The following is a 72,089-nucleotide window of genomic DNA, read 5'->3' as shown; positions in this document are numbered from 1 at the left end:
AAATTAGCCAGATTTCTAGAAATGAGAGCTGCTCCATCCAAAGTGGGATGGATGCCGTCTCTCCTAACAAGACCAGGTTTTCCCCAGAAGCTTTGCCAATTATCTATGAAGCCCACCTCATTTTTTGGACACCACTCAGACAGCCAGCAATTCAAGGAGAACATGCAGCTAAACATGTCACTCCCGGTCTGATTGGGGAGGGGCCCAGAGAAAACTACAGAGTCCGACATTGTTTTTGCAAAGTTACACACCGATTTAATGTTAATTTTAGTGACCTCCGATTGGCGTAACCGGGTGTCATTACTGCCGACGTGAATTACAATCTTACCAAATTTACGCTTAGCCTTAACCAGCAGTTTCAAATTTCCTTCAATGTCGCCTGCTCTGGCCCCCGGAAGACAATTGACTATGGTTGCTGGTGTCGCTAACTTCACATTTCTCAAACAGAGTCGCCAATAACCAGAGTTTGATCCTCGGCGGGTGTGTCGTCGAGTGGGGAAAAACGGTTAGAGATGTGAACGGGTTGACGGTGTACACGGGGCTTCTGTTTAGGGCTACGCTTCCTCCTCACAGTCACCCAGTCAGCCTGCTTTCCCGGCTGCTCGGGATCTGCCAGGGGGGAACTAACGGCGGCTAAGCTACCTTGGTCCGCACCGACTACAGGGGCCTGGCTAGCTGTAGAATTTTCCACGGTGCGGAGCCGAGTCTCCAATTCGCCCAGCCTGGCCTCCAAAGCTACGAATAAGCTACACTTATTACAAGTACCATTACTGCTAAAGGAGGCCGAGGAATAACTAAACATTTCACACCCAGAGCAGAAAAGTGCGGGAGAGACAGGAGAAGCCGCCATGCTAAATCGGCTAAGAGCTAGTAGCTACGCTAAGCTAGCGGATTCCTAAAAACACGCAAAGTGAATAATGTGTAAATAATTTAGAGGTGATTCAGCAGAATGAGTGCTTTAGTTAAGGCACGTAAAGATTACACTGGGAAACAAATCGTAATCTAGATAACTAGATCAATCTAACTGCGCAGATTAAACAGCTAACAGATACAGAAAAACACCGCTGTGCTCCGGAACAGGAAGTGATACAATACCGCAGTGAGAGCCAACCACCCAGTGAGAGCCAACCACAATATAAAGCGCCTTGGGGCAACTGTTTGTTGTGATTTGGCGCTATATAAAAAAACTGATTGATTGATTGATTGATTGATTGTATATTCGTCCGTGAATTGTTCTGTGAATTGTTCTGTAATTTGTGTTTGTAGCATGGCCCAAGTGGAGGGTCACCCCTTTGGGTCTGGTCTGCTTGAGGTTTCTTCCTCAGAGGGAGTTTTTCCTTACCACTGTTGCTCTGGGGGTTGGTGGGGTTGGACCTTGCCTGTGTGAGGTGCTTTGAGGCAACTCTGTTGTGATTTGGCGCTATATAAATGAAAATAAATTGAAAATTCAATTGAACACACGTGAATGTTTGACATTAATGATTAAAACATGAACTTCACAGTAAACATTGTAACCTTGTTGGAAGTGGAAGAAGAGCAGAGTGAACCCACAAAGGAAAAAACAGGTGGGAAGCAAACCCAAAACCTTCTTGCAGTGAGGCAACAGTGTTAAATGGTAAATGGACTGCATTTATATAGCACTTTTCCATCTGCATCAGACGCTCAAAGCACTTTACAATAATGCCTCACATTCACCCCGAAGTAAGGGTGCTGCCATACAAGGTACTCACTACATACTGGGAGCAACTAGGGGATCAAGGACCTTGCCCAAGGCCCCTTAGTGATTTTTCGGCCAGGCCACGCTCAACCACTAGACCAGGGGTGGCCAAGTTCGGTCCTCGAGAGCCACATTCCTGACACTCTTAGTTGTCTCCCTGCTCCAACACACCTGAATCCAATGAAAGACTCGTTATCAGACTTTTAATGAGCCTTTCATTGGATTCAGGTATGTTAGAGCAGGGAGACAACTAAGAGTGTCAGGAATGTGGCTCTCGAGGACCGAACTTGGCCACCCCTGCTAGACCATCACCTCCCCTAGTGTTAACCACTAAGCTACTATGCCACTGCAAGCAATGTAAATGGCCCAACTTATAAAGAAGAGTAAAATCAACTCTATTCATGTCAATTCTAATTCATTTGCACCAATAGGTGTAATTTACACTGCGATAAAGCTGATTAACTCTATTTTGAACAGGACTGTATCCATTTGCTGTAACACTGTGATATTCACTGTATGTTTTGATTTATAAGATGATTCATTAATTTTTTCAATAAGAACTGACTTCTTACCTTCTCCCGCTGAGTCCAACGAGCCAACAGAAAACCAGCAGAAGCAGCAGAACCAGCATCAGAACCACAACAGCCACAATAAACAGGTCAGAGGTCATCAACTCAGTTGCCATGTCTGATAGGGAAACAGTAGAGGGCAGCACCGAGCTTCAGTCCCAACAATAAAACACCTGTTTAATAAGAAAAGATGACAAAGTCAATAATGAAGTAAAATGCATTAAAATAAAGACATTTTCATGATGTTTGATGTGTCCGAAGTGAATATTGCAGCCTGTAGGGGGCAGTAACAGGTTTTTGCACTGTTATGTTCTTGAAATGGAATATCCCCACCTGGTGGACATTTACCAGTAATGGCTGCCTCGTATGAAATATCACTTCGCTTCGGACAATTTTTGTTTTAAATTCATTCTTGTGGTTTGAACAATTTGATTGGCTTCAGAGCAATTATTTACGGTGGCTGACAAGTGCAAATCAAAATAGCAAACGGCCAGAACAAATTATGTGCAAGCTGTATGTTACATTATTGAACACTTACCAGTACTCACTAACGTATTGAACACTTGCTTCTGGAACAAGGAAACCAACTGATGTTATAAAAAGAGTGCAAACAATTTTCAAAGTGCAGCACAAGATGAACTGAAAGGGAATTTAATGTTTCAAGCAGACTGTTGAGGTGGGACGAGCTAAAGGCTTTGTAACGTGTGAATGTAACTATGGAAACTATGTGATGACGTCATGATACGTTCATCGTAGCTTACAAAATAGTTGGTTTCTTTGTGTTTGATAACAATCTTCTATGTGATGTCTTATCCTTCTTATGTCTTATTACTTATTATATTATACAACCCCTGGCAATAATTATGGAATCACCGGCCTCGGAGGATGTTCATTCAGTTGTTTAATTTTGTAGAAAAAAAGCAGATCACAGACATGACACAAAACTAAAGTCATTTCAAATGGCAACTTTCTGGCTTTAAGAAACACTATAAGAAATCAGGAAAAAAAAATTGTGGCAGTCAGTAACGGTTACTTTTTTAGACCAAGCAGAGGGAAAAAAAATATGGATTCACTCAATTCTGAGGAATAAATTATGGAATCACCCTGTAAATTTTCATCCCCAAAACTAACACCTGCAAATCAGATCTGCTCATTAGTCTGCATCTAAAAAGGAGTGATCACACCTTGGAGAGCTGTTGCACCAAGTGGACTGACATGAATCATGGCTCCAACACGAGAAATGTCAATTGAAACAAAGGAGAGGATTATCAAACTCTTAAAAGAGGGTAAATCATCACGCAATGTTGCAAAAGATGTGGTTGTTCACAGTCAGCTGTGTCTAAACTCTGGACCAAATACAAACAACATGGGAAGGTTGTTAAAGGCAAACATACTGGTAGACAAAGGAAGACATCAAAGCATCAATACAGAAAACTTAAAGCAATATGTCTCAAAAATCGAAAATGCACAACAAAACAAATGAGGAACAAATGGGAGGAAACTGGAGTCAGCGTCTGTGACCGAACTGTAAGAAACCGCCTAAAGGAAATGGGATTTACATACAGAAAAGCTAAACAAAAGCCATCATTAACACCTAAACAGAAAAAAACAAGGTTACAATTGGAAAGCAATCGTGGACTGTGGATGACTGGATGAAAGTCATATTCAGTGATGAATCTCGAATCTGCATTGGGCAAGGTGATGATGCTGGAACTTTTGTTTGGTGCCGTTCCAATGAGATTTATAAAGATGACTGCCTGAAGAGAACATGTAAATTTCCACAGTCATTGATAATATGGGGCTGCATGTCAGGTAAAGGCAGTGGGGAGATGGCTGTCATTACATCATCAATAAATGCACAAGTTTACGTTGATATTTTGGACACTTTTCTTATCCCTCAATTGAAAGGATGTTTGGGGATGATGAAATCATTTTTCAAGATGATAATGCATCTTGCCATAGAGCAAAAACTGTGAAAACATTCCTTGCAAAAAGACACATAGGGTCAATGTCATGGCCTGCAAATAATCCGGATCTTAATCCAATTGAAAATCTTTGGTGGAAGTTGAAGAAAATGGTCCATGACAAGGCTCCAACCTGCAAAGCTGATCTGGCAACAGCAATCAGAGAAAGTTGGAGCCAGATTGATGAAGAGTACTGTTTGTCACTCATTAAGTCCATGCCTCAGAGACTGCAAGCTGTTATAAAAGCCAGAGGTGGTGCAACAAAATACTAGTGATGTGTTGGAGCGTTCTTTTGTTTTTCATGATTCCATAATTTTTTCCTCAGAATTGAGTGATTCCATATTTTTTTCCCTCTGCTTGGTCTAAAAAAGTAACCGTTACTGACTGCCACAATTTTTTTTTCCTGATTTCTTATAGTGTTTCTTAAAGCCAGAAAGTTGCCATTTGAAATGACTTTAGTTTTGTGTCATGTCTGTGATCTGCTTTTTTTCTACAAAATTAAACAACTGAATGAACATCCTCCAAGGCCGGTGAATCCATAATTTTACCTTTTTCTTGAGCTGCTTGGGTGGGTAGGGAGAGTTACCATGGGAGAAAAAAGCTTTTTAACCTACCAGCCCTGGTTCTCAAGACCAGGCACCTAAGTAGCTCTACTCTACACTTTTTACTCTCCTATTTTACTCTTCCTTTTTAGATATTTAGATATACCTTTGTATACTGACATAGTTCCACCTTAGAATTGGAATATAATATACAAGATATACCTTACTGAATTTTCATGAGACTTTTTGAGCTTTATTTACTAAAGCCTCATTATATGATGTCTCATTTACAGTTCATTTTGTGAACTATGATCAAGAAATATTTTCAGAAAAAAAAGACAAAAATAACAAAAATAGTCATGGCAGCTTGTATATGCTGCATAGCAGCCCACAATGCTATAGTCAATGCTCACTTCACTGTTCTTTTGTTTGTGACTGTCTGAATATGAGTTACGTATATTTCATGGTCTACTTTAAAAACATAGCTGTGTTTTTTTTTATTAAAAATAAAGCTTAGCCTGACTTGTTTTTGATTTTGGAACATATGTCACAGAATTCAATATCCATTGTTCTGTGAGACACACCAAGAACTGGTTTTCATTGTGTGACACGCCCACCTTCCACATGTCCAACAGGTGACAGACAGTTCTGTGGAATTTCTGGTAATTAACATGTACATAGACCACAACATGAAATAAAGACAAACAGGTGGGTCCGGTGATCAAGGCTTAACCCATTTTATTTTTGTCGCGCTGCTGTTAAATCCTCCCGTCCATGTGGTGGCGGTATGGCACACTTTTGTAGTTTGCAACTACTATGACGGAGAAGAAGAAATGATGAAGATTCTGAGTTTGATCTGCGTCTGTAGTGGTTTTTGTACTTTGGTTTGAACGCTGTCATGTTTGAGGATTGTTTTGATAGTCGGTCGAAGCTTCTGGTCCGGTCGCTGCTGTCCGGAGTCTCCGGAGCTCACCGAGCTCTGACCGTCTACCAGAAACAGCGACGAACCGACCGTGAAGCTTCTCTGCTGGGCTTCATAGAAACTCTGTGCCGAGACCAAGTCAGCAGCTCGGAGAGCGACACCAAGCTAACGGTGTAAGTCCAACACTAAGTCCTAATCTTACTTCTGGTAACACAAAAACCCTTTTCTGAACGGCTGGTGTTATATACTTCATGGAAATGCTATTTCAATAAGCCTTCATAAACCCAAAATGTTGTAATTGTTCTATAATTCAAATGTAACACTCATGTAAGTACTAATAACATAAGTCTGCGCCTTATTACTTTTTTCTGTTCTAAGACAACTTGCCAAACAGAACCTTATACTACAAATAAACTTCAAATAAATAAATAAATAAATAACATGGAATTGTGTGAAGAGAAATTGCTTATTATAACGTGTTTCTTATATCTGTTGTATTTTAGTCTGCCTGTACCTTGAAATTCAATGGGAATAAATTAATTGGTAATTTGTGTAACTCCACATGAAGCAAAAGTTATAAATTCTTTAACACATAAAACAAAATGTGCCTAATATATATAATATAAAAAAATAAAAACTTGTTATTGCTACTTATTGTAAAATATTCAGTTTCTGTTAGGTGGTCCCCTGCAGTCAAAAAGGTAATCATATGGGTTTTTTTTCCCTTGCCTTTACAGTTATTATTGCCTGATCATTGGCAGCTGTACATGTAGGGTTTTTTTTTTAATAAGGACTGTGACTTGATTTTGAATTAACCAAAACTGACCGATCAAGGCCACACTACTTCCAAATTAAGACTCGCAAATGCAGAAAGACACACATACAAATGCATGCCTTGCATCAAAAAACATCTTTGAAATTGAAAAAATGCTGTGCAAATATATAACAGAAATATGAAACATGCAACTATTTGATTTTTTAACTTTCTGCTGTAAATTCACACATTATATACAAAACACATGTTATAAAGCTCCACAAGACAGTGGAAGTACTAATAACACAAAAAGAGGTTTCTACCTTGAGGACTTTTAAGTCTTCTGCTGTTCAGTGCATTCCAAATAAAATAATAAAACACTTTAAGTTCTGTGGACTCCAGCTACTATGGCCCTGCCTACACTCAGTGGGACTCAGTTATGGACAAAACACAGCAGCACACACACCCTGTCCTCAACTCCTGATGTTTCAGTGTGGTTCTGTTTGGACCTGATGTGTGTCAAGCCTGCACCAGGCTGCTTCATGCTGTTTATTTTTAATATGCTTTGTTCCCATGAATGCACAGCTGCTTTGTTTTAAAAAAAACAAGTCAATGTAACAATAAATCTGTATTCTTGAGTATTATTTAAACTTTACAATTAATCCACAGTTGATATTTATGTCAGACAATTGGGTGGGGGGGGGGGGGGGGGGGTAGGTGCAGCATCTGCAATGAAGCGGTCGCTGTATCGGACCGTCGTGGTGAAGAGAGAGCTGAGTAGGGGGGCAAAGCTCTCGATTTACCGATCGATCTATGTTCCGATCCTCACCTATGGTCATGAGATTTGGCTCATGACCGAAAGAACGAGATCGCGAGTACAAGTGGCCGAGATGAGTTTCCTCCGCAGGGTGGCTGGGCGCTCCCTTAGAGATAGGGTGAGGAGCTCGATCACTCGGGAGGAGCTCGGAGTCGAGCCGCTGCTCCTCCACGTCAAAAGGAGTCAGTTGAGGTGGCTTGGGCATCTTTTCCGGATGCCCCCTGGACGCCTCGCTGGAGAGGTGTTCCGGGCATGTCCCATTGGGAGGCGGCCCCGGGGAAGACCCAGGACACGCTGGACGGACTACATCTCTGGGCTGGCTTGGGAACGCCTTGGGGTTCCCCCGGAGGAGCTGGGGGAGGTGTGTGTGGATCGGGAGGTCTGGGCGGCTTTGCTTGAGCTGCTGCCCCGCGACCCGACTCCGGATAAAGCGGAAGAAAATGGATGGATGGATGGATGGATGGATGGAATTGGTGGGGGCGTCGTCAGGAGTCCATTTGAGTCATGGATCAACTTTGCTCCATTCCATTGCAGCTGAATGGTCTGTTAGTTCATGTGGACATTTGCCCCTGTTCACTGCCCATAGAAGAGCACACCAGACCCTTTACAATCTCCTTGAAGGTGGTGAACCCTCATGGAGGTGGCACAATGTTGTTATGAGCCAGGTGAGGTGATTTGGGCATCTGGTAAGGATGCCCCCTGGTCATCTCCCTTGGGAGGTTTTCCAGACACATTCAGTTGGGAGGAGGCTTCAGGGAAGGCCCAGGAAATGCTGGAGGGGTTATATTTCCCAGGTGGCTTCTGGATTACCTGGGAAGAATTACTGGACTTGGATAGGGAAGTATGAGGCCTGCTGCTACTACAACCGGTACCCGGAGAAGTGACAGAAAAATGTGGAATAATGGGGAAACCTACCTGTACATGGCTATTTTGTGTTGTTAGTACTTCTGTTGTACTTATTTTACAAAGCACGACTGTTCTGTGAATTTGTAGGACAGATATTGTCAAATTAAATAGATGCATGTGCTACAGGTTATTTCTTTGTGTTCGGTTTTGTTTTTTCAATTTTCAAGATGTTTTTTTTTTGATGCAGCAACCTGGTATTAAATTAAAGCTAGTCTTTTTTGTGTTCGTGTTTTTGCCCCTGCTGGTGGTGTTTTAGTTTGGAAGTATTGTGGCTTCTGTCGATCACCATGTAACAATAACATTAGTTAAGGTGTGGTAATGATGGTGGGTGGGTGTTAAACATTGGTGGTATCCCACAGTCTGTTATGTAAATATGAAATGGGGCCTCAGATGTATAATCCTGCATATCAGCCTCCTTTTGTCTTATTCTGTTCATCTTTTAATGTTGTGTGCTAGTGCAGCCCAATTGTTTTGTTTTTTTCCTCAAATGCATACCTTTTCTGTTTATGCTGCATAAATCGTATGCGTTAAAAAACATCTGATTGGAGCTTACAAATTATATTGGTTATTGAAGTGATCAAAGCTCATTGCAGAAGCAGCTGCACTTAATCAAATCACTGTTGATCGTGATCGCAAGTTCATCTAGTACAATCAACATAAATTCAAGTTGATGTTCACAGTGTAACCATGTGTGATTAACCATGTTAAAATTAAAAATGAATGGTATAATAGAAAATTCAAGAGGGAACATCTCTTTCTGCTTCATGGCTTACAAATTAGTGTCCGTTCTCAGAGTCACAGGTGCATGTTTTGAAATTGTCATGTTTGTTCGAAACAATAGAAATGAATGCACGGGAATGTCTACAGCTAAACTGTGTTTGGCTTTATTAATATTTCAAGTAAGTGATCATACAGGGAGTTAGAAGAGACATAAAGTGACTTTCATAGTTGTATGCATGTCTTTGCCTGACACCGTTTTTAATTTCTTTTAGAAAACCATTGGTGTGCCTCTTTCCAGCATTATTCAAACAAAACCTGTTGTCCTTCATCCATTTGGTCCACTCAGTTCTTCCTCGGGCTACTGTCATCCATCTCCTGGAATGCCTCCATCTCGAGCCTCAACAAAATTCCTGGGTCACAGCGCTGATTAAACAGTTGGAAAGAAACCTGGGGATCAACAGCAATGAGCCTCTGTGTTCTCCACAGTGCAGCCAGAGACTCACAGAGCTGCTGCAGCGTCTGCGAGGTGCGGGTGAGACGAGCGGCTGGGCAGAATTGTTCAATGGCCAAACTGAAACATGTCAAAGGGTGTCCGTTGCATCAGATGGTAGAACACAAATGAAAAGGAAGGGCAGCTTTGTTTCAGTGGATTCGGAAGGTGATGAAATGGAACAGCAAAGCAAACGGATGAAGATGGGTTTCTTTAATAGTGAGGATCATGATGCTGAAGAAAAGGAACTGAACGCGAGTGAGGAGGAGACATCACATAGACTAGAAGCATTTCCACACAACGGTCCTGCTGAAGAATTACAACCAGCACCAAAGAGTCTGTGTGATGTTCTGCCTGAACATGTGAAGGTAAAGAGGGTCCAAGGAAGGAAGGAATGGGAAAATCTGTCTCACCAGTAGTCTTCAGGGATCCATTAGTATTGTGTTTGTATGACATGATTCCATTATTTCTGACAAACAACCCAGCTCTGATTTTTCCACAGTCCTCTAATCAAATGTTACTTTTTATGCTGGTATAAGTTTTAATTTAATTAACATGTTTCAAATGTCCTTATCTAGGTCTCTGGTCTTCAAATAAAAGAATTACTGGAAAGTCAGGCAGAAGTAAGAACAATGTTTTGTCTTCCATAGCAGAGGTCGTTTTCCCCGTTATTACACTATAATGTGTGATTATCTACTTGCAGTGGGACCAGAGCGCCACAGAATTGTTCAGAGTGCTGAATGATTGTGATGCCACCCAAGTATGTATTTTGCATTGCACTGAATTGTTTTCTGCGTGTGCACATTTACTGAAAATCATTTATGTTTTGTTGACCCAGTCCACACGTATGGAGAAACATCTTACGGTTTAGTTTTTTTAAAGCACGACAGCTTCTCATAACACAACTGATTGTACCACTCAGCAGTGGTGGACACAGTCAACTTAAAAGTTAGATTTAATAAATTTGCCAACTGAAATGTTTACTGTGATAATGCTAAACCCCCCCAAAAAAAACACTAAAATGTTTAGCTGAAGTTACTAATAACTGGTAACTTGTATGAATTTAGATTTGGCTTGGTGTTTTGGATCTAAAATCCTGAAAAACAAACTTAAAGAGCTAAAATTTTAATATGATGAATCTTATTTTATTCTGCTTCACTTTAACAAATTTCCAGTCAATTCTGAATGTGCAAAAAGAACAACTAGATCCAACAGCTGTTTCATTTCAAAAGACCTGCAGTGTTGTGGATTTACCTTTGTTCACATTCCCTTTTTCAAATATAAAATCACATAATCTTAGACACACTTTGCTTTCATGGCATCATTTATCACACCACCTTTCTCAGCACACTGCAGCACGTTTGAGTAGCTCCTGAAATTAGCAGCTCTGTACACTGAATTTGGTGCTCGTGCAAGGTAGATCCTAAAACCCGGAAACATTTGGAGACATCTTGGAAACATTACTTACTATGCAGATTAATGCTTTTTAGGAAATGCCTGTCTATAGTTAAAAATAATATTGTAGAAGATGTTTTAAATGGTGTAATATGAGTGAAACGAAGCAAAGCAAAGCTTGCTCATGGTACAGGGAGTCCCAAACAGGAAGTGCCAAATTTTGAGTCCACAGTGAAACAGGAAATGTCAAATGTCAAACACTTTGTGGAACAACACTTATTGGATTGACAGACGAGATCTTGTGGACTCTCGCTGGAACTTGGTGGCACGTTCACAGTGAAACAACAAATGTCAAATGTTGAACACTTCCTGGATCCCACCAAATGAGATCTTGTGGGCTATCCCGTTAATTGAGTGGCAAGTTGAGACTGAAACAGGAAATGCCAAATTTTGAGTCCACAGTGAAACAGGAAATGTCAAATGTTGAACACTTCCTGCCATGGGTGTAGTATAGCGGAGGCTGAAAGGCAAAAAAACCCCCCAAAAAAACTAAGAAAAATGCTTAAAAAGGCGGGGAGTCTGGAGCCCCCCAGAAGCTGAAAGGTTTTTGCCATGCTAATGCTCCCCTGAAGCATTTGCTCAAAAAAAGTCTAAAGGACCTAAACGACATGGTGAGATGTTGAAGAGCTTCGCTCATTCATGTCTGCTACATATACATATTATAATGCAGTTTTAATATTTTTTTTTGTAATTTCTCTGTAAATTATCCTTAAAACTGCACAATATTACCAAACTTAAAACATCTACAATATTACTTTTAACTATAGACTGGCATTTCATAAAATGCATTAATCTGGATAACAATTTTACTTTTCCAAGATGTTTTCGAGATCTCTATTTTTTTATTTTTTTTTTATAATTTATTTTAATAAATGAGTAGTTATTTGTATAGTGAAATCTCCAAAGTCTGAAAATTTAAGAATGGAAAAAAATTGGAATTTTAAAATGGAAAATGTGAAGGAACCCTGGAAGCTTAAACACAGATGTGTTTTAAGACAAAATTAAAGTTTTCATTCAATATACAGTTTATTCACAGTACAGAAAGTAGTAAAGTAATAAGAAATGCAAATAAAAATACACATATTTTTAATAATATAATGAATGCATTTATTTTGACTTGACCTCTTGCTCCTGCATCTCCTTGAGTGATGCTTGTTGCCTTTGTGCGATGTGTTGAGTTTGCTAGCAGTATTGGAATCTAAGGTCCAACAGGAACAAGTGCAGTGTCCCATAAAACTCTTCAGGCTTCAGCCCTTTAGACCCAGTGAACACCAGAACAAGCTATTCTGAAATAAGACATTTAGCCCATGGAGCATTTTGCTGTCCCATCATTATGTTTCCCCACCCTTACCTTGTGCCATGTGAAAGTCTGAACAGCTGCACGCACCAAGCTAGCATAGTGGGCCTAGTCTCTAATTTTAGCAATAATTTGCTGTAATTTCTCAGTACTTGTTATGCTTTACTTCAAAGTATTGTTTATTCGCAATTGTCCATTTAGAGGGATGATGGCTAAACATTTAAGTGCACTTGTTGTCATTGTGGAAGGCTTCCGGTTCAAGGCCACCCCTGCCCTTTCTCCATGTGATGTGGAGTTGTGTCAGGAAGGGCATCTAGCATGAAATTAACAGGCAGGTCTACCTCAGATCTGCTGTGGCGACTCTGAGTGAAACAAGGAAGAAGCCAAATGGATTAACATACAGTTTTATATATACTCGTATATATGGAGCCTAAAAGTGTCTTATTATTATTTTTGCTTTACCAACCTTCTTTGCCTTGAAAAACATTGCACAATGACTCAAGCTATTGTTTGGGCAATGAAGGATGCACCTGATGTATCCTTCGTTTGCAGGGGAAAGAAGCCTGTGAACATCAGCCACATCACAACCAGCCATTGAAATGGAACAGCCCTGTTGTGCCACTTATGACATTAACGGCCGGCGATTACAGCCTTCAAACCACAAACGTGTTTGACTTTAATGTTTTGTGGGGAAAAAAATTGTTAACTGACTTAAAGTTAACAAAACTAAAATTTAGTGGAAGCTATGTGGCCTGCTAATGGATGGCGAAAAAGTTATCTTAGCAAATAAGCTGTTAGCTGATTAGCTGAAATGTGACCACCACTTCCCCTCAGGCAGTTTTGTAAACATCATGTTGCATCCAACTGATGGACTGCGTTGGTATTAATTGAGTGGTTTTTACCTGCCTTTTTCTTTCTTTATTTCTTTCAATTTTTTTAGGTGGAGGTACTATGTAGCATGCTGGGTTTGCCTGATTTACCAGAACACATGCTACCTAAGCTGTGTAACAGTGTTTTGGCTCTTTCACCTGACCTCAGCTACAGTACAGCAGCAAAGCTCTTTAAGAGCCTCCTGCAGAAAAAAGTACTGTATATTCAGAGAATATGTCAATGAGAACATCCATAGGGGCCAGAATATGTCAGTTTGTCACTGACTAGATGTCATGTTGCTGCACGTACAGATCGTATCCCTGTCAGAGCCAGCGTCCCGATGCCTCCTCACCTCAGTGACCTCACTTTGTAGCCGCTATCCAAGGCCAATATGCCATGCTGTGATTGAACCTGTTTTAGATGAACACAACATAGGTAAGGAATATTGTCACTTTTAACTATTTTGTTATTTTATAATAACAGATGCACTTGGGGGCCAGTGAAGGATGATCTGGATTGCAACAACTACAGCAGGGGTGCCCACACTTTTTCATCTTACGAACTACTTTTGAAATGACCAAGTCAAAATGATCTACTGACTTACAAATACTAAACATACATTGGCGCATCAGTTAAACTTAGTGCAGAACTGTAGTCCCAGAGTAATACTGACTTAAACTTAAATTGGTTCAAAATGCTGCTGCCAGACTTTTGACAGGAAGCAGAAAGTTTGACTACATTACACCCATTGTGGTGTATCTTCACTGGCTTCCTGTCTCTGTGAAATCAGATTTTAAGGTTCTGCTATTACTCTGTAGAATTATTCACGGACTGGCACCTCCCTGCTTAGCTGACGTAATTAAACCCTATGTTCCGGCCCAGGCTCTGCGTTCTCAGGGTGCAGGACTACTTTGTGTCCCTAAGGTGAATAAAAAGTCTCCCAATCACAGAGCATTCTCTTATCATGCACCTGCTTTGTGGAATGATCTCCTTGCGTCAATAAAACAATAAGATTCTGTAGAGACTTTCAAGTCCATACATAAGATGCACTTATTTTCCCTTTTGTATCACTAGCATACTGGCATAGTATGGAACTATGCTTTCTACCCGTTTAAATTCATTTTATTAGTACAGAGCAGACCGCGGCCTCAACTTTGTCTAAAGTCTGGGTCTTTTAGTGAAGCTTGGGGCTAGTGGCTGGCAATCACCTTAGTATTTCTTCTGTTTTTCTTGTTGCTTAATGTTGACAAATTAAACTGTATTTGTCTTTTTGATGCCTGATTCTGTTTTTTCCTCTCTGTTTGAGGTGCGGCTCCGTCCAGAGATGAGAGTGGGTGTCTTCTTCTGCAACCCTCCCATCCTGTGCACCAGCATGGACTCCCAAAATTTCCTGTATATTTGTATTGCCAAGTGTGACGGTCGCATGGCCCAAGCAGAGGGTCACCCCTTTGAGTCTGGTCTGCTTGAGGTTTCATCCTAAAATCATCAGAGGGAATTTTTCATTACCACTGTCACCTGTGTGCTTGTGCTTGGGGTTGGTAAGGTTAAACCTTACTTGTGTCAAGGGCCTTGAGTCAACTTGCTTGACTTGATTTGGTGCTATATAAATGAAAATAAATTGAAATTGAATTGAAATTAAACATTTTAGTTGTTAAAATTCTTAATTTCGTAGTAGTAGTTGTAGTGGTATGAAAAAATGTCTTCAAAAGTGGACCTTTAATCTAGGTGTGTTGGGGGGGCATCTCTCCCCACACTCCACAACACCCTCTTTCCATCTGGATTCACCCCTGGTTTACCGTCTGAGCAGGAAGAATGGATAATGTGTGTATTTATGCAGAAAGCACGGCCTAATTAAGAAGGTTTTATCAGTGCTTTTTACATAATGCCGTCCTCAGAAAGAGACTTTAGGCACATTTGAGGGAGGAAAAAAGCGTTAGCATTTGTTGTTAATGCATCGCGGGTCTTCAGCTGTTTTTAGTTTAACCACAGAGAGGACACTCACAGAGTGGCACAGAGTTGTAGAGAAAAGCAAAGCGTAAAAATGTCTTTCTAAAGGTCACTGCAGGTGTGTGGTTGTCACCACGCTTAACATTCATTATTTGTATAATATTGCACCCTTTGATGATTAAATAATCACACAGTCAGTTGCAGTTAAATGTGCAACCCAAAATACTGTCACAGCTTTACTTATGGCTATGACCATAGTTATGGAACTGCTGATCATGCCTTACAGTTTGGGAATGGTGAGGTGATGTGGGGGGCATGAGCAGAAGGGACAAAATTTGGGCAGGGCATGGGTGTGGCAGGGTGAAGGCAGGGCAGGGCATGGGTGTGGCAGGGTGAAGGCAGGGCAGGGCATGGCGCCCTCTGAAATCAGGCTAGCTGGAACATATGAATGTTGATATTTTGGCCAAGCTGCATGCTTTTTGGGTGTGATCCAATATGCAGGGGTCTCAGTGTTGAGTACCCTAACAAATGGAAAAGCCCAAAGAGGATGCCCACATTTTTCCTGGCTGACTAATTCTGCTTGGGTAATTGTTATTTTGGAGACGTAAACCGATCTATTGTAATCTATTTTTTTTTTTTTTTTTGTCAGGAAGTCCGCAGGCTGAGCTTCTGAATAGATTGATTGAAGACTGCCTGGGCCATCATTACAGACTGCTGGTGCTTCAGTATGTAAATTTAATCCTTTGTCATTATGTAATAGGGCTGGGTATCCATTCAAACAATCAATTTGATTCTGATTCTTAAAATTCAGAATTGATTATTTCAATCCGATACAGATTTGGGTTATTGTTATTAAAACCGTTTTTTGAGCTGCTACCTGATTGTCTAGTTATGCAACATATTAATACTAGTATTATATTGATATTTGACAGCAAATTAATGAAGTATTGGTAGTTAATAATGATAATAATAATAATGATGGCACGGCCCAGTTCCCCTCCCAGAATGATAGACTTCCACCCTGTGGAAGAAACAGGAGGTCTTCCACAGGGTGGTCCCGGGTCCCAAAACACCGCACGCCAAGGAACAGGCCCACTACAGGACGCAGGTGTGGATGGACACCTCGCCGCCTGGACCATCGACTACCTCACTGACCGCCCGCAGTACGTGCGGCTGCGCGGTTGTCAGTCTGAGGTGGTAAGGTGCAGCACCCCCCAGAGCACTGTCCTCTTGCCTTTCCTCTTCATCTTCTACACCTCGGACTTCACCTACAACACAGACAGCTGCCACCTCCAGAAGTTCTCTGATGACTCCGTCATTGTGGGTCGCGTGTCTGAGGGGAATGAGCTGGAGTACCGGTCGGTCATCACAGACTTCGTGGACTGGTGTGAGTGCAACCACTTGTGTCTCAGCACCAGTAAGACAAAGGAGATGGTGATTGACTTCAGGAGGAAACCACCACCTCACCCACCGGTGAACATCCAGGGGGAGGACATAAAGACTGTGGACAGTCTCAGATACCTGTGTGTTCACCTCAACAGCGAACTGGACTGGACTCACAACACCGACGCCCTGTACAAAAAAGGTCAGAGTCGCCTCCACCTCCTGAGGAGACTGAGATCCTTTGGCGTGAGCAGGCCTCTGCTTAAGACCTTCTACGACTCTGTTGTAGCCTCTGCTCTCCTCTATGCTGTCGTCTGTTGGGCCCCGGGCAGCACAGAGCAGGAGAGAAAGAGACTGAACAAGCTGGTCAGGAAGTCCAGCTCTGTCCTGGGGTGTCCTCTGGACTCTCTGGAGGAGGTGGCTGAGAAGAGGGTGTTAACCAAGCTCAAATCCATCACGAACAACTCCTCTCACCCTCTGCACCGGAGTGTAGTGGAGCTGAGCAGCTCGTTCAGTGACAGGCTGAGGCACCCTCAGTGCAAGAAGGAACGATACCGCAGGTCGTTCCTCCCTGCTGCTGTCAGGCTGTACAATAACACTGTGAAATAACCACATGCAATAATATGTCCACAAATCACGTGCAATATTAATATGTCCACAAATCATGTGCAATAACAACTGGTTTACAAATCCCAGCATTAATGTCACCTTATCACACCTAGGCTCCATTTCACATATTGGAAAGAAGATGCTCCTATCTCCTTTTCAATCCCAATCATGTTTATATATATGTGTATAGGTATGTGTGTGCATATGGGTATGCGTGTGTGTGTGTGTGTGTGTGTGTGTGTGTGTGTGCGTGTGTGTGTGTGTGTGTGTGTGTATATATATATATATATATATGTACATACATACATATTCTGTTCTATGTTATTTCTTATGTCTTGTACTGTTACAAGTGTTATTATTATTGCTTATCTTGCACATGCTGTTTGATGAACATTTTCCTCTACTTGCACCCACCCTGTGTGTTTTCTTGAGAGCTGACGTAACGTGAATTTCTCCTCTGTGAGATCAATAAAGTTTATCTTTTATTTTGCAAACATGCTGTAGAGCAAAATGACTGAACTTATCCAGGGCAGCCAAAAGAGGGTGCCAGAGGTCTCGACACCTGGTTCATTGGTCCTGACACACACACACACACACACACACACACACACACACACACGCTTCCGTGTTTTGGCCTGATGCCTTGTTTCTTTTGCCTTTAAAGTAAAGCTGTAACAAAGATTAAAAAAAAAAACTATGGCTTTACTTCACAAAATTTTGCCCTCAAAATGCAGGCAATAGTGTTTCAGAGAGTTATAAATGTAAAAGTTTTCTGGTGACAGTGGTTCCAGTCTTCCCTACAAATACTCGCGCCTGTAGCACTTTCTGCACGACATGCAGCAGCAGAACTTTTCCCACCGTTGCACAGCGAGTGCTGTGGGAAAAGTCCACACCAGAGAACCTATGTGCGCTGTCCCACAGAAAAGGCACGTTATGACAAAAGGAAAAAAAAAGCTACTGTGTGAATTAAATGGTGGATGATTTTCTTTTCTTGCCCGTAACGGAGAAGAGTTGCGGTAGCCATGATTGACATCTTTAAATGGCTTTGACAGAGGTTGATGAATAAATTGTGGACCTGCTTCTAAATCAGAAGCAGCAGGTCATTTGTTTAATCAATGTAGAGAAATGACAATTTTCACACCCTTGGAAGCAGCGTAAAGGCTCAACTGCAGCGTAATTTTTTCAGGCACGCTGAGACCTGCATATATTTTTAAAAAATTGATCTTTGGATGTATGAATCCATCTGTGGTAATTAAAATGAGAATCTGTTTAAACTCGGCAGTTGAGCTTTTCAACCCAGCACTAGTATGTACAGTAGTGTTCAGAATAATAGTAGTGCTATGTAACTAAAAAGATTAATCCAGGTTTTGAGTATATTTCTTATTGTTACATGGGAAACAAGGTACCAGTAGATTCAGTAGATCCTCACAAATCCAACAAGACCAAGCATTCATGATATGCACACTCTTAAGGCTATGAAATTGGGCTATTAGTAAAAAAAAAAAGTAGAAAAGGGGGTGTTAACAGTAATAGTAGCATCTGTTGTTGATGCTACAAACTCAAAACTGTTATGTTCAAACTGCTTTTTTAGCAATCCTGTGAATCACTAAACTAGTATTTAGTTGTATAACCACAGTTTTCATGATTTCTTCACATCTGAGAGGCATTCATTTTGTTGGTTTGGAACCAAGATTTTGCTCGTTTACTAGTGTGCTTGGGGTCATTGTCTTGTTGAAACACCCATGTCAAGGGCATGTCCTCTTCAGCATAAGGAAACATGACCTCTTCAACTATTTTGACATATCCAAACTGATCCATGATACCTGGTATGCGATATATAGGCCCAACACCATAGTAGGAGAAACATGCCCATATCATGATGCTTGCACCACCATGCTTCACTGTCTTCACTGTGAACTGTGGCTTGAATTCAGAGTTTGGGAGTCGTCTCACAAACTGTCTGCGGCCTTTGGACCCAAAAAGAACAATTTTACTCTCATCAGTCCACAAAATATTCCTCCATTTCTCTTTAGGCCAGTTGATGTGTTCTTTGGCAAATTGTAACCTCTTCTGCACATGTCTTTTATTTAACAGAGGGACTTTGCGGGGGATTCTTGCAAATAAATTAGCTTCACACAGGCGTCTTCTAACTGTTACAGCACTTACAGGTAACTCCAGACTGTCTTTGATCATCCTGGAGCTGATCAGTGGATGAGCCTTTGCCATTCTGGTTATTCTTCTATCCATTTTGATGGTTGTTTTCCGTTTTCTTCCACACGTCTCTGTTTTTTTTTGTCCATTTTAAAGCATTGGAGATCATTGTAGATGAACAGCCTATAATTTATTGCATTTGCATATAAGTTTTCCCCTCTCCAATCAACTTTTTAATCAAACTATGCTGTTCTTCTGAACAGTGTCTTGAATGTCCCATTTTCCTCAGGCTTTCAAAGAGAAAAGCATGTTCAACAGGTGCTGGCTTCATCCTTAAATAGGGGACACCAGATTCACACCTGTTTGTTCCACAAAATTGACGAACTCACTGACTGAATGCCACACTACTGTTATTGTGAACACCCCCTTTTCTACTTTTTTTTTTTACTAATAGCCCAATTTCATAGCCTTAAGAGTGTACATATCATGAATGCTTGGTCTTGTTGGATTTGTGAGAATCTACTGAATCTACTGGTACCTTGTTTCCCATGTAACAATAAGAAATATACTCAAAACCTGGATTAGTCTTTTTAGTCACATAGCACTATTATTATTCTGAACACTACTGTAACTACTGTTGTCCTTTAAGAAGCAGAGGTGAGATACTGATACTGATGTTATTAATAATAATATATATATATTTTTTTTTTACACTAGAATGACATTCAGAGTTGTATGGAGTGAGGCAGTGCTCTCTATTATCCACAGATTGTTAGACTCCAAGGTAAACCTTTATTTGAATGGGGGTTTCAAACATATTTGTTTAAACTGTTATATCATTGGTGGGTTAACTGAATGTTGTTGTCTGCCCCCCCCCCCCCCCCCCCCCCCCCCCCCGCCCCAGCCTGACTTGAGTGAAGAACTGTTCTCACACCTCACTGAAAAGCTCACCAGCCAGGCTCCTCAGTTCACAAAATCTGTGATGTTTGCAAAAATGATGCTAACAGTCCTCACTAAATACACCACTCTTGTAAGTATTGTTATTAATTTTTATGAAGCATCATGGAAGGACACATATTTTTGATCATTTTTGGTAATTTAGAAATCTGTTTATTTTCCAGGTGACGGCTGCACACAAACATGCCCTCTCAGGTTGTCTGACGCTCAATGAGACCTTTCTCAAAAAATCACTTCAGGCTGCTTTAAAAAGAATCACACTTCCATAGTCGTCTCAGCTGCAACATGTTGAAAACATGATTTTTTTTTTCTTCAATTAATGTAAAATTGTCTTCTTTTTTTTTTAAGTCAACTGCAGTCTCACACTCTGGACAGAGTCCCGCGAGTCACTGATTTCACACTGAAAGACACAACATATGTCTTCCCTATGTATTTACACTATGAATGAGTCCACCCCCTCCAGTTTGTTAACAGAACAACTCAAAAGCAGTAAATGCTTTCATCTTGAAAATCAGTCATTTAAAAGAACATATGAGGACAAACCCTTTCATATCTGGTGTTATGTCAATCTTCTGCTGAGTCTTCTGTCTTGAAAAATGACTATAGCAGATGTTGACACCACTGAGTCTGGTCTGCTTGAGATTTCTTTCTGTAAAAGAACAAACAATTAGGTGGGCTTTCCTTACTGTGTGTGTCACGGGATTGAAAATGTTAAAAACATCCGCATGTATGGTGCTTTGAGGTGACTTATGCAATGTAATATGATTTGGGCTATATGTGTAAATCTTACTTATTTATTTTGTTTTTACATCATTGCAATGTGTCAAAGATGTAACCATAACCATAAATATATATATACAAAATGTTGTAAAATGCATGGAACAATTCAGATCGCATTGTTTAATAAAACTAAAATAAATACCAAGGTCCACCAAAAACCAACTATAGTTTGTCTTGTAAGTGTTTTTCTTTTATGAATATTACATTTCCAAAAACTATGTTCAATTTTAAATGCCCCATCTTCTACAGGGGTATTGGACTGTTCTCTCAGCCAGGCAAGATACTTTTGCAAGGGTTATTCTCAACAGGATTCAGTCTGAGTTATGTTGTTCAGCTGCGCAGTGTGGCTTCACACCCAAGAAATCTATTATTGACCGCATCCTAACTCCGCAAGTACTTTAACACTACTTTAAGTGTACAGTACTTTAAGTGTATGGTACTTCCGGAAAGTATTCACAACACTTCACCGTTTCCACATTTTGTTATGTTACAACCTTATATCAAAATGGAGTAAGTTCATTTGTTCACTCATAACTCTACTCACAACACCCCATAATGACAACATGATTTTTTTTTTTGCAGTTTTTGTAAAATTGTTAAGATAAAAAAGCTAAAACGCATGTACATAAGTATTCATAGCCTTTGCTCAATACTTTGTTGCTGCACCTTTGACAGCAATTACAGCCCCAAGTCTTCTTGAATATGATGCCACAAGCTTGGTGCACCTATCATTGGGCAGTTTTGCCCATTTCTCTTTGGAGCACCTCTCAAGCTCCATCAGGTTGGATGGGGAGCATCGGTGCACAGCCATTTTCAAATCTCTCCAGAGATGTTCAATTGGATTCAGGTCTGGGCTCTGGCTGGGCCACTCAGTGACATTCACAGAGTTGTCCTGAAGTCACTCCTTTGATATCTTGGATGTTTGCTTAGGGTTATTGTCCTGCTGAAAGATGAGCTGTCACCCCAGTCTGAGGCCAAGAATGCTCTGGGGCAGTTTTTCATCCAGGATGTCTCTGTACATTGCTGCATTCATTTTTCCCTCAATCCTGACTAGTCTCCCAGTTCCTGCTGCTGAAAAACATCCCCACAGCATGATGCAGCCACCACCATGCTTCACTGATGGTGCCTGGTTTCCTCCAAACATGATGCCTGGCATTCACACCAAAGAGTTCCATTTTTGTCTCATCAGACCAGAAAATTTTGTTTCTCATGGTCTAGGAGTCCTTCAAGGTGCCTTTTGACAAACTCTAGTACTTATGTACATGTGATTTCTTAGTTTTTCGTTTTTAATACATTTGCAAAAAAAAAAAAAAAAAAACTTCATGTTGTGATTATGGGGCATTCAGTATAGAATTTTGAGTTGGAAAAAAATTTATTTCATTCATTCTGTAATAAGGCTGTAATATAAAATGTGGAAAAAGTGAAGCACTGTGAATACTTTCTGGATGCACCATACATGTTCATAGATCAACAGTATTTTGGACTTTTGGACTCATTTGCTGATTCTTAAGTGTCTTTTGCACTGAAAGAGACACTTAAGAATGATTGATTTCCATTGAGGAGGACCAGGGCAACATTAAGGTTCATTGATGTACTCAACATGACATAAATCTGATTTTGTTTAGTTTTTTAGGGGATTAGGGTTACGGAGTACTAGAATTTGTCTCTCTTTGACTTGTCAGAGAGAGTGATAAAATTAAACATATTTAGTTTAGTAACTCATTTAGCACCCTATGATTTGATACGCATATCAATTTCCTACCTGTGATAGCAATGGAGATAATTTTCTGTGTTTCCCGAGATGGAAAAGTGCCAGTTTGTGACCTTTGACCTGTTCAGTGTCTTTTGCAGCAAAACTGACACTTACGTCATTGCTTTATCAGTATAATGCAAGGATCAATCTTCTAGAGTATGTTCCATTGATATACTCAAGATGACAATTAGTTAGGTCATTCTTAAATGGCTTATGCAGCAAAATGGACACTTAAGAATGATGGATTCTTCATAAGACCAAGATGAACATTACTTTAGTGTTGATTTGAAAGATGACAAAGTGAATTTTAATGTGACTTTGAACAGTGCCCCCTATGTGTGTCAGCATTTGTGACACTTAAGAATGGCCATTCAGTGATCCTTGACGCTATTGTTCATCATCCCAAGCATCAAACCTTTGGCACTCGAGATAACAAATAAACCACTCTACTGTAGGGTCTATGAGAGACCAGCAGTCAATATGAAGCCCATATCTGAGCGTTGCCATGTTGGCAGCAGCACTGACTGTGACTAAGTCATGACAAATCCATACATGGATAAAGAGGTGGAGCATGGGCGGCTCTGTTGTGTGATGAAAGACGCCTGAACACGCCCCTATCTTCAAGTTCGAACCAGGTAACCTGACAGGCTAATCTCTGTGTGTTTCCAAAATCACATTTTTGGGACTGCATGGTGGTTCTCATAACGGTTTGCTTTGGTGTGTTTATAAAAATGTTATGAACCACTTATTTTCTCAGTAATCGTGATGAGAATTTGACTCTATTGCAGCAGGGATGACTCAGAATATCCGTGGCTCAGTGAGGGGGCTCCAAAGAAAACAATGGGGAACCACTGATTTATATGGACCATGCTTTTCTGTTAATAAAGTTAGTGTGCACAGCACATCTGTCCCTTCAATATTACATACACTGTGAAGTTGTGTAGATGCTACATATGGGGAATAACCCCCTTGTGTCTGATGATTTGCGGCCGTTCATTGTGGTTATATGGTCGCAAATTGAGCTTTACTGGCGACGCGTTCAATTTGTGACCGTATAATCAGAATGAACGGCCGCAAATCATCAGACACAAGGGGGTTATTACCGTTCTAATCCAATTCTATTGTTTGCATGGTTTATTTTTCTGTAGGTAATTCGTGAGGTTTACCGTCGAGGCAGCATCGCTGCAACAGCGGTCGGGTACGGAGTAATCCATCAAATGTGAAAATCTGTCAAATCCATCAAATGTGAAACGGTGATTCTGTATCAGAATCCACATCAATACTTTTGTATGGTAGCTTAAGTTCACCTATTTTGGCATAGTTGTTGGTACGCGACTTTCTCTTGCTGTCAGCTAACAGCGCCATTATGACATCTGCATACCAGCAGGCGCAGTCGGTCAGGGCATGGAGTACTAATACAAGTACATCCAAATGTGAAACGGTTGAATATTTTGCCACTCTTACCCCGATATTAAACTGTCTGAAATCTCACATGATTAACCAATCAGATTTGCAGAAAAAAAATGTAATTGGATTAGAATTTTGGTTTTATCAATTACATTCAACAAATGTAATGAATCTCCCATGCAGTCATTGACCTCTTTAGGTAGAACAGTTTGATTTTAGTCATTTGTAGGTCCAAAATGTGGCTTTTTCCCCTTCAGGACTGAGTTTGATGGGACTATACAGGAAGATACATTTGATTTGATCATTTCTTACAAGACTACTTGGACTAGAATTGGCAACATGGAGAAACCGGGAGAGTTAACATTACCCATGAGCCTCTGGGACAGTTATCTTACTCTGGTTCGATTGTGGAGCTCTTAATTGGATTATCTATTCTTGGTACAGGAGAATGTCAGGCAGAGAAAATGGTCTGCGGACTCTCAGGATATGAAAATACATTCTGCAACAATTAGTTATCCCATTTTTGCTTGAGTTGGGGAATATTAAGTAATCTGGATTAATCTGACATATTTGGATTGTTCATCATCTTGTCTAATGAAGGCTCAGGTGAGCAAACCCCTGCAGTTAGATGACCATTGACATATTCTGTTGTTTTATTTAGTGTTATTTTCTTCCTTCGAGTCTGATGCAAAGTGTCAGTCTACAAAGACAGGCAGGCAAGACTGTGGCCAAGGTACATCTGCAGGACTCTATTTTTTTAAATCTCTTTGGAATTATTTTACAATAAAGTTCTTGGGTCTAAAAACAAATGGATGAAGTCTTTGGTTTTTTTTTTTTACAGAGAATGGTGCGGAGGAACAGCCGATCACCAGTTTGAGCGAACTGTTACTCCTAGAGTATGAGGGTCTCAACAGATGGAAAAACATCACAATCACATTTGGTTGACTTGATTTCAGTTGACCTGTCATTAAGTGTTCATTGTCTTTCTTCAGTGTTGTTGAGATGTCAGAGAGAGATCTAGAGGTATGACATTGTACTTAATGTGTCAGTAGTTTTTGGGGACTTTGCCTGATTTTGGGATGAATGTCTAAGGGTGATTCTTAGACTACGGGCACTTATGTCCTTTGATCATATTGTATGAAAAACAGAAAAAAGGGGAAATTTCACACTTTTATAGTTATCTTTACAATGAAAGTGTGTTAAGAAATTTGTTCTAGTAGTCTATGATGACTTTTTCACCTTTTTTCAGCATCATTATATGCAAATATTGCCGTTTTGTGCTTGTCCCACACCCAGACTTTTGATCTTCAATGATAAAAATGAATGGTAAAGAAACGTTTTTTCTAATGTTTTAAAATATCTCTGAATAAAATATCAGTAAAATAATCAAAACATAATTGGGGTATTCAATGTCATACAACTGTTGTGATTTTTTTAAACAAAATGTAGTTGTCCCACACTATTGCCATAATTTCCACCACAACACTGTAATGTCCCTTTAAACAGTTTGTATGAAAGATTGTTTGGGTAGTTTCTATGGAGATAAACAGTGACATCAGAGCACATGTATATAGCGCCAAATCACAACAAACAGTTGCCCCAAGGCGCTTTATATTGTAAGGCAATGGTGTGGTGGAAATTACATTTACAAGGCCAATAGTGCCCGTAGTTAAAGAATCACCCCTAAATGAGTGTCTGCTCAGGGACAGCAAATTTAAATATTTCCCCATCACAGAAGAGTGCTGTTAGGTCATTTTTTAATATTCTGCTGCACCCAGGCTGCCTTCTCTCAGATCATCCTGGCATTCCACTGTGATCAGTACACTTTGAATCAGAGACTGCTGGCTGAGGAGCATGCCCGCAATCTGGCTGAGAACATCATCCAGCTGGAGCTGGATAGAAGCAGGGACACCCTGGAGGTATGCTGATCAAAAGCAAATTCAGTTAACAGTGATCTTGTGGCCTTAATGACACAAACAGAGGATTAGCTGTTTGTGTTTCCAGATTCTAAAGAGCCTTTGTCTGGACAGTAAGCGGAACATGATCCTGCAGAGACTGGAGCTGTGTGTGGACATCCTTGGTCGGACTGTAGAACGAATCTCCAGCACATCTGAGGTGCTGGGTGCTGTGCATCAGGTATACAGTTTATATGATGTTCCTCTTATGGTGTGTTTGTTTGATCAATATACTTTACTATAAAAAATCGTTTTTAAGGCTTTAGAGAAATTCATTCATGATGGCAACATTTAATCAGTATACTGATGAGGACCATTGAATGTAATCTGTAAAATAAGGCATTAAAGGTTCAAGTTATAAATATTGGTCCAAGGAAAAATTCAGAGTAGTATTGCAATGAGAATGCACACCAGGGGCCTCAAGTAAAAATGGTGCATACACACAAAAACCTGGCATATGCCCGTCTCCACTCCCACTCCCTCAGATGTATCAAAAGTTAAATGACCGTGAATGAAAACATTCAACATTAAATCGAGTACAGCAAATGATACAATTGAAGTGGGTAAAGTAGAGGTACTAAAATCGAGGTAGTGAATTAAATTAGCCAATGTCATATTTTTAAGACATATTTATAAGATTAATATTTACCATAATGTGATTTTAATGGCGTCCAAATTTAACAATTCTAATTTTCAAAGGGGCAATATTAATCAGATGTTTTTTACGTCACTCATTTTCATGTTCAGTACTTCACACCTTCCATTTTTATCAAGTCCAGTTTTACCCTTTTTTTTAACCACATTCAGTATTTACTGCTTTCACTTTTAACCACATTCAAAGTTTTACTGCTTTCATTTTTACCACAATCTATGTTTTACTACGTTCATATTTACCACATTCAATATTTCATATTCAATATCCAGTGGAGTCTACCATGCCCTAATATCTTTCTGTGGTGAAAATGTTGTCAAACTCCATGCAGTAGTTTTGATGTAATCCTAACAGACAGACAGACAAATAAGTGCAGATGATTTTGATATGTCCTTGGTGGACCAAACTCCATGCAGTAGTTTTGATGTAATCCTGCTAACATACAGACAGACAAATAAATGCAGATGATTTTGATATGTCCTTGGTGGACCAAACTCCATGCAGTAGTTTTGATGTAATCCTGCTAACAGACAGACAGACAAATAAATGCAGATGATTTTGATATGTCCTTGGTGGACGTAATAAAATCAACAACACATGAACCAGGGGCAGGCTGATATATAAACTTATCATGAGCTTTTCCTTTTGTATATTCTAGAGTGGTTCATCTTGAGAATTTGGAAAGTGCAGAAGAGAAAAGTGATTTCCAACTTGATACAAACATGTGACTTTTTCATTCACTGAAATGGTTTTTAAAGTATTGTTTTGATATTTCCAACATCTGTGCCTTCATTCACAGTAATAGAAAGTTCACTAAGAAGTGTCTACTATTTAATGTTGCCAGTATGATGTCAAATTTCTACAGGTCATTTCTCATTTGGAAGTATTGTGTCTGTGTTGCCAGATGCAGACTGTTAAAAAAAAATCCACCACAATACACACAAAACTAGCTAAAATATTAGACTGATAATTTTTTCAAACTGTCCTTAGACTAGTGTATCACAAAAAGCAATGCAGCCACAGATAAATCAATTTCAAAGATGCCCAATCTGGCTACACACATAATTTGTGCATGCTTGGCAGTCGTGGGTTTCGGTGAGCTGGCCATTCAACTGTCTGGAGCCAAGAGCCAGTTCTGCGTCATATTTTGACAAATCTTGTTTAGGAGAGAGAAGTCTGCAGCCTGTGTCATATTAGGGTGATTATGAGAATAACAAAAGCCTCTTGTATGCTAACATGGAGATGAAGTGCATGTGCCATGGGGGATTATTAACTCACTATTCAGATGTAAATGCTTCGCCATGATGATTTCGCTTTAAGGAATGTTTCACTGTGGCAGGAGGCTCGAGTGAGTCGGACAGTCGAGCTGATGGTGACACATGTGGAGAATCTGAGGAGGCGACACAATAGAAATGTGGCAGAGCTGGAGGAGGTTAAGAAGCTGATCCAACACCAGGAGTCCACAAGGAATCGCTCAGATTCCACAGCTCCACCAGGTATCTCATATTTATAGTCATTTTTCTTATGCTGCTCTTATTTGTGATTGCGTACTTCTTACTGTATCTCTTCAGATCCAGAGGAAGGTGATGCCTCAATGAAAAGCTCACAGCAGGTTTGTGGATATACAAATTTGTGGACCACAAAATATTTGTATTACTTCCCCGTCACTTTATTTGGTGTATTAATTTGTGTTTTCTTTACATTTGTTTAACAGAACACTCTTCGTCGCAGGATCAGTACGTCAATCATTTCCAGCCAAACTCAGGTATGGGCATTTCTTAGCTAACTTCCATACTTTTGTTGTTTTGCAGATGAATGGGAGTATTGCTATCTTTGCCTGCAGGAGAAAAGAAAGCAAGAGTTGAAGAAACAAGTAAGTCTTGGAGCATTTTCCAAAAAGAAGACTTTTGCTGCCTGTCCATCACCCTCACTGAGCTCTGACTCCAACTGCTCTGCCATGACCAAAGATGACAGCCACTCAGTGGACGACAGGTAATCTAGGCCCTGGAAGATTATGTTGCATGACAATACTTTGCCTCAGTGGTTATACATTAGGTGATCTGTTTTTTCTTGACAGGCCACACAATGATCCATTTGAATCTTTGTCAGAAGCGACTCAGAATCTGTGGAAATCAAACACTCCCAAACCAGAGTGCTTGGTGTTTAAGCAAAAGGTGCCCCAAAAGACACAAAGCAAAAGGTATGGTATTGACATAAAGACACAATAAAAAAACATTTCATGCATCACATTCTATATTATAATAGCCAAGTGGCCTGTGTGTGTGTGTGTGTGCGTGCGCGTGTGTGCGCACGTGCATGTATATGGCTTTGATCAGGCAAAAACCGAGGACAGCTGACATTTGCCGTTTGGTATGATTATGTATTTTGGGTTAAGGATGAACAGTGTGAAAACAGAAAGTTGATAGGACAAATATTTTTGGCCATTTTAGCTAACCAGTAAACAATGGACATTATGCTGCAATGCACCATGGGAGTTCAGGGTTTTGAGATTTTAAATGTTATTGTGGTTCATGTTAGTTTAACAGTGTTGTTAGTGTTATTGATTTATTGTTTTTGTAGTACAATTGGCTTAGTCAGTTTAGTTAAGTGTTATGTTGCTCTTACCGTGAGTGAGTTAAATCTCATGTTGATACCATGAGTTAAATGTGTAGTGGTTTTTAATGTCTTCAGCCACTGTCTTTTTGTGACCAGTTTGGTGGTGGGTCAGTGATGGTTTGGGGAGGCATATCCCTGGAAGGATATACAGATATCTACAGACCAAACAACGGCACCCTGACTGATATTAGGTCTGGGGATGATATCCTGGGACCCATGGTCAGACCCTACAGTCGCACAGTGGGTCTTGGGTTCCTCCTGGTGCATGACAATGCCTGGCCTCATGTGGTGAGATTATGCAGGCAGTTCCTGGAGGATGAAGAAATTGATACCACTGACTGGTGCCCAGACGCATCTGACCAAAACCCAATAGAACACCTCTAGGACATAATGTTTCGGTCCATTTGACACCGTCAGGTTGCACCTCAGACTGTACAGGAGCTAGGTGATGCCCTGATCCACATCAGGGAAGAGACTTCCCAGGACACCATCCGTCGTCTCATTAGGAGCATACTCCGACACTGTCAGTCATGCATACAAGTATGTCACGGCCATACAAACTACTGAGCACCATTTTGAGTTTAAAGTGTTCCTTTAATTTTTTTTTTTGAGATGGAAATTGTCAGTTCTGTGTGCCAGCACTCATCGTTTCCTCTGGATAAACATGAAGTGACCTCTCTTTTCAGGTGTGAATCCTGGTGGCGACAGAGCTCTTTGGCTAACTGTCCGTATGGCCCTCAGCTGACCCTCCGCTACACTTACATCTTTTTGCTTCTTTGTGTTGTTACACTATTTTACTTTTGGTATCCAAATATGTAAATATTAAGTGGCCAGAAAAGGTGAAATACTGATGTTCATTCATTCATTTTCTGCCACTTATCTGCGTCCAGGTCATGGTAGCAGTAACGCAGCAGCTCACCCCACACTTCCTTATCCAAAAATCCAAAAGCCATCTGAACCCATCCAAGAGAATTCCTCCATTGTTCTAGTACATATAATAAAAATGTTAATCAAAAATGGACTATTTGGTGTCAGCAGGTCTCCTTTCTAATAATACTCATTACAACAGCATAGTTATTTAGGATCATGCAGTTGTATCTGTTGTAGAACCAAAACTGGTACACAAGTCTTCTAAGTGGAATTTTCCTATAATACTGTACCAGTTAAGTGAAGCTGCAAGCACCAAATTTGGTATAAATTCTTCTGAGAAGTCCTTTTCTTCTTCAAAAAAGAACCTATTAGCCACATGAAATTTTAAAATATTGGCATCCAAATATAGGTGATTGTGCTACTAAATCATGAAATGTGATGCTCCTAAACACAAATGTAACATTTTAACATATAATTTTGAGTCATCTTCATTTGTAAAAGTATTTTTTGTGCAGTGAGCCTACTTTATAGTGTCTTACTTTGACAAAAACTTAAATTTACAAAAAACATTGTTACATTGGAGACAAACAGTCCATGTAATTTTATTTTCTTGACACTACACTTAAATGAGGCCTAAAAGTGTATCAAAAAAGCAGATTAGAAATTTAATTACCTTTTATCTACAGTACATAAAATCTGTTTCACATTTGCAGCTACATGGTGCTGTGCAGCTCATCACAAAGTTATAACACTTGCATTTTCGTCTGAAAAGCCTCTTGCATCTACATTTGGTCAACTGTTGACAGCGAGGACTAGTGTTCATCCAAAGGACATGGCTGACTTTGAAAGCAAAAATACCACCTCTGCTAATATTCGTCCTCCCTTCAATACGCTGCAGTTGTCATGTCCCCTTTGCAGAAAAGCACCCCCAAAAATGATGTTTCCATCCCCATGCTTCACGGTTGGGACACTGTCCTACTGCAAACTTTCAAATTGAGGTCCATGTGACTACTGCTGATTTAAAAAAAAATCCTTTTAGGTAGAATAAAACAATGAAATTTTAGTAGCAAAAATAACGGTCCATTTTAAATTCAAAACTGCAGGAGGGCCACTATTTTCTTGACACCTTGCAGTAGCAGATGGTGGTCAAAATGCTTGTTGATGGTAAAGATCTTTATTTTATTTAATTGATGAGGTCAGAAGCTGCCGTTTAGTTCAAATAGGTGTCTTTTGTAAGCTTTGACACCAGTCGGGGGAGGTGACGGTCTAGTGGTTAAGGCATTGGGCTTGAGACCAGAAGATCCTCGCTTCAAATCCCGGTCTGACTGGAAAATCTCTAAGGGCCCTTGGGTAAAGTCTTTAATCCCCTATTGCTCCTGGTGTGTAGTAAGCGTCTTGTATGGGGTGAATGTGAGGCATTATTTGTAAAGCGCTTTGAGCGTCTGATGCAGATGGAAAAGCATTATATAAGTGCAGTCCATTTAGTTAAGCCACACGCCTGTTTATAACTCAACATAATTAATAACTGTGTACTTATTAATTGAAGGGAATAATGGGCAGCACGGTGGCTTAGTGGTTAGCACTGTTGCCTCACAGCGAGAAGGTCATGGGTTCAATTCCCGTGGCCTTTCTGTGTGGAGTTTGCATGTTCTCCCCGTGTTTGCGTGGGTTTCCTCTGGGCTCTCCGGTTTCCTCCCACAAGACATGCGGGTTAGGTGGATTGGAATCTTTAAAATTGTCCTTAGGTGTGTGTCTGGGTGTGTGTGTTTGTTTGTCTGTTTGTGGCCCTGCGACAGACTGGCGTCCTGTCCTGGGTGTACCCCGCCTCGCGCTCTATGACTGCTGGGATAGGCTCCAGCTCCCCGCGACCCTTAATTGGACTAAGCGGTAGAAGATGAATGAATGGAATGACTATATATATGTGTGTGTGCATGAGGTTGCATGCTGTGCTGCCAGCCAAGTGTTCAAATTGCAGTTTCCCTATTCTACCACTAGATGGCGTGTGTATGCTTGGCTTGATCTGTGTATATTTTACAAGCAATTTTAAGTCCAACTTGGTAACGTTGTGTTGTGATTAAGCACAAATCTGTGTATGCATGGTTGAGAAATGAGGCCCCCTGGACTGTCAGAGGTGAAGAAATTACAAATGTCTGAAATGTCACACCCGTCGTGCATTGCCTGAATACACTGCTTTTGTCTGTATGAAAATGTTTTACCTTTGTCATTTTTCCTCAGTGGATTTTAAAATTTGGGTTGCTTCAATCTAAGAAATGTTTTGATCTCATTCAAAATTTTCAAATAACAGCAGCATAAACTTTGCGTCAGAATTTTATTATAAATATACCAAAAAATATCAAATGGACACAATCACTTGATTAGTAACAACATGCCATACTGCAGTGTGAACATTCATCAAACCACTGTTAAAGGAATCAGTGATTAATTAATAGGAGTTAATAGCAAAGAGTTAAGGTTGAGCTTATTTTAGTTCTTGGCAGAGGTGGGACGAAGTCACTGTCAAGTCATCAATCTGCAAGTCCCAAGTCAAGTCTCACGTCAGCCTGCAAACAATTGGTGGTCATTATGTCTTGAGACTTGACTTGGGACTTGCTGATTCATGAGTTGAGAATAACTTGATGGTGACTTTATCCCACCTCTGGTTCTTGGCTACACAGATGTTACATTTTAATTATTTAGTAGGAAAAAAAACAATGCAGTTTCAAATATTAAAAAAACTTGACAAAAGTCTCTATACTGTAAGTAAGAAACTTTAAACATATACAAAAATATAACAATTATATTAGGAAGAGGAAGACATCTTTGAAAACTACTGTTGGTGAAGTTCTGCAAAATGTGTGCCAGCCACAAAGATTTTCTTTGCTGTTGTTGTTTCATATGATCCATTTGACATGTTTTTGAAATGGTAAAAATCTTAATTCACAGACACTTTAGAATAATCTATTTAAATAACTGTAAAATAAATAAAACTGCTGTGCCACTTTACATAAAGTTTTAAATAAAAAAAAAAAGATACTTTTTCACTATGGTACCAAAAAGGTACATGTTTCTGCATCATGCCAATGAGCGTCATGCCTCTTTGGACTTACAATCTCACAGAGTCAACTGACTCATACAGGGATAAATAGAATCACACATAATGTATATTCTGCTGAACATACTGACTACACCTGGCTCACTATTTCTGCATCCTCTGCTACGAACCACTGGATCGGGGTCCCATCGGCAGCCCTCTGGAGAATCACATTTCCTGAACCCTGTGAAGAGTTAAATCTGTGCTTACTCTGTCAGAGTTTGTGAAAATCATCTACAGTATTCATCCAGATTCAGAGTGTGTGAGTGGTGTGGTTTTGTTGGTGACTCAATACTGACCCGTTTAAAAGGTGGCAGGTGAGGTGAGGTGGGGCTCTTCACACTTTGGGCACTCTGCTGTTCTGTGCAGCCTGGCCATAGCTTTTCAAGCTGATTCCTCTGGTGCCAAGACTTCAACTCTTCCGACACAGTCTCCCTGGGCATCAGGCGGATGACATGGTTTGGGTAGTCTTTCAGTGAAGGTGTTCGCACCAGCATTGCGTAGGGCGGAGGGGGCTTCAGCATTCTCTTTGGAGACAATGCTCCCTCCTGCCCTTGTTGCTGAGGGTTGTGGGCCACTGGAGGTGACGATAGGTAGCACTTCCCTATGCACGAGTCCTGGGGGGAAAGGGGACCATCCTCTGTTGTGGCTCTGATGTGACCCTGGCTGACCTGAGACTGGTTGATGTGTTTGTATGAACTAGGACTGGTGAAGCCGGACAGCCCCTTTTTCTGGGCTCCAAAGTGGAATCCGTAAGGCGGAGGGCAGAGTTTTGGTATTTCTGTGGGTCCATTCTGACCAGGAGAACAAACATAGGAGGAAACAGAGGGTTGTGAGTTGCTGTCCTCAGAGCTGGACTGATACACACACCGTGGGGAATACTCTGGTGAGCGAATCGTGAAGTCAGCCGCACAACGCTGTTGCAGGAGCATGGATCGACCTGGTTTATTTTCTGAGCTGAGCAGCACTTTGTCAGCAGATAGTTTGCTTTTGGAAAATCTGAGGCGACATAGGGTGCAAAATAAGAACATCACAGCAGCATGATAAGGTCTTGTATTACTGCACAGTAAGTGACATGAGTTTTTCGTTTACCTGAAGGACTGGGAATACTGTCGGCGTACGTTCAGCTCTGGGGTGGAGGGGGCACTGGTAGAGTGGGAATGATGCAGTGCTGGACTCTTGATAAACGGGGAGGGTAGAATCCTGCTACTGTCCAGACACGCCTGGGTGATTGCTGGACTACTGCAGACAATAAGAGGAACCATGCCATGAGTTATGGAATATACAGCTGACTCTCACACAATGAGGAAAATGTTCAGTGAGGACAAGTACCTGGACCTGCTGCTGCAAGTAGACTGAGACTTTGTGGCCTTCTGGTAAGGTTGGTCCAGACTGGACTCTTTCCATGGAGAGTTTTGGATGGGGCAGTGTTCGTACTCCACAGTGAGCTGATTTGATGGCTGCTGTGAGGACTGCAGGGTCCTGGATGACAGCTGGAGGGGTTCAGAGTAAGAAGTGCCCATCACTCGAGGAGAGAGGGGACTGTGCGGGTCCACATCTATCAAGGACAAGAAATGACATCAAATTCTGAGGATGAGGTGGGACTGTCTGATCTGGACTTTTGTTAGTGAGGGTGAATTTGTTTTTATGTTTCCATCCTGTGTGGATGGAAATTTTTATTTATGCCCATCTAATTCTGATGGTTAATTCAGTTTGACAGTTTAATGCAGGCAGATGTCCAGCATCCCTCGGTGATATCTGAAGCAAGTCTTCCCTGTTACGTTACTCTTCTACTGTAAGATTTTATGCATAATTTCTGATTGTTCTCTATAAACTTCAGCACGGCATGCCAGTTCTCACCTTCTACTCATCCTATTCTAATGACAGATATGCAGTGCTGCAAATATAGACACATTCAAAAGAAATTAATTTCAAATGTCAATACAGAAAAGGGATTTATCAGACAAGACCATGTAAAACCAACTGAGACATCCTAGATTTGCCAGTATCGATAAAACTGAATTAAACTGATGTCCCCTTCTTGCTGAGCCAAAATAAACCAAAAAAACAAACAAAAAAACCAACAATCCCCAAACCCTTAAAATACTTCATTAACAATCGCTCAATTTTTTTTTTTTTGCCTAAAATCAGATCCTGATGATTCTGGAGAAAGACTATCCAAAGAAAGTTTGAGAGTGAAGGTAAAGGTTCCCTGACACTTGCACGACTCTGATCCGCGCACTTGCACACACATCGTCGTCACGATCCCACCCGCTGTGTTCCCAGCTGGATGCTGTGCTTTGTTCCACTGGATGCCACGTGTTGTGTGCTGGACGCTGCGTATATAAAATAATTGTTTTTTAGCGGATTAATCATTTTCTGATAGAGTTGGCTGTTGAAAACTCCTCTAATCGCTTCCAGAATCACAGCGGACCGCTCCAGCTGCAACTTTTCTGTCTCTCTCGCACGTGCGCGCCTACTGTGGTGGAGAACGCATTTGGATCTGTCTTGTCATGTTTATATTGTAATAGCTTGGTAAAACAGTTGTATGTTCTTTTCTTGTTGTGTGCAGCTGTAAAAGTATGTTTATGAAAGATTTAACATCTCGTTATAATCGTTCAGACGAGCTGTGCTCTGATGCGGTGCACTGACGCAATTACTCGCACTCATGCTGTGTTTTTGACTTGTTTGCGCAATGTTCACTTGAAGTTCACATCATTAATGTGTGATGGAGATTTTGAACATTTCTACAACCCTGATTCCAATGAAGTTAGAATGGTGTGTAAAATGTAAATAATTTTTGCAAATAATGATTTGCAAATCCTCTTCAACCTATATTCAGTTGAATACACCAGAAAGACAAGATATTTAATGTTCAAACTGATAAACTTTATTGTTTTTTTGCAAATATTTGCTCATTTTGAAATGGATGCCTGCAACACGTTTCAAAAAATTTCAGACAGTGCCAACAAAAGACTGGGAAAGTTGATGAATGCTCAAAGAACACCTAATTGGAAACAGGTGAGTGTCATGACTGGGTATAAAAGGAGCATCCCCAAAAGGCTCAGCCATTCACAAGCAAAGATGTGGCGAAGACCACTACTTTGTGAACAACTGCATGAAAAAATAGTCCAACAGTTTAAGAACAATGTTTCTCAATCTACAGTCCATAATATAATCCGAAGACTCAGAGAATCTGGAGAACTTTCTACACGTAAGCATTCATTCATCTTCTACCACTTAGTCCAATTAAGGGTCACGGGGGGCTGGAGCCTATCCCAGCAGTCATAGAGCGCGAGGCGGGGTACACCCAGGACAGGACGCCAGTCTGTCGCAGGGCCACAAACAGACAAACACAGACACACCTACAGACACTTTAAAGATTCCAATCCACCAAACCCGCATGTCTTTGGATGTGGGAGGAAATCGGAGCACCCGGAGGAAACCCACGCAAACACAGGGAGAAGATGCAAACTCCACACAAAGGCCACGGGAATTGAACCCACGACCTTCTCGCTGTGAGGCAACAGTGCTAACCACTAATCCACCATGCTGCCAAGAGTACACGTAAGCAGCAAGGCCGAAAACCAACACTGAATGCCCGTGACCTTCGATCCCTCAGGCGGCACTGCATTAAAAACCAACATCATTATATAAAGGATCTTACTGCATGGGCTCAGGAACACTTCAGAAAGCCATTGTCAGTTAACACAGTTCATCGCTACATCTACAAGTGTAAGTTAAAACTCTACCATGCAATGCGGAAGCCATACATCAACAACATCCAGAAACACTGCTGCCTTCTGTGGGCCCGAGCTCATTTGAAATGGACAGACTCAAAGCGGAAAAGTGTGCTGTGGTCTGATGAGTCCACATTTCAAATTGTTTTTGGAAATCATGGACGTCGGGTCCTCCGGACAAAATAGGAAACAGACCATCCAGATTGTTACCAGCGCAAAGTTCAAAACCCAGCATCTGTGATGGTATGGGCGTGTGTTAGTGCCCATGGCATGGACAACTTACACATCTGTGATGGTATGGGGTGTGTTAGTGCCCATGGCATGGGCAACTTACACATCTGTGATGGTACCATCAATGCTGAAAGGTACATCCAGGTTTTGGAGCAACACATGCTGCCATCCAAACAACGTCTTTTTCAGGAACGTTCCAGCTTATTTCAGCAAGACAGTGCCAAGCCACATTCTGCACATGTTACAACAGTGTGGCTTCGTACTAAAAGAGTGCGGGTACTAGACTGGCCTGCCTGCAGTCCAGACCTGTCGCCCATTGAAAATGTGTGGGGCATTAAGAAGCACAAAATACGACAACGGAGACCCCGGACTGTTGAAAAACTGAAGTCGTACATCAAGCAAGAATGGGAAAGAATTCCACCTACAAAGCTTCAACAATTAGTGTCCTCAGTTCCCAACACTTATTGAGTGTTGCTAGAAGGAAAGATGATGTAACACAGTGGTAAACACACCACTGTCCCAGCTTTTTTGAAACGTGTTGCAGGCATCCATTTCAAAATGAGCAAATATTTGCACAAAAACAATAAAGTTTATCAGTTTGAACATTAAATATCTTGACTTTGTGGTGTATTCAATTGAATATAGGTTGAAGAGGATTTGAAAATCATTGTATTCTGTTTTTATTTACATTTTTCACAACGTCATTGGAATTGGGGTTGTAAATTCTCTTTGCACACGTGCACGAAGCTGCGCACAGTTTACAACAAGTCTGAGACGAGTTTACTCTTGTGCATATCAGAGTGTGTGGATCAAAGTCGTGCAAGTGTCAGGGCACCTTAACGCTTCCCAGCTGACACAACCATCTGTCAGTGTCACTCACCATCATCAAGAGCCACGACGTCAGACAACGAGCTGTCATCAGATATGCACAGATCTGTAAGCAGAGACAACAAAATGAAAGGACAATCACACCCACTCGAAATACTGTTAAGTGCATTGCAGATTTTCTCAGAAGGAGGCAGCACAGTAGCTCACCTTTGTTTTGAGGTGTTGAGATGCTGGTGCACGGAGAGTTGCACTCGCTCTTGATCCTGTGTTGGAACACAGCCTCCTGAAGGTCCTTCAATTTTTTCTTCTCCCTCTTGCACTGCTGCAGACGACTCTTCCTCTGGGGTTTACTGAGGTTCTCCTCCAAGGACAGTTTGTGAGCTGCTTCGTAAATCTGCCTCTGAACAGCCAAGTCTATTTCATGAGCTTGTAACTCTGAATCCTGTGAGGAAGATGAGCATTTACATTAGTTTTTTTTTTTTTTAATCAGAAATGTGCTTGTTTTCCTGCTTACTAGGATTTACTACTATACCCTAAAAAAAGAATACACTGACTCAAATTAAAGAACAAACAAAAGTAATTTGCTAGATCATCTAAAGTAATTCTAACTCAGCCATTCCTGTGTAAATGCAGTGAGACTTTTATAGTAGGACTAAATCAAGGTTAGTCAAGCATTTAGTTAAAAGGTACACGTAATAGTGTTGAAGGTGGTTTTGTTGACATCTAGTGGTAAGGCGTCATATTGCAGGCCATCCAGCTGGCTGTGATTAATTGATTTTCCAATCAAGGGTCATGGGGTTGGGTTGGAGCCTATCCCAGCAGTCACTGGGAGAGATAAGGGGTACACCCTGGACGTGCTGCCAGAGACACAAAGAGACAAACTCATTTACACGTACAGTCAATCTAAAGCCCCAAGTTTATCTAACCTGCAACTCTTTGGAATGGATTTTGAAAACACCAACAAAGTAGGAATTCCTAGCAGAACATCTGCAGAAGCCCAAATGGTTTGTCAGGATGGTTCACACAGTGCATCAAATCAATTTCTCACTGGGTCACGGATGAAAACATGGACAACCCGGCACAACTTTTGCTAAATTGAGGGAGCTGTTTTTCAGGGTTGAGGTCAACACCAACCATGAGTTGGTTTTTATTCTATTTGAGCTAGATCCCAGACTTCAGTGAGTAAGTCCTACCTTCTACCTGTGCATCTAAAACAGGTGATTTCACTGATTAGCTCAGTGGTGTCCAAACTATTTCTGAAAGGGCTGAGAGGGTGCAGGTTTTCTTTGCAGCCACTGACTCCAGCAGGTGATTTCACTGATAAACTCATCCCACCTGCTCAAAGGGATGTTAATCATAATGAGTGTGAGTACTAGACATGCAGTCCAGACCTGTCGCCCATTGAAAATGTGTGGCACATGAAGCGCAAAATACGATTATGGTGACCCCGGACTGTTGAACAACTGAAGTCGTACATCAAGCAAGAATGGGAAAGAATTCCACCTACAAAGCTTCAACAATTAGTGTCCTCAGTTCCCAAACGCTTACTGAGTGTTGATAGAAGGAAAGGTGATGTAACACAGTAGTAAACATACCACTATCCCAGCTTTTTTGGAATGTGTTGCAGGCATCCATTTCAAAATGAGCAAATATTTGCACAAAAACAATAAAGTTTATCAGTTTGAACATTAAATATCTTGACTTTGTGATGTATTCAATTGAATATAGGTTGAAGAGGATTTGAAAATCATTGTATTCTGTTTTTAATTTAGATTTTACACAACATCCCAACTCCACTGGAATTGGGATTGTAGTATTTCAATAGTTTTCAATTAACTGGGTAAAAAGGTCTGATTTCTTACCTTACTGATGAAGGTAAATTGTCAACTAGCAAAGCTGAAAATATTTCCTCCTCTCTGCTACCTCTTAAAAATCTTGTCATTATAGTAGAACTTATCATGTTAGGCAAATGAGAAAATTTCTAATTCAATTATTGAGGTGTTGAAAGTCAGCAGTTTGCCACAGAAGGAGGCTAATCTGAAGCACAGGAAATGATAAGGATGCCTGTGAGCAATTCCAGCTTTTCCTTTTCTTTGTTTTTTTTTCCTTTTATTGTGGGTTCTGGTTTTGAGTGGCTCTTTGGTTGGATTTGTTACACAGACCTGGCAACCCCAAACGCCGAAAGGCTATTGGATGGGCTGCAATATGAAAGCTTACCACTAGATGTCCTCAAAAACATGTTCCTTTAAGTAGTAATCTTGGCTTACTTTGTCCTCTACAAGGTTAATTAATTTAGACCAACTTAATTAAAATGTTTTGGTTTTATTAAGTCACTAGATTATTTAACTTATTCTAATGTCTACTGGTGGTTGGCTCTCACTGTGGTATTGTATCACTTCCTGTTCCGGAGCACAGCGGTGTTTTTCTGTATCTGTTAGCTGTTTAATCTGCGCAGTTAGATTGATCTAGTTATCTAGATTACGATTTGTTTCCCAGTGTAATCTTTACGTGCCTTAACTAAAGCACTCCTTCTGCTGAATCACCTCTAAATTATTTACACATTATTCACTTTGCGTGTTTTTAGGAATCCGCTAGCTTAGCGTAGCTACTAGCTCTTAGCCGATTTAGCATGGCGGCTTCTCCTGTCTCTCCCGCACTTTTCTGCTCTGGGTGTGAAATGTTTAGTTATTCCTCGGCCTCCTTTAGCAGTAATGGTACTTGTAATAAGTGTAGCTTATTCGTAGCTTTGGAGGCCAGGCTGGGCGAATTGGAGACTCGGCTCCGCACCGTGGAAAATTCTACAGCTAGCCACGCCCCTGTAGTCGGTGCGGACCAAGGTAGCTTAGCCGCCGTTAGTTCCCCCCTGGCAGATCCCGAGCAGCCGGGAAAGCAGGCCGACTGGGTGACTGTGAGGAGGAAGCGTAGCCCTAAACAGAAGCCCCGTGTACACCGCCAACCCGTTCACATCTCTAACCATTTTTCCCCACTCGACGACACACCCGCCGAGGATCAAACTCTGGTTATTGGCGACTCTGTTTTGAGAAATGTGAAGTTAGCGACACCAGCAACCATAGTCAATTGTCTTCCGGGGGCCAGAGCAGGCGACATTGAAGGAAATTTGAAACTGCTGGCTAAGGCTAAGCGTAAATTTGGTAAGATTGTAATTCACGTCGGCAGTAATGACACCCGGTTACGCCAATCGGAGGTCACTAAAATTAACATTAAATCGGTGTGTAACTTTGCAAAAACAATGTCGGACTCTGTAGTTTTCTCTGGGCCCCTCCCCAATCAGACCGGGAGTGACATGTTTAGCTGCATGTTCTCCTTGAATTGCTGGCTGTCTGAGTGGTGTCCAAAAATGAGGTGGGCTTCATAGATAATTGGCAAAGCTTCTGGGGAAAACCTGGTCTTGTTAGGAGAGACGGCATCCATCCCACTTTGGATGGAGCAGCTCTCATTTCTAGAAATCTGGCCAATTTTCTTAAATCCTCCAAACCGTGACTATCCAGGGTTGGGACCAGGAAGCAGAGTTGTAGTCTTACACACCTCTCTGCAGCTTCTCTCCCCCTGCCATCCCCTCATTACCCCATCCCCGTAGAGACGGTGCCTGCTCCCAGACTACCAATAACCAGCAAAAATCTATTTAAGCATAAAAATTCAAAAAGAAAAAATAATATAGCACCTTCAACTGCACCACAGACTAAAACAGTTAAATGTGGTCTATTAAACATTAGGTCTCTCTCTTCTAAGTCCCTGTTGGTAAATGATATAATAATTGATCAACATATTGATTTATTCTGCCTTACAGAAACCTGGTTACAGCAGGATGAATATGTTAGTTTAAATGAGTCAACACCCCCGAGTCACACTAACTGTCAGAATGCTCGTAGCACGGGCCGGGGCGGAGGATTAGCAGCAATCTTCCATTCCAGCTTATTAATTAATCAAAAACCCAGACAGAGCTTTAATTCATTTGAAAGCTTGTCTCTTAGTCTTGTCCATCCAAATTGGAAGTCCCAAAAACCAGTTTTATTTGTTATTATCTATCGTCCACCTGGTCGTTACTGTGAGTTTCTCTGTGAATTTTCAGACCTTTTGTCTGACTTAGTTCTTAGCTCAGATAAGATAATTATAGTGGGCGATTTTAACATCCACACAGATGCTGAGAATGACAGCCTCAACACTGCATTTAATCTATTATTAGACTCAATTGGCTTTGCTCAAAATGTAAATAGTCCACCCACCACTTTAATCATATCTTAGATCTTGTTCTGACTTATGGTATGGAAATAGAAGACTTAACAGTATTCCCTGAAAACTCCCTTCTGTCTGATCATTTCTTAATAACATTTACATTTACTCTGATGGACTACCCAGCAGTGGGGAATGAGTTTCATTACACTAGAAGTCTTTCAGAAAGCGCTGTAACTAGGTTTAAGGATATGATTCCTTCTTTATGTTCTCTAATGCCATATACCAACACAGTGCAGAGTAGCTACCTAAACTCTGTAAGGGAGATAGAGTATCTCGTCAATAGTTTTACATCCTCATTGAAGACAACTTTGGATGCTGTAGCTCCTCTGAAAAAGAGAGCTTTAAATCAGAAGTGTCTGACTCCGTGGTATAACTCACAAACTCGTAGCTTAAAGCAGATAACCCGTAAGTTGGAGAGGAAATGGCGTCTCACTAATTTAGAAGATCTTCACTTAGCCTGGAAAAAGAGTCTGTTGTTCTATAAAAAAGCCCTCCGTAAAGCTAGGACATCTTTCTACTCATCACTAATTGAAGAAAATAAGAACAACCCCAGGTTTCTTTTCAGCACTGTAGCCAGGCTGACAAAGAGTCAGAGCTCTATTGAGCTGAGTATTCCATTAACTTTAACTAGTAATGACTTCATGACTTTCTTTGCTAACAAAATTTTAACTATTAGAGAAAAAATTACTCATAACCATCCCAAAGACGTATCGTTATCTTTGGCTGCTTTCAGTGATGCCGGTATTTGGTTAGACTCTTTCTCTCCGATTGTTCTGTCTGAGTTATTTTCATTAGTTACTTCATCTAAACCATCAACATGTTTATTAGACCCCATTCCTACCAGGCTGCTCAAGGAAGCCCTACCATTATTTAATGCTTCGATCTTAAATATGATCAATCTATCTTTGTTAGTTGGCTATGTACCACAGGCTTTTAAGGTGGCAGTAATTAAACCATTACTTAAAAAGCCATCACTTGACCCAGCTATCTTAGCTAATTATAGGCCAATCTCCAACCTTCCTTTTCTCTCAAAATTCTTGAAAGGGTAGTTGTAAAACAGCTAACTGATCATCTGCAGAGGAATGGTCTATTTGAAGAGTTTCAGTCAGGTTTTAGAATTCATCATAGTACAGAAACAGCATTAGTGAAGGTTACAAATGATCTTCTTATGGCCTCGGACAGTGGACTCATCTCTGTGCTTGTTCTGTTAGACCTCAGTGCTGCTTTTGATACTGTTGACCATAAAATTTTATTACAGAGATTAGAGCATGCCATAGGTATTAAAGGAACTGCGCTGCGGTGGTTTGAATCATATTTGTCTAATAGATTACAATTTGTTCATGTAAATGGGGAATCTTCTTCACAGACTAAAGTTAATTATGGAGTTCCACAAGGTTCTGTGCTAGGACCAATTTTATTCACTTTATACATGCTTCCCTTAGGCAGTATTATTAGACGGTATTGCTTAAATTTTCATTGTTACGCAGATGATACCCAGCTTTATCTATCCATGAAGCCAGAGGACACACACCAATTAGCTAAACTGCAGGATTGTCTTACAGACATAAAGACATGGATGACCTCTAATTTCCTGCTTTTAAACTCAGATATAACTGAAGTTATTGTACTTGGCCCCACAAATCTTAGAAACATGGTGTCTAACCAGATCCTTACTCTGGATGGCATTACCCTGACCTCTAGTAATACTGTGAGAAATCTTGGAGTCATTTTTGATCAGGATGTGTCATTCAAAGCGCATATTAAACAAATATGTAGGACTGCTTTTTTGCATTTACGCAATATCTCTAATATCAGAAAGGTCTTGTCTCAGAGTGATGCTGAAAAACTAATTCATGCATTTATTTCCTCTAGGCTGGACTATTGTAATTCATTATTATCAGGTTGTCCTAAAAGTTCCCTAAAAAGCCTTCAGTTAATTCAAAATGCTGCAGCTAGAGTACCGACGGGGACTAGAAGGAGAGAGCATATCTCACCCATATTGGCCTCTCTTCATTGGCTTCCTGTTAATTCTAGAATAGAATTTAAAATTCTTCTTCTTACTTATAAGGTTTTGAATAATCAGGTCCCATCTTATCTTAGGGACCTCGTAGTACCATATCACCCCAATAGAGCGCTTCGCTCTCAGACTGCAGGCTTACTTGTAGTTCCTAGGGTTTGTAAGAGTAGAATGGGAGGCAGAGCCTTCAGCTTTCAGGCTCCTCTCCTGTGGAACCAGCTCCCAATTCAGATCAGGGAGACAGACACCCTCTCTACTTTTAAGATTAGGCTTAAAACTTTCCTTTTTGCTAAAGCTTATAGTTAGGGCTGGATCAGGTGACCCTGAACCATCCCTTAGTTATGCTGCTATAGACGTAGACTGCTGGGGGGTTCCCATGATGCACTGTTTCTTTCTCTTTTTGCTCTGTATGCACCACTCTGCATTTAATCATTAGTGATCGATCTCTGCTCCCCTCCACAGCATGTCTTTTTCCTGGTTCTCTCCCTCAGCCCCAACCAGTCCCAGCAGAAGACTGCCCCTCCCTGAGCCTGGTTCTGCTGGAGGTTTCTTCCTGTTAAAAGGGAGTTTTTCCTTCCCACTGTAGCCAAGTGCTTGCTCACAGGGGGTCGTTTTGACCGTTGGGGTTTTACATAATTATTGTATGGCCTTGCCTTGCAATGTAGAGCGCCTTGGGGCAACTGTTTGTTGTGATTTGGCGCTATATAAAAAAATTGATTGATTGATTTTACTTCCATGCAAATTGTTATCTTCATTTTTTTGAGGATCATTAACTTGAGTCACTTAACTTTGACACAGGGTTCGATATTGACGGTTTGTACGGGAAAAGTAGAAAAGCTGTTTGGACAACAGGGACACTATTATGTTGTCCAAATTGAACAAGTACAGTTTTTTAGTAAAAAGTGGTTGAATTATATATTTTACCAACACAGTTTAACAGGAATTCAGCTGGGGAACAACGTCAGGCACGTGAGAGACAAACCGCATTGTGACTTGCACATGAGAAATGCTGTTTTAGCGCAGTTAGCCTACAGAAAGTGTTATTAAATTTCATTTCACACTGTGGCTGATGGCCTGAATGAAGAGAGCGACTGGAAGCAGCAAGTCATGATGGATATGATCAAATAACAACATGAAAACAACTTCATGTTTCAACTTGCTTGTGTAATATAACACAACGGTAACTCGCTAATGTTAACATGTGGTGAGTGTGTGTTGAATCAGCTGATTCAGTCTATGGCTGTGAGAAGCAGAAATCATTTTATGAAAATCAGGTCTTCAGTTTTGTGCAGGAAATACTGTACTTACACTCTGCTATTTAAAAAAAAAAAGCTTAAGCAATTTAGTTAAAGATGATGGCTAAAGTTTGTTAAGAATTAAATTTAACATTTTGTGCAATAGTGAGCTTTCTGTCACAGTCGGGACATGCATAGCTCACAGAAAGGAGCATAAAGTTCTTAATTTTACTGTTTTACTTAAAGAAATGTTTCACCATCAGATAATTCAGATTTCATCCAAGCTTAAATAATTTCCAAAATGAGCATGAGAAAATTTGTAAGCTTAAAACATACAATCACAGATGTATAATTTCTAAATTATACGTTAGGTAGAATCAAATGTCATTCATCATGTTTTGTGTTTGTACCAAACCCATCACAATAAGGGTGACACTGGGGTTAAAAAAAAAAAAAAAAAAAAAAAAATTCTAATCAAATGACTGGTAGCAAAGGCTGCCAAACAAAAACATTAAAGGTAAAATGTTATAATACAAATAAAGTGAAAATAATAATTTTGCATAAATTGTCAAAGTTTTTACAGAGAAACAGTTATTTTACAGATTCTCATCTTCTTCTTTGTCTTTCGGCTGTTCCCGTTAGGGGTCGCCACAGCAGATCAATCGTTTCCATCTCACCCTGTCCTCTGTATCTTCCTCTGTCACACCAACCACCTGCATGTCCTCTCTCAGCACATCCATGAACCTCCTCTTTGGTCTCCCTCTTCTCCTCCTGCCTGGTGGCTCCATCCTCAGCATCCTTCTCCCTATATACCCTGGGTCCCTCCTCTGCACATGTCCAAACCATCTCAATCTCGCCTCTCTGACTTTGTCTCCAAACTGTCCCACCTGAGCTGTCCCTCTGATATGTTCATTCCTAATCTTGTCCATTCTTGTCACTCCCAAAGAGAATCTCAACATCTTCAGCTCTGCCACCTTCAGCTCTGCCTCCTGTCTTTTTGTTAGTGCCACTGTCTCTAAACCATACAACATAGCTGGTCTCACTACTGTTTTGTAAACTTTCCCCTTCACTCTTGCTGATATTCTTCGGTCACAAATCACTCCTGCCACCTTTCTCCACCCTGCCTGCACTCTCTTCTTCACCTCTCTACCACACTCTCCATTACTTTGAACAGTTGACCCCAAATATTTAAACTCATCTACTTTCACCACTTCTACTCCTTGTAACTGCACTATTCCACTGGGCTCCCTCTCATTCACACACATGTACTCAGTCTTGCTTCTACTGACTTTCATTCCCCTTCTCTCCAAAGCATATCTCCACTTCTCCAGACTAGACTCAACTTGCTCTCTACTCTCACAATGTCATCTGCAAACATCATAGTCCATGGGGACTCCTGTCTGATCTCATCTGTCAACCTGTCCATCACCACTGCAAACAAGACTCAGAGCTGATCCTTGGTGTAATCCCACCTCCACCTTGAATGAGTCTGTCATTCCGACTGCGCATCTCACCGCTGTCACACTATTCTTATACATGTCCTGCACTACCCTAACGTACTTCTCTGCCACTCCAGACTTCCTCATACAATGCCACAACTCTTCTCTTGGCACCCTATCATAAGCTTTTTCTAAGTCCACAAACACACAATGTAACTCTTTCTGTCCTTCTCTGTACTTTTCCAACAGTATTCTCAGAGCAAACATTGCATCTGTAGTGCTCTTTCTCGGCATGAAACCATATTGCTGCTCACAGATCTTCACCTGTTTTCTAAGCCTAGCTTCTACTACTCTTTCCCATAACTTCATGCTGTGGCTGATCAGCTTTAAGCCTCTGTAGTTACTGCAGCTCTGCACATCACCCTTGTTCTTGAAAATAGGAACCAGCACACTTCGTCTCCACTCCTCAGGCATCCTCTCACTTTCCAAGATTTTATTAAACAATCTGGTTAGAAACTCTACTGCCATCTCTCCTAGACATTTCCATGCCTCCATTGGAATGTCATCTGGACCAACTGCCTTTCCACTCTTCATCTTCTTCATAGCAGCCCTCACTTCTTCCTTGCTAATCTCTTTTACTTCCTGATTTACTCTCACCACATCATCCAGCCTTTTCTCTCGCTCATTTTCTTTATTCATCAACTCTTCAAAATATTCCCTCCACCTTCTCAGCACACACTCCTCACTTGTCAGCACATTACCATGTGCATGTTTTACCACCCTAACCTGCTGCACATCCTTTCCAGCTCTGTCCTTTTGTCTGGCCAATCGGTACAAGTCCTTTTCTCCTTCCTTACTATTCAACTTCTTGTACAGCTCGCAATATGACTTTTCCTTTGCTTTTGCCACTTCTCTTCTCGCCTTACGCCGCATCTCCTTGTACTCCTGTCTACTTTCTTCATCTCTCCGACTATCCCAAAACTTTTTCGCCAACCTCTTTCTCCTTATGCTTTCCTGGACCTCTTCATTCCACCATCAAGTCTCCTTATCGTCCTTCCACTGTCCAGATGTCATACCCAGTACTGCCCTAGCTGTCTCCCTCACCACATCTGCAGTACTTTTCCAGTTGTCCAAAATTGCTTCCCCTCCAACTAGTGCTTCTCTCACCTGCTCACTAAATTTCACACAACAGTCTTCCTCCTTCAGCTTCCACCATCTGATCCTTTGTTGAGCTCTCACTCTCTTCTTCTTCTTTACCTCTAAAGTCATCCTACAAACAACCATCCTATGCTGTCTAGTGACACTCTCTCCTGCTACCACCTTACAGTCTGTGATTTCTTTTAGCTTGCATCTCCTATAAAGAATGTAGTCCACCTGTGTGCACCTTCCTCCACTCTTATATGTTAGTGCTCCTCCCTTTTCTTAAAGTAGGTATTCACCACAGCCATTTCCATCCTTTTTGCAAAATCACCTACCATATGTCCTTCCCCATTCCTATCCTTGATACCATATCTACCCATTACTTCCTCATCACCTCTGTGCCCTTCACCAACATGCCCATTGAAGTCTGCTCCTATCACCACTCTTTCATGCTTGGGCACACTCTCCACCACCTCATCTAACACACTCCAGAAATCTTCTTTCTCCTTCATCTCACAACCTACCTGTGGGGCATATGCACTGATGATATTCATCATCACCCCTTCAATTTCCAACTTCACACTCATCACCCTGTCAGACACTCGCTTAACCTCCAACACACTTTTAACATACTCTTCCTTTAAAATGACCCCAACACCATTTCTCTTCCTGTCCTCACCATGGTACAACAACTTGTACCCACCGCCGATGCTCCTGCTCTTACTTCCCTTCCACACACAATATGTCTACCTTTCTCCTCTCCATCATATCAGCCAGCTCTCTCCCTTTACCAGTCATACTACCAGCATTCAAAGTCCCCACTCTCATTTCCACCCTTCTACTTTTCTTCTTCTCCCGCTGTTCGTGGCAACGTTTTCCTCCTCTTCTTCGTCGTCTTCGCCCAGCAGTAGCCCAATTTCCACCAGCACCCTGTTGGGCAATAGCACCGGTGGCGGACGTTGTTAACCCAGGCCGCGACCGATCCGGTATGGGAATTCGATTCTGAGTCTGCATAGTTGGGTTGGCTTGTTTTACGCCGGATGCCCTTCCTGACGCAACCCTCCTCATTTATCCGGGCTTGGGACCGGCACTCAGAATGTACTGGCTGCACACCCCATGTGGCTGAGTTATTTTACAGATTCTCATAAATTATTATAATCACACACCTTCAATAAAGCTATGGCACTAAAATTACAAAATTACAATGAAAAAATGTTGAATTGTTAATATATGCACAAACCTTTTGCATAATGAGATACATATTTAATTATTATTTTACATCAATTATATATATTTAAGACAGCTGGGAAAATAATAAAATAAAGATGGAGAAAAATGTAATTTATCACAAGTGTAACGCCTAATAATAAAAGTTGGTTTACTAATGTACAGGCAGTGACTATTTTCACACTGTTTTGTGTAGCACATGCTTGATTGCACTTTCATTGTGCTTGTACTTTTGTAAATGATGTGCTGGTGTTTAGTTTTCTTTTGATGAAAAAAATGATTTCAAAATCGAATATCTGCAAAATTCCAATACTGTACCTCAATAAAAAGAAATGTCATGCAAGAAATGGAAATTGTGTGTTCTGCAGATCTTTCTTTGACATTCTGACAGAAATTTTTATTTCTAATGTGGGACAAGTCCCATTTTAATACAGGACAAGTAAAAGTGTTGTTCCCACTTATCCTATTGACAAGTAGGACAAAATGCTTAATGTCTAAACCTGACACATAACTTAAAGTACATGTAGAAATTCCAGTTTTATATTCAGATGCTATTTTACAACTATTGTCACTGTATTTTTTCTTTAACCCCTGAATAATTTTGTACCAATAACTTCCAAAATATGTACATGTAAAAACTGTTTTCATGCTGAAAATGCTCTTCTACTGTATACACACGAATCCCATGTAACGTTTTAGAGTGAATTACAGTAAAAACCGACTGGCCCATACCTCTTCATTCATTTGGATCAATTCATCCAGCTTGAAAGAAGCTCCTATTCTCCGTCTAACCCGGGGCAGCTTTTCATCAGGCATCAGCGGATAGTCTGAGGGCAGTTTTCCAGTCAGCTCCTGTAAACACAAGTTATAAGTGTTGCTTAAAAAAGTGGGTGGAAAAAAACAAACAACAAAAACAAAGTCAAAACAGCTTTTAAAGCTTTCCTTATAACTTATAGAAGATCTTTCTGCTGTCCCTTGAAGTATTCCAGGAAGGACATGGTGAAAACATGAGTCTCACTGTCTTACTATCAAAAATTGTATACAAGTTGCTTACTGCCTCCCTGATGCAGAGCTTCCTGAGCTCCAGAAGGCAAAGCTCCAGGTGCTCCTCCAGAGACTGATGCTTCAGCTTCAGGGCCCTGGTGTGGGTGGTCAGGTCCTTCAGTGGGGACATTGGACTGTCCAGCCCTGCAGTGTACACAAAGAACATCAGATCAGTCTTTTCTTCTCATTACTTACAACAGCCTCAGCAACACTTAACACTGCAGTAACACAATGACATGATCTGTAGCTGTATTAGGGTTAATACACTTTTACAAGGTATTTCAACATGAAAATCACTAAAGTAGAAAAATATACCCACTGAACTGTAATTTATTAGATATCAGCTTCTTAACTGTACTTTATATACATACTTGATTGCTGACAATAAAAGGATAGTTGTGTTAAAGATGAGTATGGACATTTGTGAATTTCTCATAGGAGCTGAATGATTGCATTTTTGAATGAGCAATATTATGAAATGCTGCATTGCAATATTAACAAGGTACTACATGTGTACATGTGTCTGGGATCGGGAGGTCTGGGCGGGTTTGCTTGAGCTGCTGCCCCCGCGACCCGACTCCGGATAAAGCGGAAGAAAATGGATGGATGGGTGCATGTGTACATCGTACAGTTTTAAAGTGCTGAGCTCACCAGAGTTCAAAATAATCCCGCTGTCCGTGTCACTGATCTCCTCTTTGCTCTCGATGGCCGTCATCTTGAATCCTTTTTTAGAAATTCCTGTTGAAATATGCAGGGTTTTTTTTTTTTTTTACTGAAAACTGGATTTTTCTGTCAAAAGTTCTATATTCTTCTACCATCTTGTTATGAAATGACTTAATTCATGCGACATTCTGTTCCTTAACAAAAGTGAATGGCGAGTGTCCTTTCACACACTTTTACTTTTCCATTCAGTTTTCCATCACCCTCCTCCTCCTCTTCCCTCATTCTACTGCTCACCACTCTCACAAAAGACAGCAGACCCCCACGCTTGACTCGGCACATGTGCAGAGGTTAATCCGAATCGGGGTGCCATGGTGACACGGCGTGGTGCGGCGGGCTAGGGGAGTGTGTCGCCATGAGGTGTGTCAGGGGGCGTTTAATTTTAAAGAATCCAGACCTCAAAAAAGAAAGCAGATGGCAGCGGGAATCACTCCACTCATGGACTGCACCTGTTCTCCCTGCACACCCCTCCCACAGTTCCTATTCAACCAGTGTTCACAGAACCCTCTGGGGGCTTTGAAGTGGAAGAATGTCTCAATGCTGAGCTTGTCCACGCAGCGTCACGCCATGAGGTCCCAGCTGATCCCCGTGCCACATTTCACAAACATTTCATGTTTATGGCTTGCTGTGTTCTGCTGTAATACTCCACCAAACAACCAGCTGACAATAAACAAAATCATGTTGAAATAAAGTAGAGCAGCAGTCAGAATATGAAATAAAGAAAACAAAACAACAAATTTGAGGCAAACAGCCTCCGTAGATATGTTAAGGTCATCTCTTCCACCATCAGGCCAGGAAGTCTGTATTGTTCTGAGGAAATCCCCTCAGCCAGAAAAAAAAGGCTTTTGTACAAAATGCTGTCTTTATATTTGTAAAAGAATTTTTGGAGGGTTAATTAATTTATTCTGCCTGTCACATGTTTGCAGCTGCTCCAATAAGTCGCATTAAGCAACTGCATGGACTCTAACAAGATTAAAGGGTAATAAAACAAAAGCCAAACACCAGATGACAGATTCTTAGAGCAGCACCCACCTCTATCATATTTCTTAAACTCATAAAGAGATGTTTCATGTTTTATTAGGCATTAGAAAATGGGTAAAGAGAATTAAATGCTTCCACGTGAAGCCAGATAATGTGCCACACAAAAAAGTCAACTTGTTGCCAAACCAGCCCAGTCTCACATGTTTTTTATACCCCCCCCCCCATGAAAAGCACCCCATTTTCATGACACGTTTTTTTAAATTTTGCTATTTATAATCCCTCCCTCCTTCTCCTAACTCTCACCATAACCATAGCATAAGTGTCTACACTCCCCTAATCCTTAACCCTGACCCCCCAGACCCACCATCACCCCACATTTCATGCCCCCGTCACGAAAAGCGCCCCATCCCATCACAACCCCATAGATTAATGTACTTTTCATAATACCACCATGAACTGTCATGAGACTTGGTTGTGCCAAAAGCACCCCCACCTTCCAGAAGCAGTGGCCCCTAGAGATTAAATTTTTTTTTTTTTTGCTTCATTGCAATGGGTCCTAAAATTTGTGTCCTGTAAACTTGTACTTATTTTTACTTTTCTAAAAAATCCAATATGACAGGAAGGCTAGTATGGCAAAAACTGACATCACAAGATGCACTGAATTTGACTTGATCCAAGGAATCAAACGGTACATGAGTTTTGAAAACAGGGAATATGATTCAAAGGTTGCAAATCCAAATTTAAGCCATTGGTGTTGCGAGAGCAATGGAGCTGCAGATGACTGTTATTGAAAAGAATGACAGGTCTGTCATCAGGAAGTGTACCAAATTTTTGCAGCATTTTACCATACAGCTATAGCATTGAAACGTGATGGACAGAAGGAAGCACTGAAGGAGCGCGTTTCTGTATTCCCCTTCCTGGGCCTATTGGCTGGCGGGGGACAATAAATATGCTGGTCTGGCTGCACGTAATCCTTGGTTCCTGCTTCATGCTCTATGTTTAGAGATTGTTATCAGGGCTTTTCCTGTAGGGAGTTGACGCCCACGTGGACGAGAAGCTCCTCCAACAGGATATTACTGTGCTCATCCTACAGACCTGAGCCATTCACTGCAGCAACTCATGTGAAATGATTCAGCTGGTAGCTCAATGAGGCACAAGCTGCACGGCTGCTCAGTGAAACAACACTCGTACAAAGGCTCTGTATCCGCCAGCCGGCCTCGGTAATCTGCTGTGGGCACAATAACTGCTGACAACTCTGCTTGTGCTGAGCAGCACCGTGGGACCAGTAAGGAGACAAGTCCGGGAAAAGAAATGGTATTGAGTTTTATTAAGCAAGGTTGAGGTCTGCTCCACACGGTAGCCATCTAAAGACGACAACAGGAGTTCAGTCTGGTAATCGGAGACAGGCAGGGTGGTGTGGGATTTACCCACTTACACCCAATAACTCTGAAGTCTTTCACAACATCTGTGGTCAGAGGTCTCTGTAGAGTGAGTGAGTGGGTGGGTTTCGGGTAAAACAGCACATTTCACTAGAAGGTGAAACTTCTTGCCAAGATGTCATTTGTCATGTCCTCTGTGAAACCTGGAGTCGTGGGAGTGCTGAAGTTTTCCTTTTTCATGAAGGCCAAACAAAGGATAAATTTCTTGAAAAAGTTTATTTTAGTGTATTTTCTGAAGGATAGTTCCTGATAGCTAAGTCTCCACCCACAGGACATGAACTTGATTGGCGTTGCCCTGACATTGTAATTACGGCATATACGACTCCTGCTAAAGATGAGTTTCGAGGAGTGTGACAGGGCAGCTGACCATCACACACATCCTCACAGCTCACTGGACCGTGACCATGTAAGAGCTACGGAAGTAAGTGTTTATGGCAGGAGATTATGATATGGATTCACTGTCGCCCACACTTCCCCCGCCACCCTTTCCCATGAGCCTTTGGAGCTGTGATCTCCTGGAATGCTGCCACCATCGCACTCATTACCACTGTGGTTGGCCCTGGAACTGCTGAAGGAGACTGGCCTAGCTGAAGAAACAGCGAGGGATGCCTGAAACCAGACTGAGGCCAATTCAAACCCCGTAATTAAGATTCTCCAGCAAATGCTGATACTATGGAAGAAACCAAACGACTTTACAGCATGCCTTATTTCAGAGTGTGATGACAAACCAAAATCCGTTCAGCAAACTGAATCCAATCTGTTCACAATTTATGCTGCTGGAAGAAAAGTCCATTAATGTGGGGGAACAACAGGACCAAGAAAAAAAAAAGTGTTCTATTACAAACTATGTCACTGAAATCAACCTTAAGAAACACCGCTGAGTTTCAAAGTACAAAATCTAAAACGAGTGCTGTGGTAACAAACAAATGTTAAAAAAAGACACACTTCTCAAACAACACTGCTGAAATTTTACACAGGTCTTTGCTGAAGTTCATTGAGGTCACAATTGGTAAGTAGTGCATTGTTTTTGCTGCAGGGACCATGTGAGAGTAATAAGCACCATGCCAGCCTGCTCTCAGTAACAGGAGACCATATGCTGGCCAGACGCATCAGTAATGACACAAACCAAACACAGCGTAAATAAAGAGGGCATGAAAGACGATCCATTGTTCTCTGGAGGCTGGCGGACCGTCTGTGGATCGTAGCACCTTGTGCCTCGTAGTAATCATTTTTGAGGCCACTGATGGTCATCAGGAAGATGTGGTTACAGCTTTCCACCCACAAGACCCAATGTTGACAAAAGAAGTGGGGGGCCTCCGGGGGCAAAACAACACAGTGGTGTTGGCTTTAGCACTGCTGTAGCACTGCATATCTGTCAGCAAAGTGCACTGTAGAATCTTTGTGTGTGTTTTTTTTCTGCTGCAGTAGACACGAATGCAGCCTCGCACATTACATATACAGTCCTAGTCACAATCATTTTAAGTACAGAGTTTAACATATATCCAGAAATAAATTCACTCACTCATCTTCAACCTCTTACTCCAATTAATGGTCACAGTGGGGGGGGGGGGGGGGGGGGGGGGAATCCCAGTCTGTTGCAAGGCCACATATAGACAGACAAATACATTCACACCCACACACACAATTTAAAGTTTCCAATCCACCTAACGTGCGTGTCGTTGGATGTGGGAGGAAGCCGGAGCATCCGGAGGGAACCCACGCAAACACGGGGAGAACGTACAAACTATACCCAGAAAGGCCACAGGTGGGAGTCAATCCCATGACCTGGGAGCTGTGAGCTGTGAGGCAACAGTGCTAACCACTAAGCCAAAATAAATTCAAATTAACCAGTTTTGTATAATCTGAATTTTTAATAAAAAGTGTTGAACAACACGTCAACAAAATGCTTTCATATAGTGAAAAACAACAAATAAAACATATCAATTGCACACATGAAAGTTACTGCCACCTTTTGACAAATTTACAGCAAATAATCACTTTTACAGCCAGTTTTCTTGAGAACAATTCCAAGTCACTGAATATGTCCTGGACCTCACTGACATCAGTCATTAAGAAATAAACAGTATGGTACTGTATGGTAAATCTGTCTGGAGTAGGCATTCCTCAAATACTGAGTGATCATGTAAGAAGGACACAAGTGAGGGAAACCACCAAGACACTCAGACAATTTTAAAAAGTTATAGGCTCCTGTGGCTGTGACTGGAGAAGCAAAGCGTCACCACTTGCATAGCTTCATGGTGGAGCGACACAGACTTAATACAAGAAAATGGATCAAATGTTGGCTAAAATCTACCATGTAGCACTGCAGTGGAAATTTCACATATTCTTTTGAGAACATCCATTTCTGTTCCACTCCACCCTGATGCTGCAACTGGTGATGCAACAGACAAAATTTGCACTCTCTCTAGTCTCTCCAATCACAGCCACAGAACACAAGATGTTCTTTGGAGTTGCCATGAGTGTCTTGGTGGCTTCCCTCACAGGTCTTCTTGTACAGTCTCTAAGTTTTTGTGAACTGCTAGATTTACCATGCAGTACCATACTGTTTGCATTTCTAAATCAGGGTTTCTGTGAATTGTTCTGTAATTTATGTTTGTAGCATGGCCCAAGCAGAGGGTCACCCCTTTGAGTCTGGTCTGTCTGAGGTTTCTTCCTCAGAGGAAGTTTTTCCTTACCACTGTTGCTCTGGGGGTTAGTAAGGTTAGACCTTATCTGTGTGAAGCGCCTTGAGGCAACTCTGTTGTGATTTGGTGCTATATAAATGAAAATAAATTGAAAAAAATTCTAAATGATCGATGTGAATGAAATCTGACAATATTCAGTGACTTGGAAATGTTCATACATCCATCATCTGATTCAGCTAAAGAAAACTGTCAGGAAGGATTTCTTCTTCTTCTTCTTCTTGTCGTTCACCAACTTTGGAGATTTTAGTAAATATTCTGATCATACAAAATAGGTTAATTTGCATTTATTTTTGAAATAATTTAAAATTCTGTACTTGAGGCACCAACAATTATTTTGACCTAGATTACATCTGTGAAAAATCCTGTTCAAAACTCATAGCAAATATTGTAACCAGCCAGAACAAGTGACAAAAACAGCATTCAGCACACCTGCTAAATAAATAAAATGAATGATATAATGAGAAACCCTAACGACAAAGAAACCCTGAGTGGAACTGTTGACGTCAAATTACTGTGTCAGCGCAAGAAAAAAAAAAGTTTCTACCATGTCAGCATATCCAAATGACTCACAATTTTGCTATATCACCATTTAAAGATTAAAAAGAATTTTAAAGTTATTCACGGCTGTATGACGGAAGCCGCTGAATTTTAAAGTACATCCGACACCAGCGGTTCAAACCTGCATTCACGTCTTCACTTTACTTACTCACTTTTCTTTTGGTGTATCACGGAGGATTGTTGCGTACTTACCCTGTGTATTCTACAGCATCGTTTGTGGCGGACACAGCAGCAGCTCTCCGTTCACTCTCTTCGTTCCCGGTCAATTGTGAGCCTCCGCTGTGTTTCAGTTCACTTCACTTTCGCTTGGAATAGGGAGGAGCTACTTTGATTTTTTTTTTTTTTAATGATTGTTATTGCTAATATTTGTCTACGAACACGTTCTGTTCCCCCATTGTCACCCATATTTTTAATGTAGAAGCACATAATTACGTCTTATTATCTTTTAAAGTATCTTGATAAAATATATTAATGTGAAGATGACCCCTGTATTTTGAAATGGTTTGGTCCGATGCCGCTTTCTCTCCAGACACGCTTTGCCTATTGATACAGCACGCGACTCTCTGACTTTTATTTTGGAGTTAAGAAAAAAAAAAAAAAAAAACGACAGCTGGCAAATGAAATAAAGACACACTTTACGGTCTCACTTCAGCCACTGAGCCGCATAAATAAATCAGTAAATAACACACTGAAAACATCATTTGATTCCGTCAGATAAATATGTTACACATAAAAATGTGATTATAAAAGGGCCTTCATATATTTAGCTACTACAGGTCATTTATTTTGCATTGTATATATTATAGTTGTTTTTTTTTTGCAGCTATATGTAGTGTTTTAGCTTCATTATTCCTGTGACCTATTTCTCCTGTTAGCTGTATTTCAAAAATAGCCAGAAGGTTGCCTTTACTATTTGCTTTCTGCTGGTTACTTCCCTGACTGTTCCACATGTCTCCAGTCCTAACCAGGCCCTTGGGTATTCCTAGCCTATATATCCTGAAAAGCCTCCTCCAGATGGCCTGCTTTCTTCTCTCACTCGGTAATGGAATGAAAAGATCAGCTAATTAAACACAGTCCCACATCCATGTGAGAAAGGCATGAGAGCCCTCAGGGAGAAGATCTGCATGTAAATTGATTCATCTTTGTAAACCATAAACTTTTACTTCCACAGCACACACACACACACACTACTGAACTTCAGAAGTGAAAGGCGCAGACACATAAGCTCACATGCAAATTATTTTCACTGAGGTATGAACAATGTAGGCCTGTGATTTACATGGATGGGGAGACTATTTGTTTATTTTCACAGCAGCATAAGGAAGTACTAAAACAGCCACAAAAACTCAGAATAAACATGTAGACAGTAGCAGCAAGGTCTTTCCTATAGTGAGAATTTGTGTGTTTGAATGTGTGTGTGTGCATATGCATGTGCATGTGCCCGCACTCGAACTTAAAATGCAAATATACTTTCTCAAGTGGATTCCAAATACCTGTTACATACCTGTCTTAATTCACACATGTAATACACACACTGGCTGAGACACTAGAGTCCCTTTATAACAGAGAGTTAAGACATGATGTGACAAAATACGGCCACATGATTAAGGGAGCCATTGCTTTCAGTAATAAAAATGATTAGAAATTTACAGATCTTTGTCAACTAGCATTTATGTCCAATTTACACTGAAAACATCACATATGCAGTGGGTAAAATAAGTACTGAATATGTCACCTTTTTTCTCAGTAAATATATTTCTAAAGGTCCTACCAACATTAAATTTTCACCAGATGTCAGTATCAACCGAAGTAATCCACACATGCAAAGAAACCGAAAGAAATAAGTACAGAAATTAAGTTATGTATAATAACATAGCGAAAAAGTATCGAACACTCTTACTGAAATTTATGTAATACTTTGTACAAAAGCCTTTGTTGGTAATGACAGCTTCAAGATGTCTCCTGTGTGGAGAAACTAGTTACCTGCATTGCTAAGGTGTGATTTTGGCCCAGGCTTCCACACAAACAGTCTTCAAATCTTGAAGGTTCCATGGACCTCTTCTGTGAACTCTGATGTTTAGATTTATTTTCAAGTCAGTCTGGGCCATTCTAGCAGCTTTATTTTCATTCTCTGAAATCAACTGAGAGTTTCCTTGGCTGTGTGTTTGGGATCCTTGTCTTGTTAAAATGTCCACCCTCATTTCATTTTCATCATCCTGGTAGATGGTAACAGATTTTCATCAAGAATGTCTTGATACATTTTTCCATTCATCCTTCCTTCAATTAAATGAAATTTGCCAGTGCCATATGCTGAAAAACGTTCCCACCTCCAAACCTCACTGTTGGTATGGTGTTTTTAGGGTGATGTGCAGGGCCATTTGACATCCAAAAATGATATGTATTATGGCATCCAAAGAGTTCAGTTTTGGTCTCATCTGACCAGACTACATTCTCCCAGTATTTCACAGGCTTGTGTAAATGTTGTGCAGCAAACTTTAAACGAGCTTCTACATGCTTTTTCTTCAGCAATGGAGTCTTGTGTGGTGAGCGTGCATACAGGGCATGGTGGTTGAGTGCATAATGTAATGTTTTCTTTGAAACAATTGTACCTGCTAATTCCAGGTGTTTCTGAAGCTCTCCACAAGCAGTCCCTGGCTCTTGGGCAACTCTTCTCATAGTTCTTTTCACTCCTCTGACAGAAATCTTGCAAGGCGCACCTGGTCTTGGCTGGTGATATGACATTCTTTCCACTTTCAGATTATGGCCCCAAGAGTGCTCACTGGAACCTTCAGAAGTTTAGAAATCCTTCTGTAACCAATGCCATCAGTATGTTTTGCAACAATGAAGTTGTGAAGATCTTGTGAAGAAGGTGGGTTGTTGCTGTTATTTATAAATCGAGGTTTAGCTTATTGGCTGTTGGGGGTCACAAATATAACTCATTTGAGCATCTGATTCTTCGCGCTGCTCAGGATATTACACATTGCCAAGGTCAGAAGAATAAAAATCAGCCGTATTGCTTTGTCACTGTGTATAGGCCTCCTGGCCCATATTCTGAATTCTTAGATGAATTTGGTGCCTTCATCTCTAACTTGTCAACTAGTGCAGATAACATTGTAATCATTGGTGACTTTAACATTCCTATAAATAAGCCTTCTGATCCCCTCTACATCTCATTTATGGAAATTGTGGATGCATTAGGATTTTGGCAATGCATTTGGGACTCGGTGCACATTAGTGGAAATACCCTGGATTTGGTTCTCACGTGGTCACACATGGTATTGCTGTCATGAATATTGACATCATGCCTCTTACATCAGTGGTCTCTGATCACCCACTTATTAAGTTTACAGTTTCGCTGCCATGTTTAGTGGAACAACAACATTATATATCACTACGGCGATGCATCAACTCCTCAACTAAGACTGAATTTGAAGCTAGACTGCCTGATGTCTTAGTTTCACATTTGGCAAATACCCAATCAGTAGACAGTCTTGTGGATAGTTTAAACTCAGTGCTCAAAACTACACTCGACATGATTTTGCCACCTGTGTTAAAACCGCGCCCCCCCAAATCACAGTCACCTTGGTTCAGTGATTACCTGCATGACCTCAAGCATAAGGCTAGAGGTCTAGAAAGGAAATGGCATAGTTCAAAATTAGAAATATTCCACCTTGTGTGGTGTGATGCTATCTTAGACTATAAGCATGCATTACTGGCTACAAAGCGGACCTATTACTCCGATTTGATCAACAAAAACAAGCATAAATCAAAGTTCTTGTTCGACACAGTGACAACACTTATTTATGGACAACCTTTGAGAACTTTGAGAAGAAAATAGAAAACATTAGGTTAAACATATCCCAGCATGCCTTAACTCAGCCACTACACCCTGCTATTGAGGTGGGCACCATTACTGAGGTGTTACCTAGATTTACAGAATTTGAGAGTATCTCTCTCCGCATGCTGACGAAACTCATAACGTTAACAAAAAGTACAACCTGTTTATTTGATCCTATACCAACAAAACTGTTTAAGAACCTGTGGCCCACTCTTGGGCCGACTGTGCTGGAAATTATTAATCTTTCTTTAACTTCTGGATCTGTTCCTAAATGTTACAAATCCACGGTGATTAAACCATTACTTAAGAAACCTAATCTTGACCCTAGTGTATTGAAAAACTATCGGCCGATATCAAATCTATCATTTTGCTGTAAAATTCTGGAAGAAGTGGTGTCACGGCAGCTCATGTGCTATCTTACTGAGAATAATCTCTTTGAGCCACTGCAGTCTGCTTTTAGAAAATATCATTCCACAGAGATGGCTCTCACTAAAGTGGTGAATGATCTTCTGCTTGCAATGGATTCGGACACCACTATGATTCTGGTGCTGTTACATCTCAGTGCTGCATTTGATACCGTGGATCATCATATTCTACTTGACAGGCTGGAAAATCATTTTGAGATTACTGGGAGTGCCCTTGCATGGTTGACGTCATACTTGACCAGTTGTTCTCACTGTGTTTTGTACAGTAACACTATCTCTAACCATAGTGACATGAAATTTGGGGTTCCACAGGGGTCCGTCTTAGGCCCCCCTGCTTTTCTCCCTTTATATAGCACCCCTTGGGCACATATTGCGGTGTTTAGGATTACCATTCACTGCTATGCTGATGATACTCAGTTATACATGCCAATAACTGCTGCTAATCTCGTTCACATAAAATCCTTAGAAGATTGCCTTGCATCAGTGAGAAGCTGGATGTCTAGAAATTTCCTACTTTTAAACTCTGATAAGACTGAAATGATGGTTCTTGGTCCACTGAGACATCTGCATCAATTTGACCAGTTAACGCTTAGCCTAGGCTTGTGTGTCATACATCACACTGACAAAGTGAGGAACCTTGGGGTAATTTTTGATCCTACATTGTCCTTTGACCTCCACATTAGAAATATTACAAGGACTGCTTTCTTCCACGTGCGAAATATAGCGACGATTTGTCCCATCCTGTCTATGGCTGATACTGAGACCCTAATCCATGCGTTTATCTCTTCTAGATTGGACTACTGCAATATTCTATTTTCTGGTTTACCGCAGTCCAGCATTAGGGCTCTCCAATTGGATCAAAATACTGCAGCCAGACTTTTGACACAAAGCAGAAAGTTTGACCACATTGCACCCATTTTGGCATCCCTTCACTGGCTCCCTGTCCCAGTCATATTTTAAGGTTCTGCTTCTAGTCTATAAAATTGTTAACGGACTGGCACCTCCCTACCTAGCTGACCTAATTAAACCTTACGTACCGGCCCGGGCTTTGCATTCTCAGGGTGCAGGACAACTTTGTGTCACTAAGGTGAATAAAAAGTCTGCGGGTCACAGAGCTTTCTCTTATCGTGCCCCTGTTCTGTGGAACGATCTCCCTGCATCAATAAAACAATCAGATTCTGTGGAGACTTTCAAGTCTAGACTTAAGATGCACTTATTTTCCTTTTCGTATGGCTAGTATACTGGCATAGTATAGTTCTTGTTATGTGTCGGACGCGGGCGGAGAGCCGACCAGCGTTTGACAGGACCCAGTATAAAATAAGCAGAGCACGGTTCAAAGGATAACAGAATTTAATAACATAACAGTGAGTGCTCAATTACAAACAAATAAGTGCGCGGTCTGGTGAAGTGGAAGAACGGTGCGCTCCCAGCAGCACAAACGGTCTGGAGCCAGAACAGTTTGGACCCAAGGACCCCGCCGACACCCCCCAGGTGGCCGCGACCAACCGAGTCTGTGAAAGAAGAAACCATCATGTGAGTCCACTACTCCACACACAGAGAGACCACTCAAAGGTGTACATAAACAGCAAACACTTCCTGGCTTAATCACCAATCAGCTTCCCACCCTGCAGGCATGGAACACCCAGTTCAATTCTCCACTGCAGTGGAAGCTGATTAAACGACTAACATAACAGCTCAATATAATAAGGTGTGAGGGACACCACATTTACTGACTGTACTCATGTTAGTCACAAAACCTAAAGTACCTCAGGAAGTGTGCTGATGAGCGTGAGACCTCACCCCCTCCTCTGTCACAGACCATGGCATCAAACGTGGTATGGTCTCTGCATCCATGATGATGAGATGGCTCTCTAGACGACGATCTCACCCGTCTGGTCACAAGGTCGAGTCTCTGGCAAATACACACTGTGTACTCCAGACTTAAATGCAACCATGCCCCAATCCATAAAGATGCACCACAGCTGTGAGTCCTGACGAGCTGCACATGACAAGCTTCAGGTGATCAGGGTGAGGTCCTGATAACTCAGCCACACAGCCACTCAGTCCTGAACGCATGCCACCTGGAAGGAAAAACAAAAGACAGAAAACAGAAGACAAACAAAAGCCAGCCAGGCACGCCAGGCACCCCAGCCACAACAGCACCCCACCCTCACGGGAAGCCTCCCGGCGACCACACAAACCTGGCCCAGGAAAAACACCCCCCTCCAGGGACCATGGCTGGAAACAGTATCTGCATTCATCTTCCAACTGAATCTTCATTTAACAGAACTGTTGACGTCTTCACCTCTGACTGCATCTTTGCCTTTGTTTCTGTCAATCAATTTGCATAGGTGTGCCCAGGAGTTCTTAAACCTGTGCGGTCAGCCTTTGTCCAACCATGTTTAAAGTCTGTTTAGTCATAAAACAAAAAAGACAAACACAAACAACCAAACCACCCCCCCCCCTCCCCAGAGGACCGTCCCATCAAACCCCAGGAAGAGGAGAAAAGAAAAACACAACCCAAACTTAAGCTGGCAAACAAAAGACGCTAACACCCCCCCCCCCCCCGACTACATGTAGGGACCAACACCCCCCAGAGGACATCCCGCCAGCTCCAGGAGTAATAACCACAGCCGAGGTCCCTCTGGGATCCAAAGTCACCCACGGGGACTCCCAGCACCTCCCAGAGGACCGTTCCATCAAACCCCAGGAGACGCCCCCCCTCATGACTAACGGACCCAGCCCCGGCCGTCCATGGCTAGATGGACCCACAGCCCTTTCCCCCCCAGAGGACACCACAGTCACACCCTGAGGGCGGAAACTGGGGGGAAAAACAAAAGAAAAAAAAACATACAAACAAAACAATCCCAACCCCACCCCCTCGGCGCAGTGGAAACTGGAAGTACGTCCAGTGTCACCAACCACGACTATACCCCAGAAGTCAACCGGGAGGAGTGGAACAGCGGTAATGGCAGACGGCACAAAACGGCGCCACCCCTCCGACTTCCAAACCAGCCACCAGCTGCGGGTATATTCCACTGCCCCAAACCTCAGCTACGCCGATGGCATACGGCTCAAAGGCGCGCTGAAGCCGGAGGTGGAACAGGGAATCAACAAAAAAAAAAAAAAAAAAACAACACCCCGAACTCCCCCCCCCCCCCCCGCCCGGGTACAGAGGTTATCAGGGAAACGCCCAGCATAACCAAACTGCACCACTCCAGCAACGCCGACAACCTACGGCTCACACGGCTGGAGCCAGAGGAGAAGAGAGGGCACAACAACAACAAAAAAAAAAAACAAAGAAAAAAGAAAAAACAACCCAATTACCCCCCCATCACCCCCCAGAGGACCGTCCCATCAAACCCTGGGAGGTGAAACCAAAAGAAACAAAAAGAAAGACCAACAGACCAACACAAGGTCACCTGAGTCCTGTCCATACTCCAGACAGCCTGCAAGGTCACGACCCCAGAACACTAATGGTGTAAAACATCCCACACAAAAACCAACTCAAAAAACACCCACAAAAAATGAACCAACACAAAACTAATAAGTGACTTATACCGTTAAGCTCAAACAAATGGAACACACCTGTTCCACCTTAAGAGCAATAACGGTAATGTGACTCAGTCACCAACAGGGGGAGCCAAAGTGCTAAAAATAAAAAACCCCTTTGGTAACCGAGAAAACAACTCATGCTGCTTTCCCTGTGCGCAGCTACGTGTAACACACAACCAAAATGTGCTTCAACTAAATTACACCGGAGCTGACACAACAGACGCAGTAGCTATCTTCACCCGGGGAAACGGGGCTACAACTGTAACACAGGAAGCACAGCGACCCGTGCCACAGAACTCCGCCGTGCGCGTTCACCCATTACAGACACACTCATGCAGCTCCTGTTTTACCTCTTATCCTGTCGAAGTGTGACGCGAAGCCGTCGCTATTCACACTCCACAACAACCCACGGATAAGGCAACAACACAGGAACACGGCTGCAAGAGAGCTCAAATCACTATTCAATAATGGGTTCTCCGACACGCACCATCCGGGCGGAGAGCACCCGCAACTGATCCGGATAACTTCTGACATCTGCTGCCGCCTTCCTGGCGCAGAACTGCCTCTGCTACCGCTGGGTCCGTGATGTATTGGCCAGAGACTACTGTTATGTGTCGGACGCGGGCGGAGAGCCGACCAGCGTTTGACAGGACCCAGTATAAAATAAGCAGAGCACGGTTCAAAGGATAACAGAATTTAATAACATAACAGTGAGTGCTCAATTACAAACAAATAAGTGCGCGGTCTGGCGAGGTGGAAGAACGGTGCGCTCCCAGCAGCACAAACGGTCCGGAGCCAGAACAGTTCGGACCCAAGGACCCCGCCGACACCCCCCAGGTGGCCGCGACCAACTGAGTCTGTGAAAGAAGAAACCATCATGTGAGTCCACTACTCCACACACAGAGAGACCACTCAAAGGTGTACATAAACAGCAAACACTTCCTGGCTTAATCACCAATCAGCTTCCCACCCTGCAGGCATGGAACACCCAGTTCAATTCTCCACTGCAGTGGAAGCTGATTAAACGACTAACATAACAGCTCAATATAATAAGGTGTGAGGGACACCACATTTACTGACTGTACTCATGTTAGTCACAAAACCTAAAGTACCTCAGGAAGTGTGCTGACGAGCGTGAGACCTCACCCCCTCCTCTTTCACAGACCATGGCATCAAACCTGGTATGGTCTCTGCATCCATGATGATGAGATGGCTCTCTAGACGACGATCTCACCCGTCTGGTCACAAGGTCGAGTCTCTGGCAAATACACACTGTGTACTCCAGACTTAAATGCAACCATGCCCCAATCCATAAAGATGCACCACAGCTGTGAGTCCTGACGAGCTGCACATGACAAGCTTCAGGTGATCAGGGTGAGGTCCTGATAACTCAGCCACACAGCCACTCAGTCCTGAACGCATGCCACCTGGAAGGAAAAACAAAAGACAGAAAACAGAAGACAAACAAAAGCCAGCCAGGCACGCCAGCCACAACAGTTCTACGCTTTTTACTCTTAATTAATTTTATTAGGCCTCAACTTTACCTAAATTCTGGGTCTTTTAGTGAAGCTTAGGGCTAGTGGCCAGCGATCACATTAGTATTTCCTGTTTTTCTTGTTTCTGTGTAGGCTCTCAGTTGTCCAGATGGTTTCCATAGTAGAGAAGCTTGAATCTTCGACTGGCCTGGGTTGCTTGATGTGAGGATGTTTCGCTTCAAATCGCAGAAGCTTCCTCAGCTAAAATTCTTGCTCTGGTAGTCTGACTTCTGTCTTGACTCTTGTATAGAAGAATCAAGAGAGGTCTACAAGTGAGCTCTACAAGAATTTTTTAGAGAAGAATTTCTTCTCTACAAATATAAAAATACACAATTTCTTCTCTGAATAAATAGTGATGAAACTCACTAACAACATGCCTGGCAAAATGATGTAATTTTTTTCTCCACCCCCCTATTAGACATTACTGATTGAAGCTAACACCTGAGACAATTTTGGAACTTTAAACCATTTCACAGGATTTCAGCTGCAACTACTGACAAGCTTTGAAGAGAACATAAGCTATGCACCATTAGAATCAATGATTTCTTTTCTAGGACATAGTATAATCCTCAGATGCCTGTAATGTGTTGTACTTAAATAATCTGGTCAAATATTAGGAGAGGTCAACTAGGGACAATTGACACTATGCTTTGTTGCAACTAGCAGCAATATCTCACAGGCTAGCAGCATCTAGCTAGCTAGTATCTCTCATGAAAAAGTTGAAAGACAGACAATTAATTTTTTTCAAAATCTTGAAATTTTCCACAAGCTGCTGAAAATATGAAGTACTTTATAGGTCTATAATTCTTTGCCCTCCAAATTGCCCCATTTCAAGCCCAGCTAATCCCTACAATTCCAGCAACATCTCGTTCAGCAGAGAGGTTGTTTTCATACCTTTGAAGGGTATGAAAGGGTATGAAGGGTCTGAGTCCAGACTGATGACACATCTGTACTTTGTAACTTATAATTAGTTGTAATGCATCATTGGCTTGTTCCTCACCTTAGTTAATCATATCACCCATGGAGAAGGTTATAATCTCACAAACTGTAATTTTGGCTTGTGTTCGTTGAGTATACGAGTAGGACTGACCTGCCAACAAGGGTTTTAATATTAATAACATGCATCATCACAATTAACAGTTGTGTTTTTTGTGAGCTAATGTTTCACTCCCTTCCTCTTCACCTTCAAATTCATCCTACAAACTGCGATCTGATGATGTCCAGCTATGCTCTGCCCTGACACCACTTTGCATTCACCAGTCTCTATCAGGTTTCATCTCTTGTGTACAGTGGCCACCTGTGTACACCTTCCTTCCCTCCCTCTTATACATCACCCTGTGCTGGTTCTTTTCATCCGTTTGATAAATTCATTATCACCTACCCTTCCATATTCCTCTCCTTAACTCCCTACCGATATATCACCTCTTCATGACCACTATTCTCTTCACCAACACATGTACTGAAGTCAACTCTAATCACCACTCTTTCTTCCTTAATTACACTCTACACCACCTGATCTAACTCACTTGCAAAAACCTTGTTTCTCCCTCACACCCACTTTGGGATTGTGTTAATGGCATTCATCATCACACCTTCAGTTTCCAGCTCCACACTCATCACCCTATCTGACACTCTTGTCACCTCCAATATACACCCATGGTTGCACAGCTTAAACCCACTTCCAATGTTTCTGGCTTTAGGCCACTTCCACTTGGTTTCTTGTACACACTTCTCTCCATCACAGCAGCCAGCTTTACCTGTCATACTACCAATATTCAAGGTTCCAGCTCTTATGTCCACACAGATATAGCAAACACATTAGTTTCATATTTAAATATTTTGTCCGGTGGTAAAATCAAGTAATCTGTCAGTTTCTTGTGGATTTGGGGCTCTGATGGACGGATGGTGTCATATTTCCACTGGCATCACAGAAAGCTGCATTCAGCAGATGGTTTTCCCAGTTTCAAGAAGGGGGAGCCTGATTTGAGAGGGATTCATTGAGGTCTGAATGCAGTGTTGATACAATCCAGCTCACTCAAGGATCATGGCATCATACTGTCTCATTATGTTCATGCACTGACAGTGTCTTCTCACTGTGCAACCATTCAGCATGGCTGCAGCAGCAAGGACAGCAAACAACTCTGCAGCGCCTTCTCATTAAGACAATCTGCTGGGCACTCTAATGTCCAGATTAAAAAGCGCCCAACCGCGCTATCTTTTCTTCTGTTAAATCTGGCATGGAACAGCCATGCTGCATGTTGCTGCTTCAGGTCCTCTCTCTACTCCTGCAGAATTCACACCCCGTGCTGGAGCATTGGCGAATCAGAAGCCCAGTCTGAAGCATCTAGACCAGGAGCTGAGATAGCCTACCATGCACCTCCCCCCCACCAACAACAAAATGCCACATGATTTTTTTCAACCTCTATAATGTCCTTAGTGGAAATTTGAGTGGCAACAGGAAAATAACTCATTACCGATGTACCTTTTGGCACAATATTCACCTAAAGGTTAAAAGCTACTCATGAGTGCTGTACGTGGGCCGCATCTTTGCACTTTTTCATCTTCTTTAAATACCTATACATAGAGCTAATGATCAGGTGGCTGTGTGGAAGAGTGCAGTTACCCACAAAGTACAATGACACATCTTTTCCTGTGAGACGCTCTGCAAAGTGCTTTATGATATATATATATACACACACATCTTCAACCGCCTAGTCCAGTTAAGGGTCGCGGGGGGCTGGCGCCTATCCCAGCAGTCATAGAGCGCGAGGCGGGGTACACCCAGGACAGGACGCCAGTCTGTCACAGGGCCACATATAGACAAACAAACACAGACACACCCACACACACAGCTACGGACAATTTAAAGATTCCAATCCACCTAACCCGCATGTTTTTGGATGTGGGAGGAAACCGGAGCACCCGGAGGAAACCCACACAAACACAGGGAGAACATGCAAACTCCACACAGAAAGGCCACAGGCGGGAATTGAACCCATGACCTTCTCACTGTGAGGCAACAGTGCTAACCACGAAGCCACTGTGCTGCCTATATATATATATCTTCTTCTTTGTCTTTCGGCTGTTCCCGTTAGGGGTCGCCACAGCAGATCAATCGTTTCCATCTCACCCTGTCCTCTGTATCTTCCTCTGTCACACCAACCACCTGCATGTCCTCTCTCAGCACATCCATGAACCTCCTCTTTGGTCTCCCTCTTCTCCTCCTGCCTGGTGGCTCCATCCTCAGCATCCTTCTCCCTATATACCCTGGGTCCCTCCTCTGCACATGTCCAAACCATCTCAATCTCGCCTCTCTGACTTTGTCTCCAAACCGTCCCACCTGAGCTGTCCCTCTGATATGTTCATTCCTAATCTTGTCCATTCTTGTCACTCCCAAAGAGAATCTCAACATCTTCAGCTCTGCCACCTTCAGCTCTGCCTCCTGTCTTTTTGTTAGTGCCACTGTCTCTAAACCATACAACATAGCTGGTCTCACTACTGTTTTGTAAACTTTCCCCTTCACTCTTGCTGATATTCTTTGGTCACAAATCACTCCTGCCACCTTTCTCCACCCACTCCACCCTGCCTGCACTCTCTTCTTCACCTCTCTACCACACTCTCCATTACTTTGAACAGTTGCCCCCAAATATTTAAACTCATCTACTTTCACCACTTCTACTCCTTGTAACTGCACTATTCCACTGGGCTCCCTCTCATTCACACGCATGTACTCAGTCCTGCTTCTACTGACTTTCATTCCCCTTCTCTCCAAAGCATATTTCCACTCAACTTGCTCTCTACTCTCACTACAGATCACAATGTCATCTGCAAACATCATAGTCCATGGGGACTCCTGTCTGATCTCATCTGTCAACCTGTCCATCACCACTGCAAACAAGAAAGGACTCAGAGCTGATCCTTGGTGTAATCCCACCTCCACCTTGAATGAGTCTGTCATTCCGACTGCGCATCTCACCGCTGTCACACTATTCTTGTACATGTCCTGCACTACGCTAACATACTTCTCTGCCACTCCAGACTTCCTTATACAATGCCACAACTCTTCTCTTGGCACCCTATCATAAGCTTTTTCTAAGTCCACAAACACACAATGTAACTCTTTCTGTCCTTCTCTGTACTTTTCCAACAGTATTCTCAGAGCAAACATTGCATCTGTAGTGCTCTTTCTCGGCATGAAACCATATTGCTGCTCACAGATCTTCACCTGTTTTCTAAGCCTAGCTTCTACTACTCTTTCCCATAACTCCATGCTGTGGCTGATCAGCTTTATGCCTCTGTAGTTACTGCAGCTCTGCACATCACCCTTGTTCTTGAAAATAGGAACCAGCACACTTCGTCTCCACTCCTCAGGCATCCTCTCACTTTCCAAGATTTTATTAAACAATCTGGTTAGAAACTCTACTGCGATCTCTCCTAGACATTTCCATGCCTCCATTGGAATGTCATCTGGACCAACTGCCTTTCCACTCTTCATCTTCTTCATAGCAGCCCTCACTTCTTCCTTGCTAATCTCTTTTACTTCCTGATTTACTCTCACCACATCATCCAGCCTTTTCTCTCACTCATTTTCTTTATTCATCAACTCTTCAAAATATTCCCTCCACCTTCTCAGCACACACTCCTCACTTGTCAGCACATTACCATGTGCATCTTTTACCACCCTAACCTGCTGCACATCCTTTCCAGCTCTGTCCCTTTGTCTGGCCAATCGGTACAAGTCCTTTTCTCCTTCCTTACTATTCAACTTCTTGTACAGCTCGCAATATGCCTTTTCCTTTGCTTTTGCCACTTCTCACCTTACGCCGCATCTCCTTGTACTCCTGTCTACTTTCTTCATCTCTCCGACTATCCCAAAACTTTTTCGCCAACCTCTTTCTCCTTATGCTTTCCTGGACCTCTTCATTCCACCACCAAGTCTCCTTGTCTTCCTTCCACTGTCCAGATGTCATACCCAGTACTGCCCTAGCTGTCTCCCTCACCACATCTGCAGTACTTTTCCAGGTGTCCAAAATTGCTTCCCCTCCAACTAGTGCTTCTCTCACCTGCTCGCTAAATTTCACACAACAGTCTTCCTCCTTCAGCTTCCACCATCTGATCCTTTGTTGAGCTCTCACTCTCTTCTTCTTCTTTACCTCTAAAGTCATCCTACAAACAACCATCCTATGCTGTCTAGTGACACTCTCTCCTGCTACCACCTTAAGTCTGTGATTTCTTTTAGCTTGCATCTCCTATAAAGAATGTAGTCCACCTGTGTGCACCTTCCTCCACTCTTATATGTTAGTGCTCCTCCCTTTTCTTAAAGTAGGTATTCACCACAGCCATTTCCATCCTTTTTGCAAAATCACCTACCATCTGTCCTTCCCCATTCCTATCCTTGATACCATATCTACCCATTACTTCCTCATCACCTCTGTGCCCTTCACCAACATGCCCATTGAAGTCTGCTCCTATCACCACTCTTTCATGCTTGGGCACACTCTCCACCACCTCATCTAACACACTCCAGAAATCTTCTTTCTCCTTCATCTCACAACCTACCTGTGGGGCATATGCACTGATGATATTCATCATCACCCCTTCAATTTCCAACTTCACACTCATCACCCTGTCAGACACTCGCTTAACCTCCAACACACTTTTAACATACTCTTCCTTTAAAATGACCCCAACACCATTTCTCTTCCTGTCCTCACCATGGTACAACAACTTGTACCCACTGCCGATGCTCCTGCTCTTACTTCCCTTCCACTTGGTCTCTTGCACACACAATATGTCTACCTTTGTCCTCTCCATCATATCAGCCAGCTGTCTCCCTTTACCAGTCATACTACCAACATTCAAAGTCCCCACTCTCATTTCCACCCCTCTAGTTTTCTTCTTCTCCCGCTGTTCGTGGCAATGTTTTCCTCCTCTTCTTCGTCGTCTTCGCCCAGCAGTAACCCAATTTCCACCGGCACCCTGTT

General features: G+C 41.7%; 3 protein-coding genes across 6 annotated transcripts; 2 read left to right on the top strand and 1 right to left on the bottom strand.

Moving 5' to 3' along the window:
• The first annotated feature begins 5,620 nt into the window (after positions 1-5,620).
• Positions 5,621-20,988, top strand: fance (FA complementation group E). 2 transcript variants are annotated; one of them, XM_034172304.1, is made up of 10 exons: positions 5,621-5,887; positions 9,184-9,769; positions 9,980-10,024; positions 10,105-10,161; positions 13,094-13,237; positions 13,335-13,458; positions 15,620-15,695; positions 19,831-19,897; positions 20,018-20,143; positions 20,235-20,983. In XM_034172304.1, exons 1-10 carry the CDS (start codon positions 5,691-5,693, stop codon positions 20,337-20,339), a joined length of 1,527 nt encoding a protein of 508 aa, XP_034028195.1. In that variant the 5' UTR covers positions 5,621-5,690; the 3' UTR covers positions 20,340-20,983. The 2 variants fall into 2 exon arrangements, with proteins under 2 accessions (XP_034028195.1, XP_034028196.1); XM_034172305.1 differs by lacking the exon at positions 13,094-13,237 and having other exon boundaries at positions 20,235-20,988.
• Positions 20,989-24,942: 3,954 nt separating this feature from the next.
• LOC117512291 (lymphoid-restricted membrane protein) lies at positions 24,943-30,134 on the top strand. 2 transcript variants are annotated; one of them, XM_034172303.1, is made up of 9 exons: positions 24,943-25,033; positions 25,789-25,929; positions 26,015-26,146; positions 27,957-28,113; positions 28,189-28,229; positions 28,332-28,382; positions 28,461-28,609; positions 28,695-28,817; positions 29,920-30,134. In XM_034172303.1, the coding sequence occupies exons 1-9, from the start codon at positions 25,013-25,015 to the stop codon at positions 30,050-30,052; spliced, it is 948 nt and encodes a 315-aa protein (XP_034028194.1). In that variant the 5' UTR covers positions 24,943-25,012; the 3' UTR covers positions 30,053-30,134. The 2 variants fall into 2 exon arrangements, 1 of the variants encoding a protein (XP_034028194.1); XR_004561266.1 differs by lacking the exon at positions 28,461-28,609 and having other exon boundaries at positions 29,920-29,938.
• Positions 30,135-32,415: 2,281 nt separating this feature from the next.
• Positions 32,416-57,005, bottom strand: inavaa (innate immunity activator a). Of its 2 annotated transcripts, XM_034172302.1 has the most exons (10): positions 56,945-57,005; positions 51,001-51,087; positions 50,360-50,493; positions 50,038-50,157; positions 38,201-38,435; positions 38,046-38,099; positions 34,527-34,752; positions 34,287-34,436; positions 33,494-34,193; positions 32,416-33,378 (listed from the first exon to the last, which is right to left on the bottom strand). In XM_034172302.1, exons 2-10 carry the CDS (start codon positions 51,062-51,064, stop codon positions 33,286-33,288), a joined length of 1,776 nt encoding a protein of 591 aa, XP_034028193.1. In that variant the 5' UTR covers positions 51,065-51,087; positions 56,945-57,005; the 3' UTR covers positions 32,416-33,285. The 2 variants fall into 2 exon arrangements, with proteins under 2 accessions (XP_034028193.1, XP_034028191.1); XM_034172300.1 differs by lacking the exon at positions 56,945-57,005 and having other exon boundaries at positions 51,001-51,774.
• Positions 57,006-72,089: the final 15,084 nt, after the last annotated feature.

This window comes from Thalassophryne amazonica, chromosome 6 (assembly GCF_902500255.1).
Source record: "Thalassophryne amazonica chromosome 6, fThaAma1.1, whole genome shotgun sequence".
NCBI classification, from domain to species: domain Eukaryota; kingdom Metazoa; phylum Chordata; class Actinopteri; order Batrachoidiformes; family Batrachoididae; genus Thalassophryne; species Thalassophryne amazonica.
The sequence above is the reverse complement of the archived record's forward strand: the minus strand, read 5'-3'. Positions and strand labels throughout refer to the sequence as shown.

Bases quoted from the DNA above. Each gene is read 5' to 3' on its own strand.
- fance (XM_034172304.1), top strand. From the start codon at position 5,691: ATGTTTGAGGATTGTTTTGATAGTCGGTCGAAGCTTCTGGTCCGGTCG. The intron at 10,025-10,104 runs GTAAGAACAATG...ATCTACTTGCAG, and splicing joins TACTGGAAAGTCAGGCAGAA to TGGGACCAGAGCGCCACAGA. The intron at 13,459-15,619 runs GTAAGGAATATT...TTTTTTTGTCAG, and splicing joins TTTAGATGAACACAACATAG to GAAGTCCGCAGGCTGAGCTT.
- LOC117512291 (XM_034172303.1), top strand. From the start codon at position 25,013: ATGTCAGAGAGAGATCTAGAG. The intron at 25,034-25,788 runs GTATGACATTGT...TGCTGCACCCAG, and splicing joins TGTCAGAGAGAGATCTAGAG to GCTGCCTTCTCTCAGATCAT. The intron at 26,147-27,956 runs GTATACAGTTTA...TCACTGTGGCAG, and splicing joins TGCTGGGTGCTGTGCATCAG to GAGGCTCGAGTGAGTCGGAC.
- inavaa (XM_034172302.1), bottom strand. From the start codon at position 51,064: ATGACGGCCATCGAGAGCAAAGAGGAGATCAGTGACACGGACAGCGGG. The intron at 50,158-50,359 runs GTAAGCAACTTG...TTGTGTTTACAG, and splicing joins AGCTCTGCATCAGGGAGGCA to GAGCTGACTGGAAAACTGCC. The intron at 34,753-38,045 runs GTGAGTGACACT...TGTCCTTGATAG, and splicing joins CGTCGTGGCTCTTGATGATG to ATGTGGACCCGCACAGTCCC.